Below are 72,089 nucleotides of genomic sequence, written 5' to 3'. Positions count from 1 at the left end.
GTTGTTTACGAGACGAGAGAAGCAGAACTTGAGGGAAAAAAAAAATGTTTTTTTCTATGGGAGAAGGTGGATGACTCAAGCAGTCTTATCAATAGAATTTTGTTATTTTGGAATCTTTATGTTCTCTTGCTGAAAACAACAAGTTGTTGGCATTCAAAGAATGTGTTCTAAGTACCGAGTTTGGCATCTTTACATATAAATAACAAAGCACTTATTAAAGCACTATATAGAGTAACGACTTTTCCATTTTAAGGACATCTAGACAGTCATCGGGATAAGGAATTCAAAAGGAAATCAGCCGTAGATCATTTGGAGTTTATTTTGGCCTGCTGTGTGCTGCTTACAGCTCTTGACCTTTGAGCAGACATAGCTATATTGTGGAGGATTATTCCTTTTCCTCTTTAAATTTATGCCATTCAAGCTTCAGGTACAGGGTTAACACTTACAGGATATGATACTGTGTAACTAAGAATAGTATTCCTATATAGTTCAATTCCATTACTTTTTTATTCATAGACAATGAAATGGCCATTACTTTCACTGTCATTGTGAAAGTATGTTTATACTTTTATTGACGCTTAAGAAAATACCCAGTACAAATACACATATTTTTATACTTAAACTAAAGATTTCCCTCCAGTTTAAAAAAAAAATCTGTTTTGTTATTTTTGAGGTAATATAAAAGAAACCTTTTTTTTATTTTGGGAAGTGACACAGCCCCAGAACGTGTAGGAGTTAGCAAACGCTTCATCCGTTTTGTTATGTAAAAGTTGATAAATGCTTTTATTTTGCGAGCAGTCTAAAGTGAAGGTCTTACACTTGTAATTCTGCACATAGACTGTCTGAAATAAACCCTCTTCCTTCCTACTTACCTCACTCCCTCTTTCCTCGACGTCACACAGAATTCAATGGCAACAGGGTTGCTGGAAATTCCATCAAAACCTTTAAATTAATTCATGAGCATTGGTGTCATGGTCGTGTAATGAGCTGGTGAGTTCGATTTCACGCAGTTTGTTTTTGTATGTGCGTTTTCAGATCGCCTAGCAGCACAAACTGAGAGATATCAGAAAAACCTCACAGAGAGACATTCTTTCTTTGACAGTTTCCACAATACTGAATGCAAGGTGAAGATAAGACGGGACCTGAAATTAAACTTCACCCTGAATTTACCATAAATTTCCAAAATCTAAGCTGTATACATCCTGAAAGCAAGTACTTTCAGCGGCATGGGTGCATGCCGAAAACAAAAATACAGAACAGTAGTTGAGGAAAGTTCAATCCATCATCCAGAAATTAGTGCTGCTTTTTACCACTGTTGTCACGACTGTGTCACCGTGTGAATCGAGACACAAGCAGAGCAAACCTTATGGAAAAATATTACAAATGCAAAAAAAGTGTTTTCAACTTTGGTTGCTGTGTCTGATTGAGGTTCTGAAATATAGAACCCATCAAACAAACCTGGTTGAACAGACTTGCTGGGCATGTCCGAAGGAAATTTGAAAGGTGTGCCTGTCGGTGCAGCAGCAGTCGGTGGGGTCACTGATAGCTGTAAAAAAGTTACCTGTTGTACGGGTTTCTGAGGAGTAGAGCCTGGCTCCCTGCACAGCTGTCCGTGGGCGTGTGGCAGCTGTACACCGGAGGAGGGACAGGGTATTGCTGCTCTCCTACACAAACAACACCCCAGTTAGCCACCTCACCCCCACAATCTCCTCAGGTACCCCCTTTCTCCAGCTACTATTCGCACTGCTCCCACACCCGGGACCCACCTTCTGGGGGAAGCGGCCGCAGGTTTAATTAATATGAAAGTTTAATCATTCATTTGAAGAGCACCTCCTATAAATGTCATCCTCCTAAGTAACAAATCACAAATTCCTTTCCTATTGCAACAAGAAAATAAGAAGCAATACCTTCAGGAAATAAATAAGTGAGGAATAAGTGGTCAACAGCAAAGCAAAAAACATTCATTATGTTTCTTTTTAGGGTTTAAATGATGACCATATAATGTTTTCATAGTTTCTATCTGAATTTATACATTATATATTACCTGTGATGGTATTTTACATATTTTAATATTCATAAATAGCCTCTGCATAGGTTCTAGAATAGCATATTTGTAAGTACAAAGACAACTGATAACGTATTATATGTACTAACAAAAATGAGGATTACTTTAACATTTACGTACACTGGAGTGTTTTTTTCTGAGCCATTTTAACATAGTCTTTCAAATGCTTTAACTTGCAAAGTTTATGACTTTTACTTTTGACATTTCAGAAAAAAAATGTTTTAAAAACAACAAAAGGAAAAGTAGTTATTAAAAGCAAACAAAATCCCATGTACTATGAAACAACCTATGAAAACAATCGAGCTCTCTTTGAAGTGGTAAAATAATCCATTTGGTTCTCATTCGAAGTGCAAATGAAGGTTCCTTGCTTTTCTTTTCCTGTGAATTGGTCCCTGGGTGATTCTAAACATTCCTAAAACCTAAAGTGAATGGTGGTTTCCCCACACCGATAGATCCAGAAGAAGGAACGCGCTTTATGTTTTTAGAATTTACAGCAAGGCATACTGTGACACTTGAAACACACCCATACTGTAGCTACGCATCTGCATCTATAAAGTCTTATTTATTCCAAGTTAGCCTTAATCTATAACTGACTATGGCTGAGAAACATGAAAAAGTGTGACCACTTTAAGCAAGTCAAACTCAGGTATGCATCTGTTTATGAGATGAAACTATATAAAAAAAATAAAATCTATTTCTGATTGGAATCAATGCACTCATGATTGACAAAAGGATCAGTATGCCATTCTGAAAGAGAAAAACCTCTCTTTACCAGAGAGTCAAGAGTGTAAAATATAATCTATTAATCAGATGCATTGCAGAAACACAGACTGACATGCTGAAACGCAAAGCAATCTATAAACATACCCTGGAATACCTTTAAACTAATCATGCAAATATGATTTTTACTCCATGACTGATGCAAAGAGATAATTGTTATTTTTAAATGTTCTCAGGATAATATAACTAATTGTTCTGAGCTCAGCCTGAGCACTACAAAGCTATCGTAGAGATCGACGGAACATTTTGACTGTTACCTATGTTGGTCTGTTGACTGATGGGGTCTTCGTGCTTAAAAGAGTGGTTGGAGAACTGAGATGTGTGATGAGAAGGAGTGTGACCGTAATTAGTAGCTCCATCAAAAGCCACCGTGCTGTAACCTGTTAAGAGACAGTGGAGTGATTTAAAAAACATCCTTATCGTCAGCCAGTGCAGTTTCAGTGATCAAGTTTGCCGAGAATAGAATTTTTCTGAATTCACATTCTGCACATCAAGACTGAATAAAAGTACATCTTGGGATTGATTTTTTAGGTGTATATTTATCTTGAAATGAATGGTATAAAAATAAACTTCTCAAAAATCTATGTATTGTACAGTACAGTAAATGGAGAGACCAGTAAAAAGCCATTCTTACAAATCTGAGTACATTATAAATTATGAAATGTTTATTCCATAATTATTTTGATCATTGCCTACAGCAAACTAGATCATATCTTTCTAAACTTCTGTTTTCATTGTAAAAATCTCTTTTTCTCACATACAAACACACATAAATATTAAACAATTGTCAATCCTACTATCTGATGAAAGCAGCCTGTATAGACAGTAGAGACACTTGCACTCACATACAAATAGCATTCTAGTTAAACATGGAACTTTTTACTTCTTTTTACTTTTCAGTACATATGGTTATATCAAACAAATGAAAAAGGACCAAAATCGCATTTTAAAAAACATCCCATTTTTTTTTGGCGCTGTAAAAATCTACTTCAATTCTACATTTTTATATTTTCAACGACTTGTTTTTAAAAAAGAGAAGCTATTAGAAAATAAAAAAAAAATGTTGGGCACACCTTTTAAGTCAAGTAGCCTCTAAGAGTTTCACTCTGAAGTAAAACATGCAATTCTGCCGTTTTACAGATTCCATCTGGTCGTCTGATTTTATTAATAACTGAAATGCAAAGAGTCTGCATTGCTGTTCAAGCACAAACATCACCTCCCACTGGAGAGTGAAAATTACTTTGGTGAAAACAAACAAGTTTTGGAAAAGAGGAGAGGTGCCACCGAACTGTAGTGAATCATGTCTTCCCCTGACCCCACACTGACTCTGCATCGTAAATCAGCCATTTCAACACCAGCTTCATTAATTACACCAGACCACTTTCACAACAGCTTAGGCACAAAACTAATTAAAAGGTCATATTTTCTTATATGGGTTCTTGACTCATGAATCCTTGATCTTTATCAATGGAAATGAGCTAATTCAGTAGGTTTCTGTAAAACCAATTATCCGGCCAAAAGTTATTTTGCATTTCTTATTGATCTGTAAATCACATGTATTATATTTCTGAGTTTCTTGATATTACAATTACATGAAAGACCAAATGACTTTTTTTTCTTTTTAAGGGCTCGACTATCCCTCAAATCACAATAATATTCTTAGAATCAATATTTTCATTCCATGAAAAAATCCAGAGATTATTGAATGTTTGCTCTCATATTAATGTCTGTTGGTAATCAAAAGCACTGCAATTACTATACGAATGTAAAAAGAAGTTTTTAAGAATCATAAATTTCCCTAAAACATACTATTCTACTTAGTGTCTTAACAGTTTCCTTAAATTCTCTTAGTTTTCCTTAATTCTTTTAATTCTCTGTTAGCTCTTCAGTGTATCATTAAGTTTCAGGTCCTTTTTTATTTAGTAAACTGGAATTTTATCTTCATTTACTGCAATAAATCTCTAACATCACTCTATCATTGCATTTTAGGGCTTCTCGTTGCATTTTAGGCAACGTCAAGGCAGATCAAATGTCAAGCATTTTAGGACTTGAGGTAACTCTGCCAGATCAATAGAAACATAGGAAGAAATTTTAATGTCTACATGTAAGAAGGGCTTTTAGCAAAAGTGAGCTGATCAAATGCTTTACAAATTTGAATAAGAACACACATTCATATGTGAAATATGTAGATATAAAGGGTACTGTCTGCTTTTGAAAAAATGTAGTATAGCATTACGTACGATTGCTGTATCAAGAAGATATTGTCATATGAACCAATGTGCAATATGTAAGTATGTTTGTAACTTCAGCTGTTTGACAATTAAATACATGTTTACAGTACTGGGAAACCTGGGAAACAAGCTATGAATAGAACTGTAAGGATACAGTAGGCATAGAGACCTCAGTGTTTTTTAAATCCCATCTTCTGGGCTTTGCTTTGCAAAAGTAAACGACCAAGATAGCATCATATATACATACATTCACACTGTGAATTATTTCCATATTCTGATAATTATACTTTTCTGCCAATGCCTACCATAATCTAAATCTTTGGATGTGTCACAATAGGATATATTTTTAATGTGGCTTCCAAATTTGGGAGGAGTAAATTTTTTAAGGACTTTCTGGATCATCTCAACATTTCCCTTGTAATTTTCATAGCCTGACCCGCCTGCTCTTACCAGCTCAGTTACTCAGGAAATAGTAGTTGTCTTTTGATTTTTTTTTTTCATTTGCACAACAGTCTTTTTTGACTGGCTTGGTACAGACTTTTCATGACCTTCAAAACAATGCACCAAGCAGAATGATTTTTGGCCATGTTTTCCGGTGTTTGCCTGGTCCAAACCTAAGGAATGTGATAAGAAGTCTGGAGCACAGAGCAAAGCTTTTGATAGCAAGGTCTCTTTAATTAGGACCTTATCAAAGTTGGGCTTGATTAAAATGTGCTGAAAATAATTGAAATTTGTCCATCTGCTGCACACTGTGATCTTCAGAAAGAATCCAGTTATTGGGAAAACCCAGATGAGTGGGAGATGAAAAAGAAATGGGCAACGTTTGGACAGTTTTATTTTCCAACACTGCCAAAACCAGTCTATAAGCCAAGGTAAAATCGTTCCCACGCTCTGAAAGAGTTTTTAATGCTAAATCCAACCTTGACGGTAGCTGAAAAGAAACATATTTTTTGAGCCTTTCATTATCATTTATGCACAGATGCAGCATTTAAGGATATGCAAAACTGTACAGCTTTGAGAGAAAAAACTTTGACACTTATCACATGTAGAAAATAGTCAAACCAGAGTGCTGTTTTTAAAAATGATAGCTCACACATAATGATAAACGTGTTCAAAATGGGAAAAAAGCTGAAATATGAAAATGTCAGAAAAGTTAAAAATGTTTCTTGTGTTTTCTTACCTTACCACAGTGCTAACACCGCCAATGTAATCTATTAACCAAAACTTTACATTTCAAGTATTTGCTCCAAAAAGGTATTTTTAAATATTGTAATTTTAAGGAAATTTACTTTTGTGTCAAATGTAGTTTTTCAGAATTCTATTTTTAATGAACAGCAACAGACTTATGTTTTAATTATAAAATCTGAGCATAGTTCAGTATAACTTTTTTTGTCATATAGTTGAATGGTTTGAAAATGATGTACTAATATTATAAAGTATCTTACAGTGTATAATATTCCTAAAGTAGTGAAATTAATACTTTTTTGCAGAGTTCACATGGATATAAGGTACTATAAAGACTGCCAGATTAGTCAAGAAATGTTTAATCCTTTATTACATTATCAACAACACCTGTAAAATTCATGTAAAATAAATGATTATGTTTTAGGTCATTTGTATGTTGGAATACCTAGAACTGTATCGTAAGTTACTTTACTGTAACCTTTTATTTCTAAGATTAAACTACAATAGTTCAATAGTACAATAGTTCCTAATACATGAAGTATCATTGTGTTTCATTGTGCTGTGTCACATATTTTCAAGTTATGCAATTCAGATAAATGTTACACACCAGACATTCTGTTTTATAGCATCAGCAAGCAAATATTTAAAAATTCATTCCATTTAAACAAATGCTTTTTATCAGGTTAGAAATCATATTAAACTGTCTTTAGACAGTTCTTTAGAACAGAATTTAGAATTCTTTTTAAAAGATCTATAATTAAAAAATAAGTAATTGTATTATATTCTACATTTGATGTCTCTATGAAGTAATGTTTGAAAGTGCATAACATGTTTCCTTCAGATTATTTTCTGGCTAGAAAAGCACTTCTGGTTCCGGCATACTCCTTTATTATTAGAATTATTACGATTCCTATATAACCTTCAGAACTGAAGCCACCATAGTGCAAACACATATTTATTTATCATTTTTAAAACAGCCAAGTAAATCTGCAAGGTATGTCAATAACATATATATTCTCTTCGTGTCACCAGAAAAAGGAAATGCTACATGTGTAGACGATTTTGATCATGTTTAAACCTCAGATCGGATGCTTGGAATGTTAAATCTGAAGCCCTATTGGTATTAAAACATTTTTGGTTTAATTTAACAATTAAAAAATGCCTTTGATGTTTTTCATCAAAAGCGAGTGCCAGGAAAAAAAAAATTTTTTCTGAATGAAAATGTCAAATAAAGGAAGAAAACAAAACTGTACTCGAAGAACGCGCTCAACTTTTACTTAACTTAAGACAGTGAGTGTTTCCAGACTTCATTCAAAAATTGAATGTCTCATGAAATTAATACATAGTGCTCAATCTTATATCGTAATAGTGTTTTGAGGGAAAACTAATACATAAATTGCATCTGTCAGAATGTCCACTGAGAAGCAGTGACAGGTTCCACAATGCTCAGCAGGACTGACACAAGATGTCTTACCCTGGTTCCTGGCGGCTGGCTGGGTCTCCATACAATTGGGCAGGTAAGGTCCATTTGTGAACATCCGGGCTTGATTGGGAGGAGGCTGGCTGGGTGTTGGGGCTCCAAAAGCCCCGTACCTACAGGCTCCTGTCCCAGTGAACTGACCAGAAAAGTGAACCGTGAAGGCACTGAGGCCACAGTGGTCGTCGTGTGGGTCAGCGGAGTTCCAGTTGGGCTCCTGCTTGATGAAGGAATGAGGGGCGAGGGAGCTGTAGGGCGTCCCAGTATGAAAGTCCAGAACCGGCCCCCACTGAGGAGCACTGCTGACTGGCAAGGCACAGTTCCCATTCCCCGCTGGCAGGGAAGACACCGCCGGGAGCAAAGCATTGAGATCTCGAACGTCTGAACCCATCTGCACCCACCACCTGGGAGCTAATTTCTGCTGCTGCGCACTTGGGTTCACGAAGCGAAGAAAGCAGGGAGGTGAGGGTGCGAAGTCTACAGTATATATTTGTACGTACAAATATATTTACTTCTCGGGAAAGCCTCCTCACTCCGTAGTATAAGATTCAGCAAAGGGTTAAGTCGCTGTTCCAGGGATTCATGACTCTACGGTGCAGAAACGCTCTCAATTCAGGTCTTTCTCTTCAGACCCCCCCCCCCCAAAAAAAATGAGAAAACCGCTGTCCACTAATCTAATAGTCCATACAGGTTGGAGGAGCTCTTGAGCGCTGAAATCCTTGCTGATCCAAATGGGTGAGCAGTGGCTGGTGTGTGCTCGAGGCTGCCAAGGCAGGGGAGCAAACTGGGGAGTAAGGGGAGTAGAGGAGCTGCCCAGGGCTCTGGTGCTCGTGTGTCTATTTGCTTTGGAGTTCCGAAAGCTCAAATACAGCATTACTCTGGGGTAGGAGGAGTCAGGGCCAATGAGCAACCAGGATGAGCCATTCACTGACTAACCTCACCACAGCTTTCACTATCTCCTGCCAGTGCTACACAAAGCGCTTGCAAGTGTGTGTGTGTGAGTATGTGTGTGTGTGGGGGGGGGGGGGGGGGGGAGGTGTGGGGAGCTGGAGGGGCAATAATAATTCATCCCCAGCAGTTACATCTTTTCACTTACTCCTAGCACAACTAAAACCTACTTTTAAACTGACTGTGCAAAAGGAGACTGTGGCTTGTAAGTACATCGCATAATATTTATTTCTTGGCTTGGCAAATGCACTTGTGAGTGCTGATTTTTTTTTTTAGGTTTTGTTTTTTGGAAGTGTGTGCTGTTTATTCTATAAATACACAGGAAATCTGCTATTTGTGTTTTCGTTCAATATGCTGCCATTTATCATTCAGGCAAAATACAGATGTAAAACGAAACTGGAAAATAACCAAAAATCACTACATTTTTATAATTCGCTAGAGAACCTAGACAGCTGGAAGGTTGCAAGTATTGTATTTGTTTCAAGCAAAGTCGTTTCGTGTTAAGTATGGCTAAAATTGCTTATTATTAGTGACGCATCTTTGGGATAGACTATAGGGTGCTGTGTTTGTGTGTCTCTAGTTTAAAAAAAAAGTATAACAGGATATTCAGGTAGAAGTTAATCACATACTATACTGTATGCAGCAACAAGCGAAGAGCTTTACCTAAAGTAAACCACACGGTAGTTGCACGACATCTTCAATAATAAATTTCAGAGTCAAACGCAAAGAAAAATATGACAACGCATTCCTTGAGGTGACACCTTCAAACCGATATTAAACCCATAATGAACATTCCTACAGTACCAGACCACATTCGCTGCAGTTCACACGCTCCATTGAGTTCGTACAGGTCTTCATTTAACCGTTTGAAAGTTATATACAAACATCGTGTTAATGTGTGAAAGCATTCAACCGAATAGATAAACAATCGGGACAAGCTATCGTTACTGTAAGTTATAAGTGATAACAGCTGTACATACAGTATGTTGCTAAATTTTACTTCATAGCCAAAGATTACTTTCAATTAAGATAGGATTAACATTACTGTCACGTCGAAAAACGGACTTCTACATGTGCGCATAATAATTTACTGGTGGAAGGCAATTAATTTAGGAAGTTTAATTTAGGATTACCAGGTTTCTTACTGTGTGTTTAAAAGAAAGCTCCATGACGGACTTCAAATGATTGCTGATTATGGTTATATATCAATTATACCCGTAATTACTTACATTATTTTACCAGTACTATTGCATTTCGTATTTAACATTTAACAGTTAAAAAAGGTAGAATGTACGAAACCATTGCACAAAAATCAATTTACGTGTTCAACGGAATTATCTTTCGCCAGTGGTTTGACGGACTTCGTATGTTCCCAGTATTTTTAAACTTTTGTGGAGGAAAAGAGACTAAAAATTATTTTTAAATGGTTGTAACGAGCTTTCAATTATTTTTTAAATTAAAGAACAAAATCATTTCAGTATTTTTTTCTCTAAATCATTCTGATAAGACGATACATCTTACATATTAAAACATCTTGGATACTAAATATGCTACTTGACTATATGTATCTTTAGAAAAACATACAGTATTGTATGTGGTCTTACTTAAGACCTTATTGTGAATCTACAGAATATCTACTGTAAAGCCAAACAAGATAATTATACTTGAAGAAATATACAGTAATACTTTCTTAAAATACTAAAACTAACTGAAAAATTGGCAAATTCAGATTATTTAAAGAAAAAAATGTGGGTAGAAATTGCTTAAAATCAGTCATCTTACATTTTCTATTCGTGTCATCAAAATGAATTTCTAAATTTCTTATGGAGACGAGGTAATTGCCTTTAATTTTAATTTTAAAAAGCCTTGATAAAAGACGAATGTGCAATTTGCAAAGGGACCCGTGCATTTATTAAATCCGAAAAACTGCTTCTGCAAAAATATCTAATTAGATATAATAACATATATCAAAATTAAAAAGGATAATCAACATAGCAAACACAAAAAAACAGTAGGAAATGGGTGAATAATAAAATGTTATCGAAAGTTCTAAATATCAGGTTATGATTTCTATCAGATCCGTCTCATCATCAGTGACAAGTTACAAAATGGACGTTTTCAAACCTTTTTCTCCTGAACAGAATTTTCTCTTAATTTTATGAAAGTTTTAAAAAATTAAAATTGCGGTGAAGATGTACGACAAGATTTGTGCGGAATTAAAAAAATAAAATTCGTTTTTAAATATTTAATATGAAAAAAGCAATAGAGAAAAGTCTTAGGTCTTTTACACTGAGCCTAGGAAGATGGTATCGTAACAACTACTCTAATAATGACAATGATTGTTATGATCACACAGGCAAATAAACGATTTTCTTAAAAATTGTCTTTTAATTTAAATGAACGTTTTCTTGGAACGAATATTAAGACAAAGGGTACTTCGCTATGCAGATCTTTGACAGCGTAAGATTTATCCTAAATACACACATCTTCATGACAAAAAATAAAAAATGCATGAGGATTAAATTGTCGAACTGAGCTTAAATTAACCCAGGTGCTGATAGTGGCATCTTTGACTAGCACATTTATAAACCATATATTTATCTAACAACGTCCAGAATAAATAGAAATGTTTAGAAAAGAAAGAAAAAAATCTCGAATTTGGATTTGAAAATAGAACTGGGAATCTAGACTGAGGTCTGGTTTCTGGGTCATTTTGATTGTGACTATAGACGATAGTATTTTAGGTTTAAAGAACACTGCTTTACGCAAAATGAAATCCACCTGTCACGATGTTGTTTGCTCTGATCTAGGCTTTTAACACTCATGAAGATAAAGGGAATAAACTTCTTTTTGTGTTAAATTGTTCAAATGAATTTCACGAGGAAAAAGCCTTGTCAAATTAGACAATGGGAACAGTCTATACCAGAGAACTATAAAAAAGCAATTTAAAACACATCAAACATGAACATTTCCTTTCTTTGTGTTTGGTCATTTAAATGTATTATTAGTAGTAATAGTATTAATATTATTGTTGTTGTTGATGTTGATGTTGTTTTTGTTGTCGTAGTCGTGGTTTTTAAGTGCTGCTGGAAGTAGACCCATATACAATTTGTGCCAACATGCAAACTACAGTTTCGTACTGTACTTGTCCTCGAAGCTGCTGAGATGTAACCACCGGAAAGACACTTTAGGCACCGCTCCTATGAAGCAGTTACATAAAAGCATCCAGTCGGTATTTTTCCTTAAATATGTTTAGTAACACTTGGGTTAGGAGCTTGTAATGCACCTCCGGTATTTAATAATTGTTTTAATCAGATACCCACCGTTATAACAATAAACAGCACAATTATCAGAAAACTATCTATGAATTTAGTGCGCTAGTGAATATTTAGGAATGTGCAGGTGCAATAAATACTCTCTCTAGATGTGCATTTTGCAATATTCCTTATTTAGAACCACGAAATCTTCACCACACTACATGCCAGGAACGTCTGACTATATGTAAATATTGTATTCTAAAATAAACGAGAATCTTCACCTCAAACATAAACAAAACTTAATCTTACATTAAGCGTAAATATACAGTGATCATGCATTGAAACTTTAGTGAATAATCGTGGTTTTCTATAAAGGGCAAAATTTCTATAGATTTGATATTGAAATAGTATTTAAATAAAATAATAAATCCTAGTATTGTTGTTTAAAATTAAAAATTATAAGACGCTGTTCCACCTTAACCATTAAAATGGGTTTTAATTTATTTTTACATGAAATACCATATTGGTAGTGGAGTTTAAATTACTTGTCTTTATGGCATAGTTGAAATTAAAAATAACCAAACTCCTGCAAAGAATGGAGATGTTCCTGATTAATGTTTTTTTTCTTTTTTTTTTTGGCGAGGGGCTACGAATTGTGTTTTGAATATCAAGGGAACATTTTTATCTGTTCAATAAAAAGACAGCTCACCAGCAGGTGCTGACTTTACAATGACCTCAGGCAGTTGCTTATCTTAACAAAAATATTATTCAAAACTAAAATAATAAGCGAAAATGGTTAACCGCTACGCTACGTGCAGTTTGTAAATGATAGCCACCTGCAAATGAGTCAAAAAGATTATTTGTGAGCTCTTTAAAAAAAAACACGTAAAATATGTGTAGATAAAGTCAAATGACAATGGCAGTATGTGCTTCTTTAGTATAATGCAGGTGTTATATAGTACTGAGGTTCAGTAAAGGTTCTCACTTAGAGCACATGTTGAGATTCAACTGGTTTGAGACTCGGCTATATTATTAGTCAGCTACATCCAGGATTTCCCAAGCAGTGGAACAAAATTGGCTGACTACAATCAGAGCTAGGTGCCCTGCAATCAGTCCAGCAACGTGTCAGGTACCTGTGAGCTAGCAGTGTTGTGAATGTGATGTCACTCTTCCAGCTGAAGCTTTCTAATCCTGGTGCACATAACCTCAGGGTTTGCTAGTTTGTATCCAAGCTAGTCTCTTGGCTCTGGATTCAATTCTTCGATGAACTATCACAAACTAGAGCTGACATTTTAAATTGTTGGTCTGCTCCTAAAACATGTCAGTTACTTATATTTCTCAGCAAATTTAAAACCTCTTACAGTCAAGGAGCTGAAAATTATTAAAAACGTCTAATGAGTGAATTATTTCGTTTTTATTTAACGTGGAGTTTATATAATGAAAACTCTGCTGACCAGTGATCATAGATGAAACTTTTTTCTGTGTAAGAGCATCCAGGGTATGATCAGCAGGTACCTCCATATGTTTTGGGAGTCAAAGAAACAAGTAATAGGTTAATTCCATGCTGAAAAGAGAAGAAAGAAAACACAACTTGTGTTTTCTTTCTGCTCTTTTCAGCATGGAATAAACCTATTATCTGTTCCTTTGCAGCCTACGCATGCTGACGCAGCTACCCACCTGAACTATGTTTTGGGAGTGCCCTATGTGTTTGGGATTTGGGGCACATGTGACTAATACGTTCTCTGAAGTAACTGGTATGACTGTGCCAAAGAGCCCAGACTGCTCATGCGTACTGACAACTCACAGGTTACTGTTAATCTTAAAACAAGACATATTTTACTGGTAGGTCTAACACCAGCCAAAAGAATCTTGTTTCATGGGGCTGGGTGGAGTAGATACCTCTAAGTTCAACTTTTAAAGTTGCATTCATTTACTGAAATTGTGCAAAGCATGTCCAAGTTTCCTTGTACTAGTAAACTTGTGTCAGCTCGGACAGATGCCTTTTTGAGCTGAAAGAACTTACTTATCTCACCCCCCATTTCTTCTATTTTTGTGTCTTTTTTCTTCTCTTTAGTGTATGAGCTTCCATAGAGATGCATGTTAGAGTTATTACCTTCAATATGTTCAGGCATGTCTTATTTATCACATTCCTTCTTCATGTTGAGTTCTTGGGCACAAATTATATCCATGCTTCCTGATTTACAGGCACAAAGGTGGGGTGGAATATAAAATATGAAACTGATATATCAGCTACACTGATGTCTCAGCTACGAAAACTACCACGGTGCCATATTCAACATGGTATATTTCTTGTTCCTGAGGCTAGGAGCCAGCAAACATCTTGTTATAAAATGTTGCACAGATTGAATTATGATAGGGACAGACTCATGTAAGGTTTCTACTGCTGAGAGTTAGAAAATCAGATTTTGTTAAAAAACACAGACATATTTTGGATGACCCTAACTGGTTGCTAACAAAGTGTAAAAATAAAAATATTACAATAAATAAGTAAAAAATTAAACATGTGCCTGGTAAACAGCACAAAGAGTATAGATAAACCATGGCATGAATTTCACATCTACCAAACAATTCATTATTTAGAGATCAGAAAGGGTGTACCCACAGGGATAGGGAATCTCACTGCCCCACAACTCCTTCTTTAAACTTTGGCTAACTGTCATGCACATCTAAGAGAAAGCAAGGTTGGAGTCTGTTAGCTCATCTTCGCTGGGGATTTAGAAACACTTTAAGTTAGCCCTCTCTCTGTTTCCTTTGTAACCTTACAACCAATGTACAACTGTAAAAACAGGCAAAGGCCCAGCAATCTGTCAGGAATCATGTACTCCTCAGTGAGTTAACTTAGCAAAGTAATAAATAGTGGAAGTGACCTGTCTTTGGCCTGAAGCAGGACAGAAGAATGCTAAACTGGATTTTCATCAAGTTGCACTGGAAAACATACGGCTCCTGGCTGCTTTCACCCTTTTTTAGATTCATTTGCTTGCAAAAAAATGAAAAAGGAAGTGTTGCTTCACTCTTTCAAAACGGGCTGCTGAGTGTGAAATGTAAAGTCATTTGAGTTGTTAATGGGCTGTGACCATGTAGATGCCTACCTCATCTTTTAAAATTTCATTTAAATATGTAAGTCACTAACAGTCCAGTCAGAAACAGTTCAAATGAACGTGCATCGGTCTCACACAGTGGTTTTTGATTCCTTAAATACGATCTTAAATTTTCATCACAATGTTTCATAGTCTCAATCCAAATGAAGAAAGAAGGCAATGCAAAATTAAAACTAAAAAAAATCTGGAAACATTCCAATTCAGCACTCACCTCTCTCTTTACACTATATATAACATTTATATATTATGTAATATTACGTGTTATCTAATATTCACAAGATGTTTCTTTTAGGAATAATAGGAAGCTTTTGTGTGCATAATTTAAGACACACTGTTAATGGCTGTTAACCTTAAGGAATTACCGATAAAACTCTATCAATTTATGGCAACTTACTGATTCAATACAATTGCTTTAAACTGCTTTAAAAAAGATAACTTCCACGTACACAGTAATAAGGAAAATTGAAAGCTATTCACAATATGCACATTTTTGTATTTATTCATATCCAGAACAATGCATATTAACAGATAACTTAATTTCCTTAAAGTCATGCACAGCACCTTGGACTTTTTCTAACATCAGGCTATGTTGTTCCATGTTCCATTTGCAGCTTCAAAGTTGAATTCTTTGTCCTTGAGCAGTAATACTGTCTGCCCTTCTAATTTCTTCATCTTTGCACTCATTTAAGGTTATTTCAGCTTCTGGTCTTGCCTAGTATGCTTTACACACTACACAGGCTATAAAAAAGCAAAGCAAGACATCTGCTTTAAATACCTCTGGAAAACCCATTTCTTTAGAATACAGTTCTAATACAGAGCAAATGAAAAGCATTGTTCTAAGGTTATTCTATACCTGTAAAATGTGGAGAAAAAAGGATTTCTCCATGAGAAGTAATTCTACAATGTGGAGGTCTACATTGTTTGTCACTGTAATTAATTCATTTTTAATAAATGCAAATATGAAATGAAGACTGCCTGATGTTATGTTGTAATTTGTTTTGTTTTAATTTTAATTTATAATATCTGTTAAAAATAGATTAAAGAAAATATCTGTCTCCAAGTGTATTAAGAGAATATTAAATACTGTAGCAGCCATGGAGAGCTGTTTCATCTTTGTTAGAACTCATGAGAGTGGTACTGGTATTCGTTAACCAGCAAAACTACCTTACATGCAGACTTTATAAAAATAACTTTTGTATGATTCATTTATTTTAATCCACACATGCAGCAGTAGAAACAAGTAGAAAGCTCTTTATGCATTTGTCTTCTAGCTTTGTGGAATATTCAGAACTACAGTAACCTTGACCTGATAGATGCAAAGTAGAATTAGAAGTATCTTTAGACATTTCTGCTTTCCAGTGTTGTGTAACTGAGTTCATTTGTACTCGTATAGCCTATAATTCATAGCATGGCTTATAAAAATCTATCCATTTATTGATCTGTCTGACCTTCCATCTAGATATTGTAGGTGGTCATTTTAAACCTGGAAGAATCCAAGTTATATTGATTTCCCTAAAATATGTTATGTCAGAGAATCAGTATCGCTACCAGTGAAATTTAATGTTATATGTGTTCTCTCTCATGGTTTTAGTTATAGATTTCAATTAATTCACACACACACGACATCATCCAACCTGTAAATTGTGGTAATTCTGGAACCAATTATGCAGGATATGTCTCAATTTGTTCTGCATTAAGGGCACACTGTAAATGGGAGACCAGGCCATACGGAGAGCAGATATCCAGAGCTCATGAAATTGATGAACTGAGACCTGCTGGTAGTTCTGACTTCACCATCTGGAATTCTAGTCTGGGGTTATGCAGAAAGCTTCTGACCCTAGATTCAACTTTTAACTTGGGAAAAAAAAAGCCTCATCATGTAAGAAAAGCCACTGTGTCAAAGTCCTTTATCTTGCTATTATCTGGGAAAGAAGAAAAAAACAACTTTGAGAAACTCTATTTCCTGGCATGATTCTGGTGCAAAGTTATAAAGTTCAAAACAAACTCTTTACCAGCCTTTAAAAAGACAAACAAAAGTTCCTGCACTCCAAAAAATAGGGCATATTAGCAGACTTTCTCCACAATGTTCTTTTCCAGATAGACATGTAAAATGGTGCCATCTATGGTATTTATCTCTATTTATATACACTAGTAAAACAAGATAAGAGAGGCGGAAATATGACATGAATCAGAGTGGCTAAATCTAACCATGCCCTATTTTAAGACGTGCCCAGCTTCCTTGATGCAAACCTCAGTTTCAGCCATTGCTAAATCTTCAGTGATTCATGTTGTTGCATCTACAGATAAAGCAGAGTGTAAACATATAATCTCGGCATTAAGTATGAGATTGTTGATGAATGTGCAGTTTGGTTCCTTACATAAACCCTTCCTCCCCTACCTCCCTCTTCCAGCTCTAACGGAAGAATTGCATGTGGACGAGATTTCATGAATTACATGAAATCCGATTGTGTATCGTGAATGTAAACAACAAATTATCAAAAGACAATTGACTTCATGAATGTGTATCGTAAGAAAGTAATAACAGTAGCCCACAAATAGACCGCAGATAAGGTCACGATGAGGAAGCCACCACTTAAAAGTAAATCAAGCTTGGTGATGCATTTATAACCAAAACACAAACTAGAAATATCAACATATTCCTGCAAAGCATTGCTGAAATGTATCTATGAAGTGATTTTAACGCTAATGTAGATTTAGTCCATAAAATGCAATAAGGAAAGAAGTGTGAATGGGACAATGCAATGATCTATATATAGTCTAAAGTTTCATTTGACGGAACATGAATTTCCTGAGATAAAGCTTTTCCGAGTGTTACAGTAAAAAAACTAGGATTCTCCACAAATATTTAAGGCAGATTATTAAACATGCCTTGTTATATACAAACTTTATGTCTGTATATACAGATACTCATGTTTGCCTACACACATTTGTCAACATTTTGAAAGAGTGTCTCACCTTATAGCCACTGTCCTCTCCTACCTTCCTACAGCACACCACATACTGCAGGATATTCCTACAACTTGTAATGAGCACATTGACATGTTAAGAGTGGGTGTGAGAATAGAAAGAAATGGTGCACCATGTCTTGCTTGTAGCAGAAAAAAATGGGAAAAGGTTCTTTATCCTCCCCAAGGAACTCAAAGGCATTTTGTACATGTCCACTGAAGCATTTTAAATAATAGCACAGAAAAGTAATGATTCCCTTGGCCATTATAATGCATTTTTTGTGCACAAACAACAAATTATCAAAAGACAATTGACTTCGTTTGCCCAGGAGAACTCCGGCACCAAATCCAATCTAGATGACCCTAAAAACATATTATACACACACTACAAAAGTGTTATCAGAGAATATCTTAGTCTCAGGAACAAAAACTGATTGCTAAACATTCATTTTTTTCTTTTCATTAATTTATTAGTAACATTTTTTTTCTTATCAATTTTTAGGAATCTAAACAATGCTTGGGAGCTAGTAGACATTATTCAGCCAGCAAAATGGAACAATTACACTGATGCCTTCATGGGCTAAACACTCTTTTAAAGAACTACTTGAGTTCAAAAAAAGAACATTTAGTCAAACAGATAAAGCCAAGTCTTTCCAGGAGCTCTGGCTGCAACAGGGTACAGTATGTCCAGTGTATTCATTTTAGGCATCATCATTATTGATGCAGCAGAACAATGTTTTACTGTGCTCGTTTTCTACAGTAGAGATATTATTTCTTTAAAACAAACTCACACATAATGTTGAAAAAAGTCTGCTGATGATTCCTTACTATATTATGCACCCCATTTATCTGAGAGGAGCTCCAAATGGAAATAAAAGATAAAAAAACACAGTCCAGTGGAATGAAGCCTCTTTTTGTTCGAGCTAAAAAGATGTTGGAGCCTGTCAAAGACTCTTTATTCACTCCCTTTTGTTATCTCGTGATATGAGTGAAAGTCCAGAATAACACGGTTTGGGCTTAAATAAGTGAAAATGTAAAAATGCCATGCAGGAGGCTGAAGAAAAAACACTCCACACCCACAAGGTTTTGATCCTAGAAAGTCTGAAAAATAACTATCTTTGGGGACAACTGCAAAACCAAGATTAAGTCTCACAAACTGAAACTTCACCAGCGACATAATGTACAGCACATACAGCATCTTCTCCTCATTCATTCTTTCGATTAGAGTAACCATCTCAGTATTAGCTCTGAAACAGGTGACACAAGCCAGTTTTTCCTCTAAACAGAACCCCCTCTTCACTAAACTCATCTTTGTACTTCAGAGTACATTTAAAGCATGGCAGAGGTAAGGTCAGGAACAAAGTGTCATGAGCAAAAGTCAGAACACCTCAGCAATAGGCAAGGGCTCAAAGTGGCTGCCACAAGACATCTCAAATTAGCCTAAAAAGAGTTTGATGAGCTGAATGGGTAAGAGGTGTTGGTGTAGTTATTGCCTAAAGGGATATACAACCACACACTGAATTTTACTCACTGAAATGCCTCCCAAATCTTACGATCATGGAGTGACTGGAACATACTTTTGTTCTAATATAATTACATTTTTGCACGGAATTATCCCAAAATAAAACATACATGAAAGTGCAATTAGCATTTGTATTAATGTCATGATCACAAAAGGCAATTACTTAGCTCTAAGTTAAAAATAACAATTCTTGCTTTGCTGTCCCAATACTTTTGGAGGACAGTGTATATGAGCAAATGACAGCAAACAGCAACAGACTTTCCTACCTTACTGACTAGAGGTAACTGACTGAGGTAACAGATCTGTAACCAACTTTTAAATGTGTATATATTGTTCTCTTGCGCTAATCAGAAAAGGTACCATCATTACAAACTTGTATAACTACATATGCAGCATTTACTGAAGCACAATAAAAAAATCACATTTACCTAGGAATGATTCTACAACCCCAAAAGTACATATTAAAGCACTGTATAATCTATTTGCATGTGATTTATTAAAAGTATGTAACAGGAATGGATGAGTATTTTTCAGTTATACAAATTTCATGAGATATTGTTATTACTTTAGTTATCTTAAGGAGTCGATGGCGGGAAAAGAAAATAATTAAGAAGCACAATACAAAACGCTGCATTTTAAGTTTTATAACAATGCTGGACAGAACAGTACATTAAAAAGAGACTAAATGTTTTGTAAGAGATTTTCTGAAGTATTTCAAACACTGGCAGCTCTTCAAAAGGCTAAACTCTTAGAGATTCTTTATTTAACTATGTATGGGAACAAGTCCAACATTACCTAAACAGACAGTCAAGAAATGGGAGAAGAGGTTGTGGAATATCAGCCAGCTTGGTACCACCAGCTGCAAACCCATTAATTAATGTACCTTGGTATGCCGCAGTATGAATGACCTTGGATACTTGTTAAAAATAAAAAAGATAATCTTTAAAGGAAAGTGTGTGATTCCCATGGACATCTAAAATGTATCTTGTAGGATTTGCTCAGCTTTTGGCTGTAAATTAAACCTAATTGCTGGGACACTTCATAGAAGCTCATCTTATCCCAAGGACATATCCAGGAATTCAGTGCAGTGTTTTAAATCATATGTGAATGCTGCATTGCTGAGAGAGTTGCGATTTTGGATTTAGACATTTGTTTAAACTCCTCTGATGATTCTATTTTTTTTTACAAATGCTGCAGGAATCTTCAGTGCAAATGCTTTACTGCAGTACGGTCTTGTACTGACAGCACAGAGTTCTGTAATGTCTTAAACAACATCGGATAAACTGTCTCACTGTAGATTCTAACATACACCCATAAGGTTTAGTATGAAGTTAAAAAGCAGAAATATTTCTTCTTTTGCACAGTTTATTGTTTATTCACGTATTTTGTAATTTGCTTGTTAATATAACCTTTTTTTATACCTACCATAAAGCTCTCTGAGATGCTACTTTTAAAGGCACTATATGAAATCAAGTTTATTATTATAAAAAAATAACCAAAAAAATCGCTATATACTACTATCCAATTAATACTACTATCCGGATGATAAAGATTTACAAGTGATTCAAAGGTTGGATTTGCCATATTTGAGAAAGTAGCTTTCAAGCCTGATCCCATTACATCTCAGAAGCTAGGCAAGGACAGAGCTGGTCTGTAAAGCAGCTTGATGCTGTGTAGAAGATGCTGGTGGACCAGCAGACTGTACTTCTCCATCTAGACTAACATTTACAAACAAAATACCGTATGCTTTGGTGTGATATGGGGTTCCACATATCCTCTGAAAGCTGATTACAGACACCAGCTGTAGGAGATCCTATCCAGAGCATGAGCTATTAAACCGAGGTCCTGATTTGGTAAAAAAAATCAAAAGAATAGGGATTTGATAGGCAGTGTTGTGGGTTACTTATATGGGCTTGTACAAACTAAGCACTAAATAAATGTAATAATTTCAGTATAAGGATTTAGCCCAATAAGCCCAAAGTGGCTTATAGAGTGCCAAGAAACTATATAAAGAAGTATGACAAACATCTAATTATTAGTACACTTTTATCTATACAGTGTATCTATTTTTCATGTTAGCGTCTTCATTGTCGACACAATAAATAAACAAGCAAATAAAAACATATAAAGATAAAAGTACAGTATATGTCCTTGACTCAAAAAGCATTGCTGTAATTTCTATAAGAGAAGAGATCTCCTTTTGGAAGCCGTTTACAATTTGAGCCAGTTAAGATCATTTTGAATTATTTTGTAGCTTGAGATATGTGGAACGACAATAAAAAAACGTTTAAAAAAATCCCATCAATATCAGTAAGCAGTAACGTATATATATACTTAGAACACACAATTAATCTTTTGAAGGAAAATACCTCCGTCTTGAGTTTAGTTTATGAGGATGAAAATCCATTGAGGATGGCTTTATTCCAAACAGACATCAGAAATTATGTTTGGTCAGAACATTTCTTCTAAGATAGCATCTCCGCGTTAGAATGATATGGGATCGGTTTAGCAGGAATCAAATATCCAGGCCTACAAATCATTACAAACCGCTTATCTCTTGCCAGATAGAAAGTCCTGAACTCTGTGCAGAGAAACACGTCAAGCTTGTTTTCAGATGAAGGATCAAAATATGGGAACAATAAATGAGGTGGGTCTTGCTTTTGATAAAAAAAAACACAATTCAATTAGATTTATTACTTCTGAAGAAAGAATCTCATTCATGTGTGACTTTCTTTCTGCTAGAAAGTATTGGTCCTATTTTACTATTGCAAATACAGAGGCGGAGATGTTAAACATCTGTCTATCTGCACAGTGCAATGGCCCAACCGCTGGAGTTGGTTCCAAGCCCCGCGTTTCTAGTAATGCTGCCTTTTTCCCAAGGAGAAAACTTTTCGCATCATCTGTGTTTTCACTTTGTTTGCTGACTTCCTTGCTTCGAGTCCAATTGTGTATGCAGTTAATAATTCCCTGTTGTTGTTTCTGCTTAGATGAACTGTAGTTTGACATGAAAAATGCAAACATTCAAGCAAAATCTGAACTTCCCCAATCACACCTCCCCTCAGCTGGCTCTTCCTCTAAGGCCCTGTGTTTTCTGTAACAGTGGCTTGATGACTGAGCCAAGCTCAAAACAGCAGAACGTCCATCAGATATCTTAGAGTAGGGTAATGAAGCTGGGAGGCAAGGATTTATCACAGAATTGCAAACAGAATAATTCCTGTCATTTTTTCTGCTTATAATCAAAAGGAGACAATGTGTCCTTATCTATCAATTTCCATGTACGTGTGGCCATGTTCCATCAGCTCTCTGACCTAGCTAGTCACAAATTACGAGTCTTTTGTTTGATGGCATCTTCTTGTTAATCAGTCCTAATACTTTTACCCAGTGGGAATCTGAAACACATCCTGGGCTTTAAATTTGTGTCCAACAGGTGGTTAAATTTTTGTGTTTAGCTCTGGGAATAAAATGGTTAGTTTCAATGACAGGACTTATAGCATAAAGGAAAAGGAAAACACAACATGATAAAAAAACTAAAGCTGTTCTGATTGTTGACTCTGTAGAATACATTTATGATCTCTAACTGTGACTGATTAACATACTCATTTACATCATTTACTCTTATGAATGTAAAATAGAGACTGACTACACCAAAATCAAAGTTGTAGTGCCCAATGACAGAGAATCCATACCTAAAATGTGAATGAATCATTTATAATATAAATTACTGTTAAAGAGCTTACTGCTAAGGATCATAGGACGTGTTCCTGTCATACAAGGATTTCAGCTTTTAACTGTGGTAATTCCATAAGCTTACACCACTTACAGTTATCATGCTGAATTCTGTGGTTTATTTTTTATTTACAATATAAAGCCTCCAATTCAAATTCTTCGATCAAATATTAAATCCCAACTATAAACCTTTGCAAATCAATGTCTATGTTCCTTATTTTAGTATTATAGGCCTTAAAGTCTGTTAATGGCCATTATGTAAACACACTCAAATGACAAAAAACTAATCAATCATGCCAAAAGTCCATTGTAAATGCATTTAAGACTGATTGGCCCATTCAAAGCTAAATCATCCACATTCCTGGAATGTTGTAGCTCTTTGTCTCCACAGATTAGAGAGAAACAGAGTAATGCACATTCCTTTCTTCCTGAATTAATGGTTCAACTAATATTAAATGTAGCTCTTTTGCCACTTCATTAAGTAGAATTCTCTACTTGTAATTCTCTCTACATTTGGAAATGTCGCTGATGTATTGCTACTTATAAGTGTACAGAAATGTACAGAAAAAGACATTTCAGATACATTTTTTAATTTAAAAATATGTTTAGCCTGCTTTTACACTAGCAATAGGCATACATAGACTGCTTCTGTTTCCAATGCACAAACAGGAGCTTTGAAACCTATTTGAAAATTATTTCAAAAACAAATGCCCAAAGGTTCTGACTACTTATCATTTCATTAAAAGGTAAAGAAAATAAAACAAACCTATATGATTAAAGCATACGTTTTCACCATTACCATAACCATCAGAAAACTAAACAAATCTTATCATTACAGTACAGAGGGGAGAAAAAAAATCTCCTGTGTCATTGATAGACCAGGAACTGCAATGATTTTAATCTGCAAACCTTTGACCTCATTTTTCTCATAATCTGGCAGGTCATAAAAGGTTGACCTGTGTGTAATCCGTCACGCAGCTGTGAATGAAGCAATTAGAACAATGTTCTTCCTCAATATTTTAAAATTAATTTCTTTTCAGAGTACAATTTATAAATTCATCAATGCCCTCCAGCAATGTGCCAGTAGCATGAGGCATGCAAGTATTTTTGTCCATAACTCATTCATTGAATAGAAATCAAATACACACAGAACACATTTCGCAACAGTGGAACAGACTTCCGTCACTGTATTCCGGGAACTTCTGAAATTGATGGTTGTGCCAGAGTTTTTCATTTCAACAGGAATCCATTCTACCTGTCTGGGTAGAAGCTGAGGGCAAACACATCTGAGTAATTTGCATTATTGCATTTAAAAAATGTTTTTTGAATGCTGAACCATCCACTAAGCCTCCTAGCACTTTAAAGGGGCTATGAAGGTCAATAAAATATGGTGGATGAGGATCTCAGTGCAGGAACAGAGAGTGAACTGGAGAGCATCTACAGTACATTACCCTACGTTTTCCCCTCATTAAATTCTCACTAGGGCCTCAAGAAGATGCATCCACTGGTAGTGTTGATCTTAGGATGTCCACCACCAGCATACCACTGGCTCATTCAGACGTGCAGCTGTCTACTGCAACCCAGGATGTATGATGGGAACTGGAGACCTGGGGCACCGCGTTGAAAAACAAGCCTGCTCTTGCTAATCGGGATGAAACAGCACAGGGCGAGGGAATGTGGGAAAAGGAAGATCTGGAAGTGAAAGTGGCACCTTTGATGAAGCTCTTATCACATTGGTGTGGGGGCAAGCCTTACCAATAAAAAAATAAACAAAAGAGCTCAAGCAGGCTTCATCCTATGCTCAGCAATGGGATGGAATACAAGCTTCACTTTCACATCCAAGGCCTCCCAGGACTGTAGGATCTGGAGTCCAACTGGTTTTCTATTTTTTGTTAAGTTGCCGATATCCCTTTTTAACTTATATTCACTCTTTTCTCTGAAACATGAAACCGCCCAAGGTTCAAAAAGACAAAGAATTCTGGCTGGATTCTGGACCCTGCAAACAGGCTGCAGGAATCCTGATACGACATTTGCAAGGTGTCCTGAACGAACAGCCTGGTATGGCTGCTCTTCTTGAACATGATAGATCAAGCCAATGGTACACCGAGACACAGGTACCGAGACCTCGGAGGCCTTTACTATCACAATGAATGGGCAGAATGCCTGCATATGCCTGACATCAAATGATAGGTTTTGTCTTAGTCAGAGCCTGTAGTCATGTTTCTCAAATATTGTATCACCTCAGTAAGTTGTATGGCTTCCTTTTGCCATTGATGCCAAGAGTCATATATCTCTTTCACAAAAGGTAGAAAACAAGCCCTTTGAATGTCTGTATTCCCTTAACCATAGTGTAAGGTGTTAATGAAGGAGAGATCCACATATAACAGCAAACATGTTTTTATTATGCAAGGAATATTGCAAATATTCATATAGCAAGACACCAACAGCAACAGCACAGCTGGTTGACCTTCCTTCCTACTGTCCTCTCTCCAGCTCTCTCCTCTTCACCAAAAGGGGAAGTAACACAACACAGACTCAACAACACGAGCACATAGTGCCCAGCACGTGAAACAAAGTTCTTGAGTAAATAAATTAAACATACACACATTTTCACTTTCTTTTGTGACAGCATTATAAGATCATGGAACAACGAGAAGCACATATACATACAGTAGTGCTTCAGGGTGCATGGTCAGGTGACAATGCAGCATGTATAAAGAAATTGTGAGGTTTAACAATGTTGAACCCCAATTCATACTAAAACTTTTCAGTTCCACGATTTGCAAACAGCGTTATGTGTTTCAATTCGAAGTTAGCAATGTACAGTATAACACAGCTTGTTAAATCAGTCAAGCTGCAGATCTCTTCAATGATATCATAGGCTATCTTCCAGAGTTCAGCAAGAAAATACAGAAACAGCGGCACCCTGGCGACAGCATACAAACCAGGGAGTTCATTAATCACAGCAGCATGGTCTGGGGGTCACTGGGTTAAACTAATGATGCACATCCATTGAGCCACATGTAAAGTTGGTTTTCACAGCTCTTATCTGTCCAGATTGACTTGGTAAAAAGCAGGATTACTGTTATCAGTGTGATGTTACAAGCCATAACGACATTGGGGGAAGATATTAGTTACAAACAAAGCTCCGTCTGTGCACAGAGTGGTACTGTACATGCGGTACATAACGTTATTTGTGTCAGCAACGCAGGAACGTAAGAGCTCCACCATTATTCACTGTAAGGCAGTCGACAGACTGCTTTGAAACAGCAGCCTACAGTATTTAGAAACATCCATGACATTCATCTCGACACACAACATTATTGCAAAAGAAAACAGTTGTTAAATACATGCTCCTCAGCATATATCTTAGATGCTTTCCTCTTGCCGAGTCCTAAGAATGTTCTTTGTATTATGCATTATAGTAAAACCAGAGTACAGAGCAGTGAAACACTACAAAAATGTGGTACAAACATGGTAAAGTGTGGAATGAAACTATTATACAAATCATAGAGAAGCACATAAAACATAGGGAAAATGCACAAGCATTTCACAGAAAGTAACACTTTCAAACACTTACAAAAAGTAAGATTTCCTGAGTCCACAACTGCAACATACTCATTTTAGCTTAGTGATGTGTCGTGCATATAGTTAACTGCCCTACAGTCTACTGTGCTCTCAATACTAATACTTTCAGAAAAATCCATATTTTTGTTTCCATTCAGTAATTCATAAGATAAGACAGAATACATCATTAAAGTTACAGTATAGTGAAGTATAGTCTCTGAATGGTGAGTTGCAGGTTCGAGCTCCTGCTGCAGATACCTCTAACTTTCACTTTAACCTCTTGCTTTTACCGTCATTTTAAAATTACACACTTTTTTGGTTTGCCTTTCACAAGTCCATCCGTTGAGGTAACGGCCACAATGGCAGGCACACTGGTGTGATCTGTATGCAAATGGTGAAGAAGCTATTAACAGGATGAGTCATTCTTTTCCAGCTCTTGCCTCATTTTTGATATGGCAGGGGCAGTTTTTTGCTATCTTGCTGGAAATGCACAAGTGGGAGGGGAGATGGTTAGACATGGCTGCAGTCCAATGCAAATAAATTGGCAACTTTTAGGAGCTTGATAGTAAAAAGAAATAAAAGACTTTAAACAATGCGACATCAAAAAGTCTCTTTGACGTACTGCAACCGTCTTTTAAATAATGTCAGCGGATAACACAAGGTTGGAAAAATCCCTTCTCTATGAACGCATACAAATATAAGTTCTATGTATAAGCCTTGTAAATTAATAATAAATCTAAGAATGTAAAAAGCAATAGCTTATGTTTTAGCACATATACAGTATATATATCAAATATATCAAAAGGAAACAATGTGACAAGAATATATCAAAGTTTTCATATATCAAAGGGATGTTTCTTATTTCTTCAGGCTAAATCCAATTAACATTTCACAACTGATATTTGCCTTTCTGTTTATAAAGTGTTACGTAGGTTTATGTGAGCAAATGTCTGAGAAATACCAATAAATTTCTTCAAATGACATGCAGTAACAGTGCTGGCAACAGCAATACAGAAATTCCAATCCCGGTACCAGGCACATTAGCTTATTTAATACAATTTTGAAATATAGTCTGAAGTGTGCTCTATCTGTTTACACTTTTAAATATTTTAATTGTTGTTTCTTGTCTTCCAGTCACACAGAAAATGTGTTGATTATTAACATTAACAACAATCACACAATGTGCCTGTCATGTATATTTTAGTATATTGTTTGTAAATGTGAGAGAACATATAGAATGAGTGTATGTCCTTGGCAAGACGATCCATTCAACTTGACATATAAGTTTTTTCTGTATCAAAAGTCACGGTCTATTTTATTTATGCTTTTCAAAGCCATGTGTTGTTCTATTTACAAGTGTTTTTTTTTTCCCCAAATATGAAGAGCAGGAAACTTTAAGCAGCTCTGGGCAAGGGACGATGTTTGAGATCTGTGTCTTCATAATAGAGGTCATCGCAATTCAAGATCTCCAAAAAAAGAACATATTAGCATTTCCTTCAAACCCTTTGGTTTTCTATGAAGAGAGATCCTTTCCTGGAGATTTTCTGTCCATGACACTCCTCTAGTTCAGCATATCACTTATTCATCATCTGCTTTCTCTTTGATAAATGACTCTGACCTCCACAAACATATGGTTATTTTTTTATTTTTAATCTTTGTTTGATCTTTATTTTCTTTTTTCTTTTGCGCTGTGAAATGTTTAACTAAGAGAATAGAATAAACAGAAATGATTGTGGAGTAGTCTGATTATCTTTTGTCTAAAACAGAAAAAAGAACAAGCTTAGTGTACTTTTAGCTGCACTTAACTCTATGGAACCTTATTTCCAAATCCTGGAGCGGATGTCATATTGGAATCCTGCCAAAACGTTGTTCGCTGCTGTTAATTATAATGACTGAGTTACACTAAATTTTCAAAACTTCACTAGAAGCACTTGTACCTCCAGCACAAAACATGAGTAACTTAAGTGTTACCTAAGATCACTCATTGTTGGGATGTGAACCTATAAGGGAAATAAGAGATTTATTTTTCTATTTTTATCTATCACCTTCTGAATGCCCTTATATAATTTTTAGTTGATAAGCACAAAGCAATTTCTGTAAATGTAACAACAGTCAATTAATATAATACTTTGCCATGTCTTACAGTTTTATTTTCTTTGATAAATTGTTTATATCTACCCAGTGTGGATCATGTACACAACCTGGAATAACAGCAATGACACCCTTTTGTTCCCACACAGAGAGAACAAGGAGGTGCAGAGAGGTTTCTCTGATGCACACTCTATGAGGTTTAATGACAATTGTAAGAGGTGCCTACAGACACCTGAGAAGTGGTAGTTTCTCTGGGGGCTCAGACTGGCCAACTAATCCCAACTCATCCACCAGAGAGCACTGAGTTTGGGAAACCCCAGTCGCAGCTGACTAGTGAAATAACCCAGTATTGAACTTGTGACTCAACCTGCACATTGAGAGAGTATCTTCCCTATGTGAAGCATTCAAATGGGGAAGACTACTGATGACTCCTTAGCTTTAAGAAATTATAACCTTCCAAAACATAATTGTGGAGGTATTGCAGATTGCAGAAATGTCAGAAAGCACTGAAGGAAAAGTACTGAAGTATGTGAAGGACTGTTTATCTGGCATCATTGGAGTAGACCCCTTTTCTGAAAATAATAAACAGCATTATGTGGCTTAACTCTTCTTAATTCTTTAGCAGACTTGAGCAGGAATCATTAAAAATTGTGTCAAGAGTATAGCACCAAAAAATCACTGTTATAAACTGAACAAAACTGGGGGAATTGAAAAACTTTAACTAGAAGGTTTGTAGAACAAAACAAATTACACTTGTTAAAATAGTAAATGGTATTTCAAAATGAGAAAAGGATTACCTTGCAGGGTCAAATAAAAGCCTCTTTAGCACTAAAGAATAAATTACTTTCATTCATTTTAAAATAGTTCCATGATGATTTGAACACCTAGTCCTTCAGCAGTGAAGGAACTTAAACTTCGCCAGGCTACATTCCTCAATATAGGAATGCAGACCACGTGGAAGCCTGTGGTAAGCTTTGGGTTCACTGGCAAATCTTGTAACTAAAGACATTTGTTTTCTTTTATTTTTATGGAGCCAGACATAGACAGGTCTGTTTTCGGATTCAGGTACAGTAAATTCAAACTGACATTGAAGTCTATTTTGAGAAGAAGATGATTGAACAAATTGTTGCTTTACAAGTTTTCCTTAAGTGAAGAAGTGCTTCTCATCAGTTGGGTGCTGTGCTTCTTGGAGGGAGAGTTATGGGCTGACACCTCAACAGGGTGGCTGTAATGCAAGGAGGCTTCTATCTTAAAACCTAACTCCAGTGCTCTCTCAATCATTGCTGGAAAGGTTCATCCTTTATGGAGCTCACTTATTCCTTGAGATATATAGGCTGCAGTGACAGATTTCATGGCAGTGGGAGTATCATGTACCCATGTGATGTTCACATCCTCACAGAAATTAAAAACGTATGGGACAGACATGGTGGTCCTCACAGAGAATAATTCAATAAAACCTTCCTTGATGTATCACTGTTACTTTAATATTTTTCGCAGAAGGCATCACACACTGTTATCTCATAATTAAAAGATTGATAACTGAACTAAAGACAGAATTACAGAATAGCAAAATGGAACTTTTTTAAGACCAGATAAATGAAGCGACCTGTAAACTTTAAACCCCCTATGACCTCTAGTTGTGGTGAACCGGTTGAAGTTATTTATTCACTGTGCTGCAAGATGTAATCTGAGCAAGAGACCAGAGAGAGATGACTCACAGTCACAGAACGTAGCAAAAACGCATCGGTTAGGTAATAAACTGTAGGCATGCTTCAGGAAAACTTCAGAAGTATAATTTTGATTCAACACATCTCCTGTTCTCTCTTTTTTAGTATGTGACCTTGTATAAGAGTTTGAATTGCCAGATTTCTGCAAGTATAAAGGATTTTTTCCAATGGTCCATGGAGAGTCAATAAAAAAATGAATTATGTAATCTTAAAGGAAAAAAGGCTCTGTAATGTGCAATTGTGAAATCAGTTACTATTATAGTTTTATTTGGAAGCAAAATGACAGTTTCTGGCCACAGTCACACATACTCTCAAAGCCTGTTAGAATTCAGCAAAGCACATATCTACCCTGTGTTTACCAGACCACTATACAGTAAGAACTCAAAAAACAGAAATAACAGTTCCTGGGAAGAATTTATAAGACACTACAAAGAGAAGCATGAATGCTTATTTTGTACTTTGACAACACCTGGCCTCCTCTTTCAGAGACCTTTTCTCAACAGAACATCAGGAAGGCAACAGAGAAGCAGAAACTATTTGATTCTGTTGCTCTAAACTCACTTAGCCAGTTGATACTGTAATGGGTACAGCTCCACCAATGTGAAATCGCCACAAACACTGTAATGGAAAGGCACAAAGGACAGAGGTCTTTATTTCTTCTGGAGATGAGAAGAAGCTGGAAAAAGTACCTGGTGAAAACCCACACAGATGCTTGGGGGAACACACAAACTCCACACAGTCAAGCACTCCATACTAGAACTGAACCCAGCACCGGGGTGCTCTAAGGCAGAAGTGCTAACCTTATGTTCTTATGACAGTCAAACTATTCCATAAAAGACATAAAGGTAATAGTAATAGTAATAGGAACTGTAAAATAAAGTACACGGTTTGGCATAATCCTTTATGCAAATAACCCAGTAAACCTATAGAAATTTCAAGTTTTTGTCTAACCTGGCATGTGGTATATTACAATTTAGGCAAATGCTTTTGTTACTCTAAGAAATAAAATGTCTACTGATTTCAAACTTCAAAATCACGTTAAATTAAATATATGTTGTATATGCAGAATACCCTCACAACCCTGAAAACTCTGGAAGATACACTTTTTTCAGAGACCCTTTTCTTGCTACTAGGCTTTTGAAGAGCTGATAGGATTTTAGCCAAAATGTTAGGATTGAATCATGTCTCCTGGTGCAGCAGCTGCAGTATTTCAGTGAAAGATGGAGAGAGTTTCAACAGTCAGATTGCAGTCAACCTCTTACAGTGAATTTTCCCCTCAATTTAATAAGACTTCCTGGCATAATACATCATGACAGCGTTTGAAGTAAAGAGGCATTATTTGACAAAATGAGTTTCCTATAACCCCAGGAAATGCATCTGACATTCTATGAACATTTGCAAAAACTTAATATTTTCTCATGAAAGAAAGGAAAAAAATGTCTCTGGAAAGCGCCAATTCTTCTTTCTTTGTTCTTCCATTTTGGCCATTTTTGATTTGACAAAAAAAATGTGTGCGATACATCAGCACAGTTTTTAGCTGACTCACTGTTCATCTCTATTTCCTTCTCTAGATACTAACTAATGTCTCTTGTCTCAGGTTGTACTACTGTGCGGAATAAAACAATATCAACTAATTGACCAACACTATCTTAATACAAAACAAAACATTCAATAAAAGCTGAATAAACATTAGGAGTAATGCATGTTATCTGCATATTCCCATTATTGTCTTATTATAAGCTACAATCTATAATGCATGTAGTTACTTAACCTATTCTTGTTCATCACTTGTTGGGCAATTTACATTGTCCAGCAGTCTTGCTCAAAAGTTACCTTAAGCCCCAGAGCTCTTCAAAACATTGCATTCTTTCAAAGAGTTTATCTTCCAGGAGAGGGCTTTACTCACATTTTGGCTTTATTTCCCAACACTTTTAAGAACCACTTCTGAATTTACAGCCTTTAAAACTCAAGAAGAGCCCTGGTGTGTTCTGCCATTGAATTAATATATGTATTTTACTAAATGGTATTCACATGTAAATCTAAATTTGCTAATTTAATGGCAGTGTGAAACATGTAGTATTACATTTAATACTTAGTATGTTCTGTAGAACTACCACAGTAATAGCTATCTCCTTTTCATCCTACCCTTAACCAACTAACTTTAGAACGTAAAAGCCAGAGGAATTAACATGCTACTCACATGCTGTATTCTAGGAACCTAGACATCCAGGACACCAGTGTTAACAACCATGATACCATCTGTTCAGTTAAGATAGGAGTTCTCAATCCTGGTCCTAGGCTCCATTCTTTGGTTTTAACTCCAACCAAGTTGTTAATCATGGGTTAATTGATTTCAGTTTTCTATCTGAGACCAAGTTTTAAATTTACTTTCAAGTGTCCTAATACCTAATGTATACAATGTCTGTCCCACCTGTGTCTGTTCATCATAAATTGCCCATTAAGAGCTTTGTAGTCAGAATTAGGGGAGCTAATTCTTAATTAGCAAGCTCAGCAAAGGCTGCAATAAATGATTTATGCTGAAGGTGTTGGAAATAACGTACTTCAGATAGATCAGTTTTGAAGCCAGGGCCTGAGTGAAGAAAAACTCTCAACAAGCAAACTGATCAGATTAGATGTGATTAGATTCCCAGCTGGAATGACAAAGCAGCCCCAGGTTCTCACTGTTGAGAACCTCTGTTTCCAGTCGTGGTCCTGGAGGGCCACACACAAGCTGAGCACAGAACTGAACCCCTCACTGACTTCGTCATAGGAATAATTTAAACACTTCGACAGTTTTCAGCTTTTAAACTCATTGGACTTTGCCTTTTCACTATAACTTGTGATTTGTAAGTAAGGTAAACTACTCGTTTTGGGGTAGAAAAAAAGACCCTGTAACTATTCTCATCCAGCAGTTCATTAGTTCAGCCGAGGCTTCTGCTCAGTAAGGTACTCGCGGGGAATGCCAACCAGCAGGTATGTGGCCTTCAGAACCAGGATAGGGAGCCACTGTTCCAAGCAACAACACAGAGCCTTTAAAGGCTTCATTTTTTACCCTAATATAATAATTGTATATATTATAGTAATATATGATAAATCATATTTATTTTCATACATATCACTATTGATTTTTGCTCACAGCAGTTGTTGTTTTAAACATACTTTTTGATTTTATGCATATATTATATGACTTGAAAGCTAGTCAGGACCTCAGGAAGCCAGAGCCTGTCCCAGAATCTTAAGGCACCAGGCAGGACTGAGCATGCATGGACAGGACTGTCACTCTGGACAGGACACCTTGAGAGGTGGGGGGAGACTGTTGCACCCAGAGAAGACCTGTGCTAGCGCATGCAAACTCCACATGGGCCGATTCCTGTAGCAGGAGTCGAATCCAAGACCCTGGCACTGTAGGGCGGCAACAACACAAGCATCAGTTATGAACAACAATAGAAACCACTGTGCTACAAATTTCTGTAATTCATGCAAGCAGGTATAAGAATCATTATAATCATTAAAAACATTATAAAAGAAAAATAAATATATTGTTAAAAGTGTATAATTTTCCATTCAAAGATGCTATGCTTACAATTGTACAATGCACAATTAAGATCTCTCAGAAAATCATGCAACACTTTGGTCACTACTTTGCAAAAAAGATATTGTTGCTCAGGAGTCAGTGCAGAGATGTGTGACAGGATACGTTTCCATGCTTAAAGCAATGTAATATACTAATAGGATAAAAAATGAACCTTTTAAGTCAACAGCAGCAGTCAGCTACTAGCTGCTAGCGACTGAACTGCCTAAATGCGCCGAAGCATCTTCATTTGTAATCTTTCTTATATTCGTGTTCTAAAAATATTATGAGCTGCATATTGATTGATGCAGTTATTGTATTGTTTCGGAGAAAAACAACATCATGGTGCATTTATCTAGCATAACTGTAAGTGTAATGTAAAAATATGGATTTTAATGATTAGTGAAACGTTCTCAATAACAGACGGCCTGGCCCTTTAAGGCGATAACCCGGAAGTTTTAAGGTCTGCCGGCTGATGGAGACAGTTTCTCTTTCCGGCGACCAGCTCGGCGAAGTGGTGGCGTGGTTGTTATCAGGTCTAAAGTAGATCATTCAATATGAGTGTCCCGGCTTTCATTGACATTACTGAGGAGGATCAGGTATATTAGAAACAGATCTGGCCTTCGGGTTTGGGGCGAGTTGCAGGTTGAACGTTACGGTCTTATTTGTGTACTTTGCCGACCGATGATCTTTGAGGCCTAGCTGTATGAGATTTAGCCAATAAATTAACGTGCGTCTCAACATCTATACAGAAAGCGAAGAACTGGATTTGTAAATGCCTGTGAATTGTGTATCAGTGTGAGCAAATTGCAGTTTTAAGTGGTGAAAGTTTTTTTTTGTACGTTCACCTTCCTCGAAGAGAATCTGGTCAGCGTACGGTATTCATTGTCTTCAGTGACATGCCGCTAGTTGGGCATCACGCCCCAGTTTTGAAACCATTGCGCTGTCAGTGTTCACGCTTTACTAACCAGCTAATGGGACTGTTTCACCGTGAGGTGTAATAAAACTGGAATAGGATTTTGACTGCAGCTGCTTCCGTCTGACTCTGGTTCGCATTGTTTTCAGACAAAGCAGAAACCAGATGGTGCTACATGGGTTTTTTTTTGGGGGGGGGGATGTCTGTTGGGCATATTGTGAATTGAAAGACTACGTGTTGTTATTAAAGCGAAATAAAACGGGGTTTGACAGTTAGGTTGTTGTCTGGTTACAGCTCATGTAAAAGGCTCTTGATCATAGAATGAGATGTAATGTGAATTTGTTTAAGTACTTTTATTGTTCCACTTTAGTGGGATTTTGCTGAATTAGAATTTGCCAGTGGTGGCACAAATGTCTCCCGTGTGTCCTTTTTACAGGCTTCAGAGCTGAGAGCCTACATCAAATCTAAAGGAGCTGAGATTTCTGAAGAGAACTCAGAAGGTGGACTCCATGTGGATTTGGCCCAGATTATAGAAGCATGTGATGTCTGTCTCAAAGATGATGACAAAGGTTGGTTCCATTCAGGATGACGTTTGCTTGAAAACCTATAGATTGTATTCTGTACAGTGCAGCATAGCCCACTTCAGTATTGTCCTAGGACCTATACTCATGGAACTTGAAATTGTAGAAAGAAAAGTACAGAACAAATAAAGAACCACAGCTGTTGCGTTCCACATTCTTTTCATTTCATTCATTCCATTATCCCATTCTGTTCATCATTGTGCTCTTAAATGTTGAATGCTGTTACTCTTTATGGATGTTCCTGATTGAACACTTTTGATAGTTGTACAGTTACTAAGCATAGCCCTCATAGGTACTTATAGGTAGCTAATAGGTACCTCATTAGCTAAAGGGAGTTATTTTTTCCCCAGAAATTAAGTTACAGCTCAGAAGAACTCAGTCTAAGTGCCAGGGCTGGTTTTGCCTTCAGTTGTTTTTAAATGGTAATTTCAGATAAATACTGTATTGTTTTGTTTGTTGTGTTCTAAGATCTGCAGCTGTTACTGTCCATCAGTAATCAGTCGTGGCACATTTTCAGAAATCTGTTGCAGTGTGGTTGCCCTGTCTTACCTGCTGCGTCTCATTTCTGAGAAATGACATATTCATCTCCTAGTCTTTGAGTTCTGTCTGAGCTGTGCGGTCACAAAGGGAAGTGTGGAGGTGACATATTAACAGCCCCCTCTGTCTTCTTGCAAGATGTGGAGAGTGTGATGAACAGCATTGTCTCTCTGCTCCTGATCCTGGAGACGGATAAGCAGGAAGCCCTGATCGAGAGCCTGTGCGAGAAGCTGGTCAAGTTCCGTGAGGGCGAACGCCCTTCCCTCCGAATGCAGCTGTGAGTCGCCTTTCCCCCTCTTTCTTCACTGTTGTAGATAGCCAAAGGGACCTCGCTCACTACGAACCGTGCCACGTCTTGTCGGTGTGTTGGTTATACGGTCACAGCTGAGTTGTCTTGTGATTTTGTCCAGTGCTTTCCCCAAATTCAAGCCAGAATTTTTTTTTTCTCCACTGTTCTGTCCAATTACAGGCTGAGCAATCTTTTCCATGGCATGGATGAGAACGCCCCTGTGCGTTACACTGTCTACTGCAGCCTCATTAAAGTCGCAGCCACCTGCAATGCGATCGCCTTCATTCCAACTGAGCTCGATCAGGTGAACAGTCCCAACGTGTCACACCCTGTCATGCCTCATTGCTTCCAAGAGAAAAGTTTCAGAGGTTTTTTTTATACAGGGTGACAAGATGAAAGCCATTTCATACAGTTGCCTTCCCCTTTTTTTCACATAAACAACTTTATTTACTCTTATCCTTTCTGCCAGGTCAGAAAATGGATAACAGACTGGAACCTCACCACAGAGAAGAAACACACTCTGCTGAGACTGGTGTACGAGGCGCTTGTAGACTGTAAAAAAAGGTAGATTTTAATGTAAATCGGCACCACACTGTTCTGGTAGACCATTTTCTATTCTGTTTAATGCTTGTGCTTGTTTTGTCCTCAGTGAACCTGCAGCTAAGGTCATGGTGGAGCTGCTGGGCAGCTACACTGAAGACAACGCTTCTCAAGCCAGGGTCGATGCTCACAGGTGAGCACCTCTTTCCTGGCTCGCTCTGTCTCGGTGTTTAGTGTAGAGCCAAAGAGGAATTCAAGTGAGTTTAAAATGGGTTTTTGAAGTGGCTTTATAGTTTCACCCAGCAGGATATATTAAACCATGAACATTTAATAATAATAATAATAATAATGCATATTACAAACAGTACAGCTAAGAGGTGGTGATTCAGGCTATCTGGCTCACTTGGTTCTGGTAGCTTAAGTGATCAAACACCTGTCATCTGGTTTTTGTTTTACCTTTGATTCTGAAGAATTCCTTTGGGTTCACACTATCAGTGCTTACTGGCCTGGGATTGAACCCGTTTACTTTTCATTGTACCGATTCCAGAGAGGCAATATTATTTTGTAACAACCGTCACAAAATTTGTATACACTGTTGGCTGGTTTTTAAAGATTTTTTCCCTTTTCTTCCCTAGATGTATTGTCCGTGCTTTAAAGGATCCCAACACATTTTTGTTTGATCACCTCCTGGCCCTGAAACCAGTTCGATTTTTGGAAGGGGAACTTATTCATGATGTGAGTAGGACAGGCTTGTTTCTCCAGCACAATGTGAGATGCACCATGTTTATTTTAATATTAAAGTAATGTGGGTCTGAAGAATTTAATTTAGCTGAGCCATGAAACATACTCAAAAAAGACCCGCTTTTGTATTCTTAATATTGTGGAAAATAGGGGTAAGTTATATTTAAACTGCTCAAATATCCAGCTTGATATTAGTCTTTTAAATTGCATGTCTTTCTATAGAGTGGATATTCTTAATGTTGTGGTGAACAAGATCCTTAGATCTTTGAGGTTCACTCGTATGTTTCACTTAAAGGCAGTTTTATGAAAGCTGAATGGTCAAAACTCTAAGCTAAAACGTAGAAGTTAAGAACCCTGGTGTTTCTCTAGCACAATGTGTGATGCACCATCACACATCTTTTTGGTAAAACAGCACACAATGAATTCCATTTTCATTTTCTTCCAGATTTTTTTTTTTTTACTCCTTTACCCATTTTGAACTTAATAACCACAGAAAATGTTGATCCATTCTTTCTATTTGCTGTGCTTTGCTATTTGCGTCATTTTAAATTTTAGTAGGGGAACTTTTTCTAAATGTCCATTTCAGTTTTAACTTGGTGTGAACCATTTCCCAGTGCAGTATAGGTGGAGAAGAGCGGACGTTTTCCATATTATTTTTTGTGAGAATGTTTTTCTTTCCTCACTAGCTTCTGACCATCTTTGTAAGTGCAAAGCTAGCAGCATATGTGAAGTTTTACCAGAACAACAAAGACTTCATCGATTCCCTTGGTAAGCTGCACACTGCCCTTTGATTACATCTGGCTACTTTTGTTACTCTTGTTTTCCTTTAACAGCTCAAATGTAGCTAAAAACCAACAAGGGCTCATTTCATGGGCAAGATGAGCTTATACTCTTAGACATGTTTACCTGAAATTACATTAAGTAGTCCCAGATTCATGCTATTCAGTGTTTGAAACCACTGGAAAGAGTTGCGTGACACTTACATTTGTAAAGTCATTTCTTGGAATTTAGTTTCATTGTGCACATTAGGGAATTACATTGTTTTAAATTTTGAACATGAAATGGCTGAATATTACAGTGTGACCCTTGCATAATTTGAAAGTTAACTTATCTTCTAATATTAGATGATCCTATCTCTTTTAATTAAAATAGAAGCTATTAGGTCATTGAAATGAACTAGTACCCATTTACCTGTTTCCTAATAATGTGCTAAGCAGCACTGAGTGTTATTTTAGTGTTAAATGAGTGCATTAGACCCTGTAGAGAACGTAATGCACTGGCTAATTTGCTTTGGCATTCAAGGCACAGTGATGGAATGTTAATGTCAGCAGCCTCTTTATTTACACACTATATAAAAAGGAATAGTAATTAACACTTGGGCACTCCCATACTGATGTGTAATTGACTGTTTCAAAGGAGCACTGGTTCATAATCTAGTGTGTGTATTAAAATTACGTTTTCCATATTGTCCCCCCCTTAGGATAAGGGTCAGTGGTACCGTCAAAGCCACTCGTGCACACAAGAGTTCTTTATTACAGCATTAACATTTTGACATATTAATCAGTAAGTGTTTTGATTTTTAGTGACCTCAAGAGAGTGGAATAGACCAAACATCCAGATTGATTGTGGATGGGGACATGGTTTTACATTGTGCAGTGTGCATTTTGGAGTTATAAAGATCTTAAACACAGGAAATCACGATTATATGGTTCTTTGTGAGCTTACAGTTGGATTACCCTCATCCCCTCTCTTTATCATAGTACAGAACCCTTTTGATGACAACAGTTTAGTTACTGGAAATACTGTGGATACTCCATTTACAGCTGTAATAAACCCAAAATAGTTTGCTCTATAGAGTAAGGGTAGTATTTTAAAAATCTTTTGCCAGAAACTAATAATAGAATTGTCATACTATTTAATTTATGTTCTTGGTCAAATATAAATGCTGCAGCAGTTAGTCCAAACAAAGCCTTAATATAGTGTTAAAACATAATTATAAGTGAATAGCAGTCAATTCTGTATATCTTGTATCTAAACTCGGTTGTTGAGCTGCAGTTATCAGTTGGTTTATGAGTAAATTGAAAGCAGTTTAAATTGTTAGTTTAAATCAATATAAAGCACTTATTTATTCATCTTGACAAGTTAGGCCAAATGCAACACCCTATTTTGTCAACTGTATCGCCCTAACATATGTCCATCTGGTTTCAATGGCCTCTTCAAAACATAAAGTTAATGAGCAGTTCATTAGCATTTGTTAATTAGGGTTAATGTGCATTAATTGATTCTTGTTGCTTGTATATTCCAATTAAGTCCAGTTAGTTGTAGTAGTGCCTGGTGTCCCCTGTGCAAATGAGTTATGTTTTCCCCTCTACATCTCTTTTGCCAGATGAAAATCCTGAACCTCATTAGTGTTAATTAACATTATAGAATTAGTAAGACACATCTTCCCTGCTAATTAGTTTGCACAGAAGCAGTATATATGGTTTAAATTCAGTATATATTTTCAGTAACCTGTATTTTAGGTTCATTCTTTATTTTAATGGCATCTTTGTGTTGCTTTGTACCACATTTAGTGATATTGGGTGCTTTTTATTGAGTAAACTGGATAAATTGTAAAAAAAATAGTTCAGTATAAATTGAAAGAATTGGTGCTTATTTGGTGATAACATTTGTTCGACACTGGTTAACATGCCATATTAGCAGTTTTCATTACTGCATTTCTCACAAAAATAGACATTTTACAAAGAAATTGTTGACTTCCGTATCCATAAGTATGATGTAAATTGTTTTTCAGGTCTGTCACATGAGCAGAATATGGCCAAGATGAGGCTTCTTACCTTCATGGGCATGGCAGTGGAAAATAAAGAAATATCATTTGATACCATTCAACAGGAGCTGCAGATTGGAGCTGATGATGTTGAAGCATTTGTCATTGACGGTATGCTCTCTAAGCATACTAAGTATTTGCATTATTTTATGAAGTGCCGAATCTACAGATATCTCTTTTCTGGCTTTAAAAACAGGATGTTTGTAGACCGTTAATGGAACTGAATTGGCACTAGACCAAAGACAATTTTAGTGATCTTTGTCTTTAATATTTACAACCGTTTCAATATTCATTCATGTTTCTTACAGCAGTGGCTTTTGAGCACTATATTTGTTCATGACAATGTCATTTACTTGTAGATAATACCATATATCAAATGAAATTAAGGCCAAACTTTTTTTTAACCGAATTACCATTTTATTCCTTTTAGCTGTAAGAACTAAGATGGTTTATTGCAAAATTGACCAGACACAACGGAAGGTAGTTGTGAGGTAGGTCTTCTGTTTGATTGCATTCTTTCAGTTTATCTTATTTACTGTGAGCCACTGCAGTGTTGACATTTGCTGCCTATAATTAAAATCTGGTAATTTATCATAATTTTATTAAATTTAGGCATGAATGTAATTAGCTAGTATAATGAAATCGGCCTTTTTTTCCAGCACACTTCCCTTAATGACCCAGCCAGGACTAGAATATTAATGTCTGGTGTTGTTTTCGGTGGCTGGGTCAAGGCCGCTGTGATCCTTTCAGCAATGCAGCAATCTATTGTACATTACGAAATTTCCTTCTGTATGTTATCAGTATATCTGGAACTTTTTTATTCTTTCAGCTGAAGAATGTTTATAAAATGGATTAAAAAAGCTTTAGTGAAAAGGTTTATTCCCTAAGAGAGAGATGCATCGTTTCTGAAGTGCAAACTGTTTATTAACTTATTTTATACAGCATATACATGTGTTCATGCATTTCTTAGAACTGTACTTATGGCAATTCTGTAGTATTGTAATGCCGGAGAATTGTGATTTTCTTGAAAATTAGTAGAAGAATATTTCTGAGAGTGAATGTGAAGTAGAGCATATAAGTCTAGTTTTGTGATTGTTTAGTAAAGTTTGTCTAATCAAAAGCCTACAAACACTATTCAGAGGTAAAATTAAAAGAATCTAAAAGGCTTTGAAATGGTCTTGCAGTATGTTTATGTCAATCTGTGTAAATTGCCCATTGACTCCCCTGTACATATCTCTCCTCTTACAGCCACAGTACGCACAGGACTTTTGGAAAACAGCAGTGGCAGCAACTGTATGACAGCCTCAACTCTTGGAAACAGAACCTGAACACAGTGAAAAACAGCCTTCTCAGCCTTTCCACTTCATCATAAAATCTCAAAACAGTGTTTTGACATTTTTATATTTACAAAATAAAAAAGAGATTAATCATTTTTGATTAATTTATTGGTCATGAAAGTTAGAGCATCATATTAAAAATCTGAAGAAGAAAAATAAAGTTTGACCATAACATTTGCATGTCCAGAATAATTCTTAATTCTCTTTATGCTGCAAAGTCCTAGATGAGTTTTCCTTAGAAGAAACAAACACATTCTGACAATGTTGTCATTACTGGAACAGACTTAAACATTTAACAGGACATAAACTTTACACTAACAACACTGCAGATAGTGTAAAGGTTGAAGGTAACAGAACACATTTGTCAATAACAAGCAAAGAAAAGTTGGTAAATTTAATTTGTGAATTCATACCTTATCTGCTTATACCAAACTGCAAATTGTCTTTGCTTACATGTAAAAGTGTTTATGAAATCTTAATTCTCTCATCTTTTAAGTACTTTCTGATGGTACAAAACAACTGGTAAATTGTTTTTAGTTTGTTGCTGAGAAAGTTGTAAAGGGGAATAGAAACGGAGCAAATGAACAATATAACACTAATGAATTTCCTCTACTCTTTCATCCGTTTTCCGTTTCCTTGTGCATCTGAGTCTCTCTAAAATCAGAAATTTCTGTATCTTGCTGACTTGGTCATGAATTCTCTGCTGAAATTCCAGGTCTTCATCAGACTTGGCTGAAACACTCTCGGGACTCATTGCAGAAGTATCATTATGTTTGTTGGGAGAATTTAAACATGCTGCTGGAGTGTTTTTTTCTGGCTCTGCATAAACGTTGATGGAGGAATCTTTTTTTAATATGGATACTGCTGTTGTAGGCATATAGCTGTAAGAAACTGGAACCTTTAGAGCCTCAGTGGTCTTCTACCAGACAAAAGCAAAAAAAATGGCATCTTGTTAGAGACAGAACTCTGATTTACGTGTTCAGATTCACAAATTGTTCTCCATTAAAAAAAATCATGATAAATGTTTAATCAAAATTAAAGACTTATATAATGAGAACAGTTTTTTAATCCCGTGAGTGAGAGAATTACTAGGGGTTATATTTCTTAATGTAGCATTTTTCTTTCAATTGGAAACACCTGCTTCTAATGAACTGGAGAATGACATTGTCAAGTGTCAGATGAAACTGAAGTAAAGAGGCACTGGCAAGTAAACGTCCATTGGTAACTATTTCTTTAGGTAATCCATCCCCATCTAGTTGATATACTTGGCATGTATGACATCATATAGAAGCAACGTGTGTATGAACATGGATGTTGGATGACTTCTGGTTTTGGAATTAAAAAGTCTAGGACATGTTACACTTTAGATTTTGTCATTTTAAATTGAGATTTTAATTTGTTGTATAATAAACTAGAAAATATAGGGTACGGCTGTAAAATAGACATTTTGTAAAGAGACAATCTAAATTAACAAAAGAAGAAAAGCTGCAAACATTTTTCCCCTCTATAATAGTCAAAATAATCTTTTCATTTTTAGGACCATGTTCAGAACAAGTCATGATTTCTCCATAGAATCAGTTATTCAAGATTAAATATCCACATTCCGATGCACAAGAAGGTTGTAGTTATTGTCATTTTCTTGATTTTTTTTTTAATGGATTAATAATGCACAGGATGTTTTTTAAATTTAATGCATTGGCAGGAACAATGACATGGTTTATTTCACATTGTTTTTAAAAAGCATTACAAATTTCAAATCTAAATCATTTTTGGTCCTTTAGTTATGTTTCTTTAAAGACTGATGCTGATTTGAACGTTATAACATGGCACAGCAACCGGCCTAAGTATTTCTGACTAAACTGTTTTTTGGCAAACTACTTTTAAAGGAAGAGTTTAATCAACATGCTAACAAGTTCCCTCCAGCAATTAAATGTTTTCAATGGAATACACAGCAAGCTGTCTTTCCCCTCCTCCAGGCTCCCCGAAGTGCTGGATAGCATCTGTTTGATTTATATGCTGTGACTGTTTCCCGCTGTTCTCCATCACCCTTAATTGTGAAAAATGCTGCCATCTTGCCCTGCTGATATATTTTTGAAAATTGAAAGGGTCTTAAACCATCCAGATGTGTTCGGTGCTATATCACATATCTATGGAATTAGCTCACTGTGCTCTTCTGTGTAATATTTTTAGTTAACTTACATGTTCTGCTGAGATTTCACAAAAAGTCTGTGCTATTGCATTCCACTCGTCTGTAGGATCTCTCTTGTGGCAAGGATGAATACTGGAAGTATTCAACATGTCAGCAGCCCTTTTAATTGTGGGGGAATCTGGATGACAAAGAGGAAATGGTAGCAACAGCACTTAGAGCGAGCCAAGATACAATTCCATAGATGCTTGTTTTTCAGCTATAGAAAGCCTGTACTATCTTTGATCTCAAGATGTACCGCTATTTATCCAAAAAAAAAGGAAACTGCTGTTTATTCTAGCCATGTATAAAATCTGATATCTCATTGTACTGTACATTAAGCAATAAAATATAAAGATCTATTCTTTGATCTCATAGCTCAAGAAGCACTGAACTATGAAGATTCCTTTAAAGGAGAGACTGTACCTCTTCAACACAATGCAGTTGTTTAAAACAAATATAGTATATAAAAGTGTTTCAACTGCCAATCACTGAGAAAATCCTGACCATAAATTTTACTTTTAACCAAAATTGAGATTTTGACATGTTAATGTCAATTCAATTGCAATTCAATTCTGTATACATTACTTTTGATTATCTTATACAAAACCTTATGAAACGTTTTAAGTTGTAGATCTCAGGGAATAGGTCTTCATGAACTTATTCCACAAGTAACCACCCTAACATAGTATTTTATCTTGTACCTATTTTAAACATTCCTTAAGTCATCTAATGTAAGTAAAACGTGGTTAAATTTATGGGGTTTTTTTAATTTGCCCATTTAATTTAATTATGTTCTTGCCTTTCTCATTTTGTTCCTCATCCTGATACAATTTGGGATTCGTTTTAGTTGAAGATGCCTCATGCAATGCAGGAGGCAAAACAGTTTCTCTTTTTAAACAAGATGGTATTAAAGGTGTTGAGGTCCGGCTGTTAACATCTTGATCCACTTTCACAGAAGAATGAATATCATGGGATTTCTGGGAAGTTGGGAACTGTATATTTTTTAAAGGTCTCAACTCAAATGCTGATCTAATTTTTTTGCTTTCAGAAGTGAACATACTGTCAGAAGAAGGAAAATATATTTCGCCATTTGCATTCTTTGTGCTGTCTTCTTGGTGTTCATTGAGATTGGTCTTTCCAGCCCTAGGCATGAGGGTTTCTTTTTTGAAGCTTTTGTTTTTATGTGCTTCACTGTAATTAGTACATGGGAGGATTCCTTCATTTAATTTGTACATAGAATGAGATATACTGCTCTGATCACTTTCAAATATTGTTCCCTGTCCACTGTCAACATTAGAATCCGTCTCTGTACATGTCTTTTTAACATCTGGAGTGACTGTCTGGACCAAAGATTTGTTTTCTGACCGATTGTGAGCTGCAGAATTTATGCTTTTTTCAATGGTTTCTGACTGATTTGATAGTTTTGTTTCTGAGTCATTTGTAGCTGGTTGGCTGCTTGGTGTTTTGTCCCTTTTGTCATCAGTTTCTGTTGTCATCTGGTCCTTGACTTCCAATTTGCTATAACACTGAGATATGGTCATTATGTGTTTTGTGGTATCTGCTGGGTCAGATCTGTTAAATCCATATTTTTCTTTAATAAAACGAGATGTTATTTTTTTAAGTTCAGGGTCATTTTGCAAAGGAGTCCTAAACCCGCCAAGAATTTCAGGAGCTACAAGATGTGTTGGATACATTTCATTTAAAGCACTTTTCACTTCAGGAACTTCTATAACATTACTTAACTTGGATTCTGAACATTTCTGGTTGTCTTCATCATCTTTAGCTGCCACTTGTGTTTTGAGTTCAGGGATGCATTCAGCCAGCTCATGCTGACAGTCCTTGTGTGCAATTACTGGGTCAACTTCATTGTGATAAACACAACTGCCTTTGGGACTGGGTAGCTCACTTATAAAGTCACCTTTGTTGCAAAGCATTGTGGTCGCTGTAGAGCTCTTATCAAGCATACCATAAACTAGATGACTTTCACCCATGCCAGATTTATGTTTGCTGGAGTCTGTCTGCTGACCTGTATCTGCACTATAGACACCTAATGCATCAGCACTGTCTAAAATCATAGTTTCTGTAACTGGGACTTCTGCCAAAGTATCAGGACTTCCTTGTGGCTTGAGAGTTGTACTGGCAAGGTCTATAGTAGAGCAAATGTTCTCAGTCCCTCCTGTGTCTTTGCTTCCAGAAGCATAAACATCATCAGTCTGCACATTGATAACCACACAGTAGTCTGCTTTTGGAAGTTCATCATTCACTGTCTCTGCAGGCTCCTTGGAACTAGCAAATGTACATTTATCTGTATGTATAAATGATACATAAATAGCAGAATAGCTGATAATTATGTTTATATAAAAAAACAGATTTAGAGAATTATGTTTAAGCTACATATTTGCACTTATAATTCAGTAATTTACAATGTGTGTTTGAGTAGAAGGGTGAATATAAAAATGCCAGATTATCTTATTTTATTTCTTAAAGTACACTTTCTGCTGTACTATATAAATTGGAACATCATGACATTCGAATCTAAACTTTAAAACATAATAAGTACCAAAATTACATCATGAAAAACTGAACTAGAAAACCAGTTCTTCTAGTTTCAAGTGAAATCATCCTGCTTACCTTTGGAACGTTCAATAATGGTTTTTTCCTCAATATCAATATTCTGTAAACTCTGCATATTGTTGCTTTGTAATACAACTGCTTTACTTTGAGAATCATTTATTAAAGGTGAGTTTAGTTCATGTCTTGGAGCACACCATTCTTTAATCTCATCAGAGCTGTTGTGCTTTTTGGGCTTTACATCAACGCTGAAACCTTTAACTTTTAAATTATGCTGTCAGGGTTGAGAAAAATAAATTACACAGTAAACATGAAGAATAGCACATTTCCGAAGTAGGAAATATGAGGTAAAAATTGACTTGCATGCATATACTGTATTTGTTAAAAGTAAAAATAAGTTGCAATGAGACTGGTGTAAAGTCTTGTGAATTTCTTATATGAGAAGTGTCATTAAACCTTTATGGCCTAAAAAATGTAACACGTGTTTTGTAGGCCACTGTTCACATCTGGCTCTTTAGGAGATGAACTCTGGCCAGTGTCCACCAGTGATTCTGCAGTCTAATGTCATTGCTCATTGAAAATCTCTTCCTCCTCTTTGAAGCCCAGATTCAGAGTTCACAAACTTTTTCTATTGGCAGGACTTTCAAGTGAACTTTTGAACTGACAAACCTGTTTTGTTTGGATATCAGTTCAAAATGACTAAAAAATAAATCTAGTTTGTTGGAAGTAAAAATGTTAAATACTGTTTCCATTGTTTCACACACATGAATCACAAGCTAATGCAAAACTACCTTTAGCATTTGTATTTGCTCTGCTTGCTGGACACTGCAGGATGATAGCTGGTTGTGCTGCTCATGGAGATAATCATATGCTTCCTTGTGAGATCTGAGCTCTTCCTGTGTTTGCTGAATTTTCTCCTGTAATCTCATCTGCTGCTCAGTAAAACAATCACATATAAAACATGTATGAACGAGAATGGTGTTAAAATACTTATCATATAGCATTATCTTCACTATTTTAATTATAACCTTTTTTTACATTTACCCTAAACACAAAATATAATTATGTTTTAAGATCTGTTAGGACAACAGGGTATAAATAATGATGAGTATTATTATACTTCTCAAACTCTACCTCTTTTTCCCAAATTGCTTTAGAATTTTGGCATTCCTCTGTTAGACTGATAAATTTGTCTTCTTTTTCTTTGATCTTCTCTCTGAACAGTTCATTGTCTCTTTTAAGGGCCTGCAATAAAATTAATCACCCAAGAAATTTTTAATACAACAATAATGAATTTTTATGTGTTAGTTAGCTTGGACGAAGGATTCTAAACGTGCAAAAGGGCCTCATACAAATCAGTTAGGATGTGTCATCTTAACAATAATTTCAATAAATTAGTAAAAATGTGCATTTAACTCAGCTAACAGAAACCTGTAGGAGGATATAAAGAAGAAAAGGCTATAAAGGAGGATTAAAAACACTTGCTATTATTCAGTTGCAGTTCATGCCTCCTAATGCGCAATATAAAATGATATATAATGCTATGCCATTTTATGTGCAGCTGCCTTACATCATTTACTTCAATCCTCACATAAATATATCCGGTAAACACTGCACAGGACAAATTCATACTGTCTTTAACATTAAAGCTTGAGATTTTTTTTTTAAAGAAACAAATAGCAAGTCAACAGCAGTATTTTTATTTGTTATATTCAATTTTACAGTTTGCAAAAATTAAAAATATTAAAAAGTTGTTAAAATGTTTTCAAAACTAATGGCAAACAGTTGTAATCCATCACCACCAGTTATTTTTAATGAAGTACTGATTTCCTTTTCATCAGCAACAAACTAGTATTCCACTGACTTAATCTGACAGTTTCATTATATTGCAGTCAATATCTGAGGAACAATGAAGTAGTCATTTCCTATCACTAGAGAAGCCATTTGTTAAAGACAAGAGGCATAGGCTTATGCCATTTCTAAAATTTAAAATAGCTTAAACTCATGTCAAATTACATAAAAAACAACAAACATTTATAAAATGCATTGACTATTACTGTTTATGGAAATAAACCTTCTTTTGTGCTTATCTGAATGAAAAAAATTGAAAACTCAGCTCTTTCTCCTTCTAAAGCAAGACACGAAAAACATCAAAATTCCTTAACACAATCTTTGTTTAAAAAAAATAAAAAAATGTTTACGTGAGTTTGTAGAATAGCTTCTGCCAATAAAGACTTCATTTCATTATTATCTGAGACAGACACAGACAAATGAACATTTAAAGACCCTGACCTGATGTTCCTCTCTCTGAGCATTCAACTCTAGCTCCACTCTACCAATTGCCTCAGTCTGTCCTTGCAGCAGCTGCTGGGCATGCTTTAGGGAGTTCATAACCTCCTGAACACCAGCAACAAACAGAGAATGTATATTAATGACATATAATGCTGCAGTAGAACGGTACTTAACAATTTATCCCTTTTTATTGCTGTGAATCTTATAGTTTAGATTGCAAAATAAATGATATTTTTAATGCTTGCAAAATAGAAGTTAAAGCACATGATATACATAATCATTAAAATAAATTACAAAATTCATTTCCAGGACAAAAGCTGTCTCAATTTGCACCTGTTTTTCTTCTCGTATGGTGGCATTCTCTTTAGTCAGCCTTTTGGTCATTTCTGTTTCCTTCAGAAATAAACATATAGGTAAATACACATACTTCATGAAAATGACTATTTTAAAAATAAATTATTTTGTCCACCATTCTGTATCTTCTAAGATATAGAATTGAAAAATAATTTTAAAAATATACAGTACATACTGCACTAATGTAAACATCTTTAATACCGAAGCCACACACAAAAGCTTTAAATTACAAGCATGTCTATAGATTTTATGTTTAAGTAAAAGATAAAAAATACTTACAGTATTCAGATATTATTCAAAAGTTATATTTTAAAATAATGTAGTAACTACAAATAGTATTCTCCAGTATCAAAATCATCTACCACAAGAAGTTTGTGTTGAAGCTGCTGTATCTCTTGCTCCTGTAATGTGCGATGCATGCTTTCATCTCCCCTTTTGCAATGAGATAACACTCTGGATTTAATTAGCTCTTTATTAAGTTTCTCAATATCCTAAATGAGACAAAATTACATTATATACAATGTGAAATCTTAAAATTCATTTACAGGACAATAGGTTGAGAAAGTTAGCAAAATTAACTGACAGTAATAAACTTCAACCATTGACATTTTTATTAACAGTAAAAAAATGGAAGGCGGTAAGTACAATTCTGTTTTATATTCAGAGCAATATTTTAAAGAGGCCTGGTGAAAGTCAGGAACTTATCTACAAAAGTACTCTCATTGAATACCTTTAATATTCATAAATAACCCTCTTCCGCAATATATTTTCTCAATATATAAGCAATGTAGCAAGGTGTAGCAATTAAATATTACATGCTTTGATCTCTTCTAATGACAATTTATTGAAACTCACATTTGAAGATATTCTGCCCTTCTCCCCCACCTCTCCCTTACTAGTACAGTGTTGTCTGTTTCATATCCCTGTCTCCTTCAGAACACTGACATTCACTCAGACAAATAACAGAAGTTATGAATGCTGCTCATAGATAGTATCAAGAATTCTTTATGATGCCATCATAGTGAACTTAGTATTTGTAACACTAATAGCATTATCTGGCAACACAGGTTGGTCTGTTTAACTTTTCTCTGGGAAACTGGAATTCAACCTTATCACAAAGCAATTTCTCAAATGCTCTTGGCAAAGTCATAAACCAGTGTAAAACATGAATGATAAATGCAATGTATGTCTGATAGATACATCATTGCACTTTTTCATTTCAAGTTGAATGCATTGCAGATAGAAGGAATGGAATACAGTAGGCATATTAAAGATTGATCATTTATCATACTATGGATACCTGTGCCATGGAGCAATAATACTGTATGTGGAACATCCAAGACCAGACCTGGAAGATCAAATCTTATTCCTATGAAACACTCTTGTGAGTCTACAAAAATAATCCAATTGATACATACAGTACTCTCAAAGGATCTCATCTGAAGTGCTTAACATAAAAATGTAATATCAACAGGGAGTACTGTTAGACATTCAACGTTGCATTACATGGATATTAGTACATAATCAGAAGAATAAATATTTTACCAGCTCTAAAAAGTTTCTTCTAATAATAATACAAAAATCATTCAAGTGGCTTGGTCTGTTGTATCATAGAGTACCCAATTCTCGGTGAGGCTGTAGTATATGAATAGGAAGGCAATCTCTGCAATACGTCAAGGCTCAGTGCCAGCAATTAAGAGCTGCTGGAAGGTGTGAAGGTGTTGGTTGGAAAGACCACCTATTAAAAGCTGTATCAGTATGAAAGTACTTCTGTCAATTTCAAATTCTGAATAAAACTGGCAAGATGAAATATTATTTTACTTGAAATGATATATGACATGATACACTTTATTAATACCCAAGGGGGAAATTAAGTTGCCAACACAACTCATAGACATAGAAGAATCATAAATAACACTACCCAAACATGACAGCTACTGCAAAAACAGACATATTATAAAGCAGTACATTGACACAATTGATCAAACTATGCAATACACAAATTGGAAATGTACAAGTGTACATTTACTACAGATGTTTTTACCTTTTTCAAACTGAATATGGTGGCTTCTTGATTGTAATTCACAAGAGTAAGTTTTTTATTTAGCCTCATCGCTTCTTCAACTAAAAGACATTTTTTTAAGTTCAAAATGGGTTTAAACATAAAAGAAAGTTTCCCTCAATCACAAATGTTGCTTTGTTGTTTAAATCAAGTACAGCATTATCAGACATCACTTTAAATGTTCCTACAAAAAAGATAGCAATATTGACATACGGAAGACAGGAAACCACTGAATTTCAAGGCTGAGGGATGACATTTTTGTAATAGCTTGTAAAAATTTAATTTTAAACATTTTATTTTGCGATGTATGCTTTTGACTAAATCCTACTGTTTAATCAAACAGATACAGATTAACAACATATTTTTTATTGCTTAAAAATATACTGTTAAATATGACATACAGTACTTGTTATTACAGATTAATCCTTAACAAATGATTAGAAAATGATCACACATTGTACTTAAGGCACAATAACTCTGACATACCATCAAACTTTATTTTACTTTGAAATGTAGTATTGCTATTATAACATAAACACAGCAATTATTCTTAATAGATAAAAACAAGGAATTATCTTCTTACTAGTAAAACAAATAAGACCAATTTAAAGGTCTATTTTAACACAACTGTCCTCTATTCCCTTAAAGAAATAAAGAAATATAAAATTTTCTAGTACCCTTTTTGATAACTGAATATTTCCCACCTTTGATATTTTAAATGAATACTAACACCCAAGAAAACTTCTCAACTTTATAAGTACTATTTCTTAATAAATAATGATATTTGTTTTAAACATCATAAGATAATAATCATTCAACAAGTTGTTAATAGATGCCAAAAAATTGGTTGCACAGTAAGATACCTAATATGTGCAAAATATAAAATAATGTAATTTTTAAAATAAATCATGACAGCTTTTACTTTTTCTTAATGTGGACTATATTTTTAGATTTGTTTAGTTTAGTTACTTTATTTCAAACATTCTAAATGAATGAAATGAAAGATTATTGTCATTTGCTTTATTTAGGTACTAAATACTAAACTCTTACAATAATTAAACTTAGAAAAACAAAAATACATACCATTTTGTTCTAGTTTCTCGTGAAACTGCTTAACCATAACACACTGACGAGAAATGGTTTCAAAACGTTTTTCAGCTTCGCTTATCTGGTTTAGGTGATTGTCCTTGGTTTGAGTCTGCAACTGTAGTTTCTGCTCCTGTAAAATGCAACTTAAGTAACGCATGATTGAGAAAAACTAAAATAGTTTACGACAAAAACAAAAATATTCTTAAATTATGACTAATTTTCCATTCTGAGCTAAAAGAGAACAATAACCTAACTCTTTTTTTTAAATATCCGATCAATATATAATAATACTCTTGCAGGTTGAGTGAACTATACAGTATGTATAATAGTACTATTTTACTTCATGGTAAGTCAATAATATTGTATGCACGGTTTCTGTCATTGTTCATTTGGTTGTTTCCAAACATTTTTAACAACATGAGGGTTATAGTGTGATGTGATGTTATCAAAGAATTTTAATAGTAATATTTATCTGTCGCGCTTGAGGTCCAAGTGTCATATACTCCCTATCCGTTACTACTGATGAGCCAGTCCCTTTCTTGTTCTTCTTGTTATACTCCTCTAACTCCCACTCTTCTCTGTCAACAGTATGTGGAATTGGAGTCCTTACCAGTTCACTTAGTTTCTTCTGCAAACTGAACTTGAACACCTGTAAACAATAATAAAACAGAGTTTTATACAGAATACTACAAAACACTTCTATTTGTATTATTCTTTACTTTGTATTACATCTGTACTCTTCAGACCTAACTCAGACACCCTTCCGTGTATTTAAAGACTCCTCACAGAATCACATGACATTTCTAAGACACTTTAACTCAAACTAAACTCTTCTGAAAGCTACTGTACACTGTAATGAAAATGGCTTCTCTTTTTTGAATTCCATTTCAAAATCAAAATAAGACGTTATTTTACGTAGATGTGAGAGATTGCTTTCTAACTGTGAAACATGAAGAGTACACAGGTGTACATAAGGATAATTATTCTATGCATATCATAGAAGCAGAGCATTTCCTGACATACAGTTGGTATGTTTCAGTCTTGAAATAAAAATACATTTAGTGTCTTAAAAGAAAATAAAAGTAATGAAATCAGTGACTGGAAAGAAAAAACTAAAATATTCAGCTTGGTGTTCAGGTGACCTCGTATGTGTTGGCTTGTGTCAGGCTATATCATTTCTATAGGCATTAATACAGCTTAATATAAAAATTCCATTATCTTACTTAGAAAAGGCCAGAAGAGCAGTTAATACTCCTTCTCACCAATGTATCATTTGCAGTAGACCATAAGATATATCCTATACATCATGTTTTCTATGCCATTCTTATAAAAAGACCAAAAAAGGTCAACTATATATAAGATCATATGAATGTTCTTTGTCTCTGCAGAGACACAACACATTTGGAGCTGATGTAGTAAGCTCAAGCATAAAATCATTAATAAATCTGTAACACATACATTTTGTCCAGAAACATTACCTGCAGTGATTTTAGCTCTTCCTTGAGACTATTGATCTCTTTATCCCTTAATTCTGTTGTTAGTTGATGTTTTCCCTTTAAATATAAAGCAACATTAAAACAATATTCATACAAACTTTTTATAATCAATCAATAATTAAATTATTAGGAATGCAAAACAATACCTAAATGTTCTACTGTATTCATAATATACAGTAATTAATACTTTAATAAATAAAACTGCTTTATGTAATAAAACAATAACATTTTTCAATACAGAAAAGTGTTGTATTAAATGTTATGATACAAAAAATAAATAATACATTTGTACTTATGGACATAATATTCAATACAAACTATATTACCATTATATGATTACTGTCAAACAATACACAATACATAAAAGTTCACTGTACCTTTTCTCCTTCAATTCCTCTGATTCTTGCCTGAAACTATTTTTATGAGCATTTAGAATATTTGTCAAAGCATAATAAATTAATCTAATATTATAATGCACAGGTTAAATATAACTATAATAAACAGCCAATTCTGAAAGATAATGTAATACAACAATACAGTATAATAAATTCCTGTTTTAATAATAGAATGATATGGATTTTATAATGTTTGAGAAAAACAATCTTGTTGCTTTAACCTGATTATAGAAATGAAAACGTTATCATTACAATACCTTTTTCTTGAGAGCAGTTAAAGCATCTGTCTGCTGACTTTTTAAAGTATCTGTTTGATTTTGAAGGGATTCCTAAATTAATGAAGAAATCAGATTTAGGTATGTATATCACCTGCATATTTATCTGTAACTCTTACATATTTAATAAATAGTTATTGAAATATTTATAAATCTGCCATTTACCAATTAACAAACTGAAATTTTAATTAGCAATTAGAGAGAAATAAGGTAATAGCTTCTCCAAAACTATTCCAGTATAGGTGTGAATAGTATTCCCAAATACTATTTAGAAAAAGTCCTGACATACTTGGGTATATCAAAGACTGAACTGTCAAGAGCTGACACGAGCATCACAATAAGACATTTGAAAATTATTTTGGGACTTCAGATGCTTTGATCACAAGAATGCAAGGGCCACAGGAAACCATGTGTGACAGGTACCAATGCATATATTTTTATATTGTTAATGCTCCTTCAAGATGCTGAAAAAGGATAAATGAGAATTGGCAGACAGCCACCCTAAAAAAACAGCAGTTAAGAACAAAATCTGTGAAGCATTTGTCCTTCCCAGTTTGCTAGTCACAAATCAAATGATATAATATGTAAAAATATGTATGCAAAGTAAACTAATTGTATCCACTGACTTAGTGGAGAGGTTGTGTGTACTACAGGTATGTATAAAAGCATTATAAAAACTACAATAAAGCAAAAAACAAAAGGATCTGTAGAGGAAATGAGCTGTACTGCCATATAATGAGAAATAAATACCAAAATGAACTAGTGCAATGAGGTATTAACTGTCACAGTGACCAGTTGTTTTCATCTACTTAAAGAATAAAATATTGCTTTGTGGTGGGTATGAATATGCAGGCTGATTGTTTTAATTTTTCCATCATGGCATGACTGTACCTGAATTGTGACTAGATAGAGGGAGATAAGATGCTGGTAGTACCTTTACAGGCCAGGGTAATCTGATAAGATCAACAGCCCCCAGTCAAGTTTGATAGCTTTCAAGATGGGAACTTTCTGGATCAGACTGACCAAATTCATGTGACTAACCAAAACACTACACTTACAGACTGGAAAACAAAAGAGCTAGTAGGTTCAAGAATGGTCAAGCATTCTTACATGAATTTAAATGTATTGATGCATAAAAGGTTGTTTCTTTTTCGCATCAGTTTAGAATGTGGACTTACCTGTGGAGGATTACTTATTTTATTAAAACGGTTGTATTTAGGTCAATAAAGATTTATGTCTAAATCTAAGTATATTTGGAGTGATCAAAGTTAGTAATTGAGTGTGAAGATAGAATGTTGTGTTTAGGCTCTTCACAACTTTCACAACATACTTTAATACACTTACAAAACTGCATTCTAAAGTTATTATTATATTTAGCATTATATTTTCTACAAAATAACGTTTATTTATATGTGTGTATTAAAATAGTACACATACCTTTTCCCATTCTAATTCTTGTTTTTCCAGCACAAGTTTATTAATTTGGTCTTCAAAACGTATTTCGGCATCCTAAATGAAAGAGAAAATCAATTTACAACCAATCACAAAAACTCTACTTATTATATTTATATCCTATTGTATAATTATTATGTATAGTTTTAAACAGTATTATGCTATTTGGATTTAATTATGTTAAGCATTTTAACATACATTATATATAATGTGACTGGTCTACATGAGTATTTTATTTTATATTAGTATTATCTAATCCTTAACATGTTAATTTCTTCATATTATAAGTATGTATCATGACTACTACATCCAAAGACAGTCTGCCAATCAAAGGAATTCCCTTAGAAAAGTTATTCTAAATACCAGATTACAGGGGTAATCCAGGTACAACAGGTTCTTTTCCAGCAAGATCTCTGCATAAGCAAATCTCTCTTCCATAAATACAATTTCAATCTTAGAGATAAAACAACATTAAATTACAAGACATAGGAAGAGTATATAATTTATATTATAACACACCTGTTATATCAGCAACTATAAGAAATAGTAGTACATCAGAGGTATGATATTAACACAAGAGCATCCTTATCCTCCTTCATTCCTCAAAGGTAGGTAGAAGTCAATTGCTTTATACATCTTGTGACTTTTTTTATATGTATGTAGGAGTTGGCCTATGCAGTTTATTTATAAGTTCCCATTAAAGTGTGCTACTAGCATGGCAATTTCCAGAAGAACTGCACACTAGATAAAGCAGTTAACAGTTCGAAATAAAATAATGAATGGATTTTTTTTTGCCCTGTAAAGCGGTCATTAAACTTGGTTATCTCAGTAAATCTTAGGACAAAGGGAGATCTACTGTGTCGCAAGTTAGACAATAAGTTAAAACCCAAGGCACATACCTTTTGAATGCTAAAACTTGTGTTATATCATTTTGCTATTTCCCTGTAGAGTACCATAACTGTATAATACATTAAAAAGGCTAGCTAGCCAAAATCAACATAATAATGCAACTCTTACACAGGATGTTGCTGTAGTACAAGAACATGGCATGAAGAGTGTTTGGATTATTTTAGCTTTCTTACACCTGCATTGTAAACCAATGCTGTTGTATTAAGAATTGCATTACCTGATCTTAACCCAGATTTTTCTGGGATTCAACTTGACAGCTTCAGTTAGACCTACTGTACTGTATACAAGCTCAAGCTTGACATAGACCTTGACCTTTCCTTTATTGCACTGTAAATGGGCACTTTTTTAAATGGCAAGAGATCCTCTTAAAAAATAATATCAGTACAATAAAATATTGGTTCTGAGTATTACTTACTGTTCATTTTAAAATCATTCTTGTACAAATATGTCTAAGTTATGAAAGTAACCCAAAGATTATTATAAATTATTATAACTATAGTATTAATACATATAATTAAAATAATTACACAAGCCACATAGAGTACTAGCTGAATAATATTAATGTGCGATATGTGTCCTGAGCTTTGAACTGTTTCAGCGTGCTAGTTATTTTAATGTTGGTTTCTTAAAGTGTTCATCATATTGTTTTTCCAAATACTCATTTAAAAGTCTTCTTTAACTTCCACTTAAAATGTTATGTTGCGCCTTTGTATAAAAACTATTACACATGCGTGATGTGAAATCATAACCTTTTTTAGTCACTCTCACTTTAATGAAAAAAAGAAGAAGGAAAGTGGTTCCATTTAAGAACTAATGTTGGGTCAGACATCAGGTTTTAACCCCAGACCAATAAAACAAAAAAATTCAAAGTGTTGTTTTATGGCATGCCTGAGGAGCACAGTGATTTAATGTATTTTTACAATTACATGATCATAACAATAAAAGTGGAGTGATTCTAAAGATTATTTATTTATTATAACCTTTAAAACATGTCACACCAGTTTTAAAGTGTTTGCTTCAGGGGGCTGTTTTACAAGCCAGTATGAGAATTGGTCAGGTCCTTGCTTCATGACCCTAAACTGATGTGAAGACTGACTACAGCTGGCTTATGTCCAGATGACCAAAAAGTGCTGCTAGGTTCTTTTACCCGCTTCTAAAAACTCATAATATGCCTCCTACGAAATTACATTCCCTTTCTCTTGACTCTGCCAAACAGAGACCTTTAGTTTCAATGCAACTCCCAGGGAATCATCACACAAAGAGAAAAAAAGAGACTGAGCAAAAACTAAACAAAACACAGGAAGAAATTAGTTGGATGTCACTGATTAAGCATGTTTTGTCAACTTGAATAGGGTAAGCAATCATGACACCATATGGGTAAAAGAATGAATCTAGTGGCACTAATTTACATATTTTCACGAATACAATTTTTAAATCTTCAACAGTTTCAGCTGGAATTCTTTTATTTCACAGTTTAGGATGAATATAATTAGATTTTTTCTTTGTACTACTACAATGTGTACTTAGTCAGAAACATTTAATTTGTTCTATAACATGAAGTAGTTAATTAAAAGTAGTCTTTTTTAATACTAACTACACCTGAACAAAATCAGCAACAAACATACTGATATCCCTACCCTGCGGATGCGTAACTCCTCAACGGCTTCAAGAAGACTTGTTTTACATTCTAACATATGGACAGAAATGATTGCATCTGCCGACTCCTGAAGGCTGAATGGTGATGAAGTCTCAGCCTTCAAATAGTCTGATTCTGTCTTGTGGTCCTTCTCCTAAAATAAAAACATTTCTTATACTTGCATTATAATTAAACCCACTCAAAACATGCAATATAGGGTAAACTATAGAGTAAAATATAAATAAAACTGCAAATAAATAAATATGCAGTATCTTAGGCAGTCACAAAATATATATTAACTGAAACTTTCAATGCTTATAAATCTTAACAAATCTTAAAAAGTGATTTAAAAAATAATGTCAAACTGAAAGTGTTAGTTGACATACAGCAAGTACATATATATTTAATTAAGTGCATTAGAGTTTTTAGTGGATCACCTGAGCCAGAGATAAGCCATTTCCAGAAACCTTATGGAACTCCACTGAGTCCCTTTTGAATGATTCTGAGTTTTTTTGGCCCAAAATTACCTCACGGTGTTCTTTACAATCAGATGCAATGACTCCTGAGGGTGTCCCTGACATTTTTGAAGAAAGCTGCATGAAAGAATTTCAGGATTATTCTTTTCAAAAACACCTTTTTCAGGTCATACTTTTAGAATAAACATAAATAGCTTAATTGTTTTTGATTACTTTCACTGTTTACTTGCTCTATTCACTTACAGCAGATGTGATAATGTAGACAAAGAGGTTGTCAATAAACAATTAAAGCAAGCACTCAGATCCACATTACACAAAAGGTAGTTCTATTGTTTACAATAAAATACAGTAGAACTCTTCTTACTGAAATCTTAATTGAAATAATTACACATGAATTATTGAATTCGTGTGTAATTATTTAATAAAAATTGAAAATTGTGTCTTACACAATCCTTTTGGAGACATTTAATATTTTAATATGCTTTGAAAGTTACGTCTTAAATTCCTCAAGGTGGAAAGGAGGCTGGCCTTTGAGTCTAATGGGGGTCAGAGTAATAACACAGAATGGACAAATTGCACTGTCATTCTGCTTAAATTATATAAGTTATTTAATTTGACCTGTAGATAGTCTCTTGTCTCCTCATCATGCCTGACTTTTAAGTGGGAGGTCTTCACTCAAGATGATCCTTTAATAGAAGGGAACCTTTCTCCATTTAACCCATGCTGTTATCAATCATGTACAGGAATAAATGATCCTGTTAGAATTTGCTACTATCACAAATGACATTGTGACCTGAGGCCAATGTCTTTATTTGCTTCTCCAGTGATTCACTTCAGCAGATATTAAACAATTTTATAATCCATGAAAGGCAAAATTAAAAGGACACCATCCATAAAACTGAATAATTTCTATCAGCAACATGATGTCTGTATTACCTTTATGAATTATAAGGCTGTATAGTGCAGTAATGTAATGAAGGCAAAAATGGCAATAGTCAAGTGCCCTGGGCTAACAATAATATGCATTTAACAATAATATGCATTTCTGAAAACTACATATCACAACAGTTGATCGTAAATACGTATAACATAACAATCTGAGACAAGGAATGGGGTTTTATAAAGGCACTGACAAACACTCAGTTAAAGTTTACGAGAAACAACAGTTACTTCTAAAATAATCTTAATTTCAAATGATATATCAAACTTTTAATAAAAACAATTTTAATGAGGTTCATTTCTAAAACAAAAATCAAGCAATGCATTTTTTACACTCTTGTGCACTTTATTTGCACCACTACAAATAAAATCCAACAAATGATTAGGTTAATACATTAAAAACAAATGCCTCCATAAAATGTCAATTATGTATAAAATAACTTTGTGAAATGATCCCAAAATTGATATTTGATATGGTTGTAAAACAAATTTAAAGGATTTGATGGGGTTTTTTTATGTTAACCCTTTAAAATTAAGACTGGCCAAAGCTGATCTATGATATCTTGTGACCTTACAAAATTAGGATTTTAAGTAAATGATAAAAAGTAAATGTTTTGTTTGGACGTTTATTTGTGAGCAATAAAGTCCCACACTGTAGGAGATAGTGTTGAGACACAGACTAGCCCTAAGCACTAAGTCACTTGTCACAATCAAATGTTTTTAAAGAAATGTCATTAATCTGTTACTCCAGAGTTACCCGATACAGACTTGTAAAGCAATAGTTCAATATTTTTATATATACAACAAGAATTACAATAATGCTGAGGCGTACCTAGACAATTAAAAAAATCTCAATATCTTAACACTCGGTGTAAAAATATGTCAGAGATTATACATGCATATTCCAAGTTAACTATCCAATCGCCCGAAACAGTGAACGGGAAATCTCTCAAGGTTTATTTTAACACGAATGTGTTTTGGTGCCATCTAGCGATCTACAATATATTCATGCTTAAATTACAGTCATTCGCTGGAACTGAGACAACGTTAAGAGTTCGTCTTCAAAACCAACCGATTTCACAGTGAGTGTCTTTCGCCTTCTTTTAAATCTGAGGAGTGCCAAAGCCAAAAGGTCACAAAGTAGCTTAGAATAGGCAGAATGGTAATGTCACTAAACGTTTCACGGAAATTGTTAATACCAATTCTATTCAAAAAAGCAAACGCTTCATAAAAGCTCAACCTTCGCAGTCTCCCCTTTGGTGTTATTCGTCCTCGCAGCATTTACAGGAACTTAAAACGGTAACAAAATATTTGGGGGTTACCATATCTACAAACATTACAGTCGCCAGCCCCCCCCCCCCCCCAAAAAAAAAGCAGAAATGGGACTGGTTGATACAGTACGTCTGCATCCCGATGAAAAGTCGGGAAACTAAAACCCGAGGAGATGAGAGTTCACCTTACTGTACTGACGGCGTCCTGGCCGCTTCTCCGTCCTCAGGCTCGAGGCACCTGCCGGCACGCGGTTGAAGCGGCCCCGTCACCTGATCAGAGACCGACGACCGTAACTCTAGAGGGAGGATGACGTCTGTGCCGATACTGATAACCCAGTTGTTGAACTGATACTTAAAATGCTCTTTTCGATGATATAAGCGCTCTTGCCAGACAAAAACCTCGACTATTTTTTTTAAATTCGTGCCATTTTCCCCCCTTTTATCCAGATCGTCCATTGATTACGAAAAAAAATGCTTATTGTCTCAATAAGTCTTAAGGTCAAATGTCCCTTCGGGAGTTAAAATATTTATTTGTGTCTGTTTTGTTTGAATCAAGAATTGTGTAAAAAAGGAAAACAGTAAAAGAAATAAATAGGGAACAGACATTTAGGATTGCACTTTAAATAAATTGTGATATTTGGGGACATATCGAAGACTTACAATTCTTTTTTTTATTCTAGCATTCCATTATTATTCCAAAATGTATTTTGTTCTATCCAGGATCTGGAGTGATCGCTTGTCATAAAGTCTGACAAATGACTGACAAATGACAGGCTGTATTCAGCAGACATCGAGGATATAACAGGGGTGTATAGGACAAGATAACCAGCATTAAAAAGAGAACTTCTTTTGCTATGATGTTGCTATGAAGTCACAGCTTTTGGGTCCTGCGTTTGATCCTGGTTGGATTGGAGCAACATCTATGCAGAATCTGCATTTTCTTTGTGTGGATTTTGGCCTGGGGTTCTGTCTTTAGGAACGCAAGCGTGGTTAACTTTTAAATTGTGTTTGGTATCCTGAATCGCGCCCTATACTTCCTCCATAGACTCCGAGTTCCGAGATGACCCTTACCTGGAGTGAGCGGCCTGTTATGAACGTATAGATACAGTAGCTGTATGTGTACGTTTAGTGCTGCCACCTAGTGCTTAAACAGTGTACGAAAAATAAAACAGCGTTGAAGTAAATTGTATCTTATTGTATCCTATGCACGCAACTATTTTAGCCTGTTCGCAGATGTTTAATACAGTACAACAACAAACCTTGATTATTTAAACTTACTCTAATATTTATTATTTCATCTTACTCTAGATTAAAAGAATATAAATATTATTCAAAGCTGTATAAATATTTTTGCACTTGTTTGAGAGCAAAACACAATTATTTGCTGAAACTAAAAAAAAAAATACTTCAAACGTACATAAATTTTACACTGTATTTCTGACGTCACGTAAGTCTTATTCGTAAGCCTCTGGTTTTCCCCAAAATACAACTCTAATTTTACACCTTTGTCTTACACATCTCGGTATGTAAAAAAAAATCAAGACGCAAATGACTAATCTTTAAATAATTAAACTGTTTTTAAGATGAGGAAATAATTCCTCGATTTCTACTTTCATTTGTGCTCTCGAACGATGTATCCAGGTAAACACTGCTGCTATTCAGGTCTGGGCAGGTACTGAGCTACGTAGTAAGAAACAGGAGGTGAGGTCATAATAACTGAAGGGACATTGAAACGAATGGTTTCTATACGAATTTCTAGAAACTAGAAGGCGAGCTATTTTAATGTGTTTTGTTTAGAAATTGTGTTTTTTTGTTTAAATCTTTTTTTCTTTAATTTATTTTGATAATGTAACGTATGCACGCTTGGCGGTTGATTTTAACGATTACGTTCTATCCAGTCGGTTTAGTTTCGATAAGGTTATACGGTATCCCCTTGTTTTCAGTGTAAACTAGTAAAAAAAATAGTATATAACCTCACCAGGACGAGCAGACTGAAGTGGATGGGTGGGCGAGCTAGAAAGAATGAAACTTTTACGGATAGTTCATCGATAAACTTTTTTTAAAGGGTTCAGAGGTCCTGGTTTTGTCACGAAGTTTCCTTTGCCCTTTCCAATTGAAGGTAATTGATTATTATTTTAAGCCTGCTACTACTATTGTGTTTTTCATGGGTTAGAAGGTAACCCTTTTCCGTTTCTACGTATTGGAAATTCATTGTTCTAAATGTTGTCTGTGCTGTATGTATAAAGTGAATTTTAATGTGTTACAGGTGTACAGAAATGCTTTTCCGTATATTTCTTCTATACCAACTTGTCTCGTACGGATTAAGTAGATGTACAAGAAAGTTATTACATATGAAAAACACAGAACAGGAATCCAACAGTGGTAAGTAATAAGTTGGGTTTTTTTTTTTGCCCTTGGCTTACCAATTTGAGTTTTATTGTATGAATCAATGAATCAAATAGGCTAAATAGTCTACTTCAGTATAGTTCTGTTCTGATAGATACGTATTACATTATTCATCGTGAAATTAAAACACAAAAGCGGAAAAACATTTCTTGAGTCTCAGTAAGATTTTTTTTTTAGATTTCGTAATTACTCTCCATTGTCGGATGACTAAATTAATAAACTAAAGGTAACTTTCCAACTTCTTATTTGATACGTATTTGATATTTCATCATTGCTATTTTGAAACATTTTGTTGAATAGAACCAAACTTCATAAAAATGAACCTCCACTTTAACGCCTGTAAATGGCAACATTTCATTCGATTTTTCTACTAACATGGACTCATACTTTTATTGCTTTTATTACCGTGTCATAATTGTAATACATGCTTAAGTGCCTACGTGTCCTTCAATAGTAGGAAATGTGTGATCATACTGTATGTATAGAAATCTTCATATGTCCATATATCCTTAAATCCCACATTTATTTTGATAATATTTCTGATTGCACAAAGTTTGGAAAATGTGGTCAGTGTACATTAAAATGATTGGGACATATATATTTTGGTAGTGTTTTTTACTTTGCACTATAGGTTTATACTGTATACAAAAGTCATGTCTATTGCTTGATATAATAACGTAAGAATTTACAAGTGGTCTCTGGTTGCTAGTAGCTAATCGATCCAAAGATCTCGTCCAGTTCTTCCAGAGTATCATCTTTACACAGTTGGGTAGCGCGGTGATCTTTTGTCAATATAATAAACAGTATAACATTGTTTTGCGTATTTGCCGTTGGTCTGCAACGAAAGGTAGGTCTGTGTCGTGGAAGGTGTGTGGCTTTCGCGGAAAACGCGAACTTGAGGTGTTGGGAATGATTTGTGGATGAACTTGTTTGGTTTCAGTTTTTGCGAACAAAGACGAGGCAAACACGTTCTTGGGGCGCCACCTGTTGTTCAACCGCTTTGATTTCGAGCTATTTACTCCGGGGAATTTGGAAAGAGAGTGCTATGAAGAGCTCTGCAACTTTGAAGAGGCACGAGAAGTCTTTGAAGATACTGCAAAAACAGTTGAGTATTCAATGCTTAAAGTTTGTTTAAGACTATTTGTTATCTCATACCGCTGTAAAAGCAACTGATGCTTAGAACCATGACAAGTTCAAATAAATAGATATTGGAAAGGGAGAGATTTATTCATGTTTGGAGGCTCTTCTCTTCTGTAAAAATCAATTGTAAGCAAAGCTTTGAATCTGAGTGAAATAGTCAATTCTCTATTTTGTCTTTGGTTTCTCTCATTACAAATAATACACTTAAGTAAAATGTACAGCATGCAATTCATCAACAAACATAAAAGAAGAACAAAACATCATGCATTAAAAAGCATACATTTACAGATAAACTGGTCATAATGCAAATACCTCATACAAACAAATAAAATGTCATTAATTACTTGCACCCAGTACTTGTATGGATTATGGGATAAAGGACATAATATACACATTTCTAACAGCTCTAGGAACCCTGAAATCACAGACAGATGGAAGCAACACAAACTGAAAATGTAGGGTTTGGGAGGCAGCTTCAATTATATTTTTGCCACCCTGTGCACTGCACTATCAAAAATCTCCCCCAGTTATTTTCATAATAATGATTATATATTCTAATAAATAAATGTAGAAGACATAATATGTGCCTTTTTATTTTTATATAACATCTGGCTTTCCAAAAAAATCACAGAGCCCTTTCATCCTATTTTGCAGGAACATTTCTGGAAACTGTATATAAAAGGACAACTAGGTAAGAGCCAAGTCTGTATGGAGTGCAGCGTAAGCCAATTCAAGTCTGTGATTGTGATTTAAATGAAGAGAAACTGTATGTTGACTAATAGGATAAAAAGTAAGCCACATGTTTTAATGAGAACTTTTTGCTTTTGATGTTGAAGATGTGGGCTCTTATGTTTGTTCCTGTGTACACTGGTCTTGTCTGTTTAACTTGGAATTACATGGTGAATATAGCGTTTTAAAATGTCTTCCCTACCAGGGTGAAAAGCCGTATTCCATTAACTTGGTTTTGGGGTGCTTTAGGGGTTTGTGGATGGGGAGAAGAGGTTAACTTTTTAAATAAGATAGTTCTTTAGTCAAATATTTTTAATAGAAATGTATTCGGATCCCTACAAAACTGATTGAAAACTACCATTTGCACGCAGGAGACTCGAACGCTCAGAAGGTGGACGTCACTGCACTTCTTACAGGTCTCATTGCTGCTGGAGTCTCTCTAGTCATCATTGGGCTGCTTTTTTGGTACTTCTGTCACAGGAGGTGCAAGCCCAACAGTCCCCGCGGGTACGGACCTTAACATTCATCATTTCATTATCGGAACCTAATCTTGCCAGTGACTCAAGTTAAAATGTTGTTTCTCCCGTTCAGTCACAATAATCATATGTCCTGTGTGGTCTTTGCATGACAAGAAACCCCTTTATCTTAAACTGGGCTTTCAGATTAGTTTGTTTCCTCTAAGAGTTGGTTCTCTCAGACTCACCACTGTAACCTGTTTGACTGCAGCTCTTCTAGGGGTCGCGCCAGTCGAAGCAACGCGTCCCTGATTATGAGGAGACTAGAAGAAACGTCTCTGCAGCCTGTACTTCCCCCTCCTGAGGAGCCATGTCCGGGCCTACCTTCCTATGAACAGGCCATTGCCAAACCCGGACAGCACGATGCACCCCCTCCGCCGTACCCAGGGTAGGTGTACAAGACACCCCCTTTACACCAGGCATCTCCAGGGCAGTGGGTTTCATAGGTTAGCCTTTAAATCATCACTGTCTGGACTGGGGCGACAGTTTTCATGTAAATAATGAAACAGGTGACTTGTTCAATTTGTCCAATTTTAGAGGTCAGTTTAAATTGTAATCCCCAAAATCCAGTGTTTCCTTAATTGAACAAATTTCTCTATCAATTTGACAATTGAGCAAAACAAAATCCCAAGCATTCCTGATGTGGGATTTATCTTTCAAAGGAGCTGCAACTGTACACCAGTCTTTAGAAAATGGTTATTTAGGGTTCAAACATATTGCACAATTTCCAGGATCAAGACTGGAGATGCCTGATTTAAATTATTCATCCCGCAGATCTTCACACAATGTTATCAGCTCTTTGCATAAGAACAGCAGTGTGTGTTCTATGTGTATTGGAGTCCACTGCAGTATACTGGAGTCCTGCGTGGAGATACACCATGTCTCTGTTGGAAGTATCTAATGCAAGCCCACACTATTAACAAATAGTCCAGATGGCTGCACTGATCCAGTCATTCCTAATTACTGAGAGAACTTTGGTTAATTTAAATATACAGAAATTAAATTTTTGCAGTGATAATTTATTATTGATCAAATTATTATTTGACATTGATCAAATAAAATAATTTAAAACATATCCTGAAATCAGCACATCCATTTCTTAGCTTAAAAAAATCCGATTTTAAATCTTTGCCAATAATCATGTTTACCAATAAAATTCAACATACTAGTTTATACTAATGTCTGTGTTTTCATTCTTCTTTTTTAACACCATTGCCACCCCATAGAACTGATAAAGAATATCAAGTTTCTGAAGATATTAATTCAGTGTTTTTTTTTCTTCTGTCTTTAGATCCCGTACAGCAAGCATACAACGATAAAATCAGGAATGGCCTTTTGAATTTTTGGAATTTTTCTGTCTTTCATATATTTTTCTCACAGATTGTTCACTATAAGAATTAATACGTTTTGTGTTGTTCTTGAAGTCTTCAGTGTTCTAAAAGTTTATGTTTATCATTTAAATAAAGCTCAAATGGCACTTTCAAGCTATAGATGACTCTGTGGGATCCTTTAAGGAAGGTACAGATCAGGCTGCTAGTATCCAAACAGCCAAGATGCACTGAAATGCTTCCTTTTGTTTGTAACCTTGCTTTTTGTTCTTACAGTATATTCTTAGTTGTACAGTACTTGTTAATTAAATATAACCAGTACTTACAAAATGCAGTGCCTGTATTTCTCTGCTCATTATGTAAATATGTAACTAAGATTTTTATTTTATACTGGTGACATTACACAGAGATTCAGGTTTATGGTTGACTTGATTGTTGTTTTAGGATAGATAGTCAAGGAGGAATACCTTTGGCTGTGTTCAGTTTAATTATTGGTAATTTCCACATTTGAACTTTGTACTGTAGCTTAAGGATATGTTTCACTGTAAAAAGATATAGTAGCATTCAGGAAATCCACAAATGTGTTCGGAAGTAATATTGTTACTTCAGATTACAGCTTTCAGAACCACTTTCTCTGTGGTATTTACCTCCTGTGTTGACAACTGCTGGTATTATCTGTGAAGGCTACGTTAAGACAGGGTTGTTGAATAGTTTAAAGCAGGTTTTACTTCACAAAACAAAATATGATATTTAATGTTCACGGTATCAAAATAGAAATATGTGAAACATGAATATTTCTTTATTGTTGACATTTTTAACTTTTATTTGAAAAAAAGGAAACATTGATATGATTTGTACTTTGTGACTCAGACTAGATTAAATCACACATAAATCAATACATTGTGACAAATAAAAATCCAAGTAGTCATTTAGTGGAAAAATGCAATAGACCTTTTTAAATAGTTAATGAAAGAGTACATATTAAGGGTTTTGTTTTGTACTTTCCTATCATTATCATCAAAGCAGTCTAATGAGTTGTTTATTATTAGAGGCAGTAGTTTATTACCCAGAACAGAAAGTGAATTATATTTGGGCTACCTTCATCTCTAAAAAAGGGATATTTTAATGACTACAGAAAAGATAATTAGATTAATAATTAGTGTACCATCTTGAACAGCATATTGTGCTATAATTATACTGTATGAAAGTTCTATGAGGTTTGTGAACCTGCTTGATGCTTATTATGTTATTGGATGTACTTATTTAAGAAAAATAAAAACCTTTATAAAAATGCATATTTTGGAATGGAATATAAAGCAATAGAGTGGTGTTTATGTACAAAGTTGTTTTCTCTCTCTGTTTCCTCTTGAAAAAGTAGTGCAAATTTGAAATTCAGATGGAGGATTCGTAAATTATTTCCTCTTTTGAAGGGATGTCAAGTGTCTTTTTATATTTCATGTGTGTCCTTTTATTGTGATTTTACAAAAACATATATTTTGGTAAAAGAGCTATACATGGTATTTTAAATAAATGACTAATTCTATCCTGGGATTCTGTCATGTATGATTTTCACATTCTCCACAATCCCCAACTAATTTAATCAAATTGTACAGCACCTAGCAGTTATGCTGAATTTTGATCAAGTATGATTAACATAACCTTAATGAATATAAATGAAAATAACCTAGATTAAGAAGAACTACATTAATTCGTATTCAATATACAGTAAATATTAAACATAAAATAACTGCTTGAAAAACATAAAATGTTTTAAATCGAAACTAAACTACAATAGAAAACATTATTCTCGACTTGCGTTGCAATGGTGTAGCGTGCAAAGTGTGGACCATTTACAGCATAGCATTGAGAAAGCACAATTGTGTTACACAGTGCAATGATCATTATAGAATTATCTGATGCCCCTTGACTCCAATTACCAAGACTATCGGTATTTCGCAAAAGGTAAATCTACATTATGTACTGAACAGACGTTCAAATAATGCAAATATCCTTGCCTTTGCCAGCAACCTGGTATTCAAAAAAGGATAGAATGCAAATTCTATTGTTAAATCATAGCTTAAAAACAGTCATACAAAAATGTCTGAAGAGGAGAGTCTCCTTTATCAGCTCCAGTAGAGCTCTTTACAGGTACAGTATTTCCCTCGCATCACTAAACCACGTGAAATCGATATCCTGGTATTTTAATAACTTGAGTCTCACGGTCACCACTCCTGCCAATGCAAAATGTTGAAATTATATTTCTTAATTAACTGGAAACAAAATTCCAAAATAAGTCTTAGACTTCAGATTTTTAAAAAATATTGCTCCTATCGGTGATTTTTAATCGTCCAAGATTGCTGCCTAGGTTTCCAGTGCAAATCCGTCGTCAACTGGTTTAAATAAAAGGTTGTTACTTTCATGATGCAGTACTTGCCGAAAGAGGTCAGTATTTAGCATTCTCTTCGCCTTGCTACGCTCGATTGTACGGAAAGGCCAGTGTGGTTTTATGCATGAATCAAATAGGAGTTATCACTTTATAGTTCGGTGGTATCAGTGCTGCTCTCTTAAGGCGCTTGAGTACTACCTTCGATTCGGTTTGGGGTTTCGAAACCAGTCCTTGTGTTCAGTTTGTGTGTTCTCTTCGCGTCCTTGTGCGATTTCTCCGAGTCCTGCCTGGATCGCTATACTTTTAGTCCAGGAAAGGCTCAGGGTTATTACAACGCTCACCAGGAATAAATAGCTTTCTAAAAAAAACACTTCTAGCTGAACATTTTTTAATGAAGAAGTAGCATGATTCACCGAGATTCAAACAATTTAAAAGTAAAGGCAAAACAGAAAGAACAACGTTTAAAGCACTCTAGTAACTGCAACAAAATGTGAAAAACGATTGCACATGAACTTGGCAAGGGTTGAAGTAAAATTATCTCTCTGGCGGAATACAGTATCATGAAATTCTGAGTAATGATAAAGATCACTTCACATTGCCCAATGACATGATTTCTTTTTCTTGACACAAACTTTTACAGAGTGTGGGACAAGCTACTGCCATATTATTGAAGCCATTAGCCTTCTTGCAAAAAGTACCCGGATGAGGTCCTCAGTACAACTAGATATCACCTACCAATTTAACTGTCCATCCATTTTCTAACTGCCTTATCCGATACCGTGCTGCGGGGGAGCTGGAGCCGATCCCAGCAAGCAAGGGGAAAGGACAGGCTCCGTCCTGCATGGGACACCAGTCCATTGCAGGGCAGACAAGGATGCAAACACACGCGCTCACAGCTGGGCAACTTTTCCCCAGAAGCCAATTCATGTACTGTAGCAGTATCTCTTTGGACTGTGGGAGGAAACCCATGCAAACATGGGAAAAACAACAGATTCCATGCAGATAGCAAACCAGGTCTGGAATTGAAACCAGGCCCCCAGTGCTGCAAGGCAGAAATGCTAACCACAGCGCTACCCTACCAAATCAAATTAAATAGACCCAATGTCCTCGTTGGTATTGCAACCTTATTTATTCTCTGATTTATTTCATTTATGTTTGTTCAGAGATGGATCATATAATGTCAAGAGAATGACGGAGAGTATATTAAACATATTCATACATATTAATGTTATATTAATTAAATTAGTCATGTGTAAGATTTGCTGCACACGTTTTGTACTATATATTTAAAGGGGTATACTTAGCTAAATTAATTGATTTCACAGATGTACTTTTCGAATAGTTTAGGAGAATACTGTACTTTTTGTAGTTTCAAACTCAGAAATCATAAAGCTGTTCATTTAAAAACAAAACATGCATAACATGATTTAGAATTCTATAATATGAAATAGAATTTAATAAAAAGCTAACTTGGTGCGACAGCTGTCTAAATGTGTATGAAAACACTTTTCTGCTAGAAACAATTAGTTATTTATTATCAGGCCTAATCAAAATTACTGTATGGCCCTAAATAGTCACGTCTGTGCCCTGAATAAGGTCCATGATGAGCAATCATTTGATCCCACTGCTCATCTTCTCACAGAATAGTGATTGAGAAAGTGCCTCCTTGATTTTTCCTGTATGTAAGTATGGAAACATGAAATCAATGATATGCATTTTCCCAGAGGTAAATTAAACATGCAAGTTGGTCTTAAAGATCAAAGACCCAATCAAAGCTAATCATGCTGCATAAAAAGTGAATGTGTTCAGTTTAGCACAGTAATTAGAATATGAATCACAGTTCTATTCTATGCAAATTTGTGACTTCCACTCCAGATGGCACAGGGAAATGCACCTGGGATATTAAACAAATTATCCTGAATCTTTAATTGCAACACCATACATATACTCAACAAATAAACTCATTAACGCTCAAGGACAACAATTAAATTAAATCTGGCACAGATTTAATGATTAGTTTCAACTAAATGTGTGGGTACATTAGATTGCGTATTTGTTTTTGGTTAGTTGAATAATATATGTGAGTTTAAAAAAAGAGTATAATAATTTGTATCTCAATTTTAGGTGCAGAAAATCATTTAACGTTACAGATACATCTTTCATATCTTTGTATTTCTAAA

The 72,089-nt window shown here is 35.1% G+C and overlaps 3 protein-coding genes across 4 annotated transcripts in view; 2 read left to right on the top strand and 1 right to left on the bottom strand.

Annotated features, from left to right (window-relative positions):
- The window catches only part of wt1b (WT1 transcription factor b), an 18,005-nt gene extending 9,876 nt beyond the window's left edge, over positions 1–8,129 (bottom strand). Inside the window, exons 1-3 of the mRNA XM_088935236.1 lie at positions 7,736–8,129; positions 3,103–3,225; positions 1,562–1,664 (exon numbers count right to left, since the gene is read on the bottom strand). Coding sequence (XP_088791362.1) covers positions 1,562–1,664; positions 3,103–3,225; positions 7,736–8,129 — 620 coding nt within the window. The remainder of the gene's footprint in view (positions 1–1,561; positions 1,665–3,102; positions 3,226–7,735) is intronic.
- Positions 8,130–34,702: 26,573 nt separating this feature from the next.
- On the top strand, positions 34,703–42,174 carry eif3m (eukaryotic translation initiation factor 3, subunit M). The gene is made up of 11 exons (XM_088935041.1): positions 34,703–34,831; positions 35,585–35,717; positions 36,405–36,543; positions 36,736–36,859; positions 37,025–37,119; positions 37,205–37,288; positions 37,731–37,830; positions 38,523–38,604; positions 40,631–40,774; positions 41,094–41,154; positions 41,912–42,174. Exons 1-11 carry the CDS (start codon positions 34,790–34,792, stop codon positions 42,033–42,035), a joined length of 1,128 nt encoding a protein of 375 aa, XP_088791167.1. The 5' UTR covers positions 34,703–34,789; the 3' UTR covers positions 42,036–42,174.
- Positions 42,175–63,092: 20,918 nt separating this feature from the next.
- prrg4 (proline rich Gla (G-carboxyglutamic acid) 4 (transmembrane)) lies at positions 63,093–68,818 on the top strand. Of its 2 annotated transcripts, none has more exons than XM_088934821.1 (7): positions 63,093–63,524; positions 63,672–63,787; positions 64,752–64,915; positions 65,606–65,642; positions 66,052–66,187; positions 66,407–66,583; positions 67,487–68,818. In XM_088934821.1, the coding sequence occupies exons 2-7, from the start codon at positions 63,682–63,684 to the stop codon at positions 67,512–67,514; spliced, it is 648 nt and encodes a 215-aa protein (XP_088790947.1). In that variant the 5' UTR covers positions 63,093–63,524; positions 63,672–63,681; the 3' UTR covers positions 67,515–68,818. The 2 variants fall into 2 exon arrangements, with proteins under 2 accessions (XP_088790947.1, XP_088790948.1); XM_088934822.1 differs by having other exon boundaries at positions 63,123–63,174.
- The last annotated feature ends 3,271 nt before the right edge of the window (positions 68,819–72,089 follow it).

This window comes from Atractosteus spatula, chromosome 16 (assembly GCF_055471065.1).
Source record: "Atractosteus spatula isolate fAtrSpa1 chromosome 16, fAtrSpa1.hap1, whole genome shotgun sequence".
In the NCBI taxonomy this organism is placed as follows: Eukaryota; Metazoa; Chordata; class Actinopteri; order Semionotiformes; family Lepisosteidae; genus Atractosteus; species Atractosteus spatula.
The sequence above is the reverse complement of the archived record's forward strand: the minus strand, read 5'-3'. Positions and strand labels throughout refer to the sequence as shown.

Bases quoted from the DNA above. Each gene is read 5' to 3' on its own strand.
- prrg4 (XM_088934821.1), top strand. From the start codon at position 63,682: ATGCTTTTCCGTATATTTCTTCTATACCAACTTGTCTCGTACGGATTA. The intron at 63,788-64,751 runs GTAAGTAATAAG...GTTTGGTTTCAG, and splicing joins AGAACAGGAATCCAACAGTG to TTTTTGCGAACAAAGACGAG. The intron at 66,188-66,406 runs GTACGGACCTTA...GTTTGACTGCAG, and splicing joins AAGCCCAACAGTCCCCGCGG to CTCTTCTAGGGGTCGCGCCA.
- eif3m (XM_088935041.1), top strand. From the start codon at position 34,790: ATGAGTGTCCCGGCTTTCATTGACATTACTGAGGAGGATCAG. The intron at 35,718-36,404 runs GTTGGTTCCATT...TCTTCTTGCAAG, and splicing joins TCTCAAAGATGATGACAAAG to ATGTGGAGAGTGTGATGAAC. The intron at 37,120-37,204 runs GTAGATTTTAAT...TTTTGTCCTCAG, and splicing joins CTTGTAGACTGTAAAAAAAG to TGAACCTGCAGCTAAGGTCA.